This window comes from Chelmon rostratus, chromosome 17 (genome assembly GCF_017976325.1).
Source record: "Chelmon rostratus isolate fCheRos1 chromosome 17, fCheRos1.pri, whole genome shotgun sequence".
NCBI classification, from domain to species: domain Eukaryota; kingdom Metazoa; phylum Chordata; class Actinopteri; order Chaetodontiformes; family Chaetodontidae; genus Chelmon; species Chelmon rostratus.
This window is the reverse complement of record NC_055674.1, coordinates 21,508,723-21,569,304: the sequence shown is the minus strand read 5'-3', so window position 1 is coordinate 21,569,304 and position 60,582 is coordinate 21,508,723. Positions and strand designations below refer to the sequence as shown.

The 60,582-nt window shown below is 42.3% G+C and overlaps 3 protein-coding genes across 4 annotated transcripts; 2 read left to right on the top strand and 1 right to left on the bottom strand.

Moving 5' to 3' along the window:
- Nucleotides 1-18,726: 18,726 nt before the first annotated feature.
- Nucleotides 18,727-40,863, bottom strand: LOC121620646 (histone acetyltransferase KAT7-like). 2 transcript variants are annotated; one of them, XM_041956778.1, is made up of 15 exons: nt 40,716-40,863; nt 38,695-38,839; nt 37,157-37,372; nt 34,967-35,251; nt 34,787-34,869; nt 34,272-34,358; nt 32,562-32,660; nt 32,340-32,450; nt 31,256-31,447; nt 29,951-30,040; nt 28,844-28,984; nt 28,215-28,308; nt 27,790-27,936; nt 25,594-25,700; nt 18,727-23,920 (listed from the first exon to the last, which is right to left on the bottom strand). In XM_041956778.1, the coding sequence occupies exons 1-15, from the start codon at nt 40,728-40,730 to the stop codon at nt 23,822-23,824; spliced, it is 1,911 nt and encodes a 636-aa protein (XP_041812712.1). In that variant the 5' UTR covers nt 40,731-40,863; the 3' UTR covers nt 18,727-23,821. The 2 variants fall into 2 exon arrangements, with proteins under 2 accessions (XP_041812712.1, XP_041812713.1); XM_041956779.1 differs by having other exon boundaries at nt 34,967-35,248.
- Nucleotides 40,864-41,324: 461 nt separating this feature from the next.
- Nucleotides 41,325-53,641, top strand: aldh16a1 (aldehyde dehydrogenase 16 family, member A1). Its single transcript, XM_041956846.1, has 17 exons — nt 41,325-41,622; nt 43,811-43,910; nt 44,524-44,650; nt 44,753-44,910; nt 45,014-45,091; nt 45,202-45,389; nt 45,534-45,692; nt 45,782-45,940; nt 46,895-47,051; nt 47,212-47,287; nt 47,805-47,910; nt 48,678-48,814; nt 48,907-49,077; nt 50,725-50,929; nt 51,094-51,279; nt 51,857-51,982; nt 52,100-53,641. The coding sequence occupies exons 1-17, from the start codon at nt 41,533-41,535 to the stop codon at nt 52,277-52,279; spliced, it is 2,403 nt and encodes an 800-aa protein (XP_041812780.1). The 5' UTR covers nt 41,325-41,532; the 3' UTR covers nt 52,280-53,641.
- A 4,774-nt stretch (nt 53,642-58,415) lies between these two features.
- LOC121621430 (ferritin, middle subunit) lies at nt 58,416-60,269 on the top strand. Its single transcript, XM_041957902.1, has 4 exons — nt 58,416-58,713; nt 59,044-59,190; nt 59,512-59,637; nt 59,746-60,269. The coding sequence occupies exons 1-4, from the start codon at nt 58,612-58,614 to the stop codon at nt 59,899-59,901; spliced, it is 531 nt and encodes a 176-aa protein (XP_041813836.1). The 5' UTR covers nt 58,416-58,611; the 3' UTR covers nt 59,902-60,269.
- The last annotated feature ends 313 nt before the right edge of the window (nt 60,270-60,582 follow it).

The following is a 60,582-nucleotide window of genomic DNA, read 5'->3' as shown; positions in this document are numbered from 1 at the left end:
CTTATTGCTCTATCATTATTAATCACAGCAGCTCATCTCATGAACAACAGACAATTCAATTAGCAAAGCATTAATTACTGAAGTAAACAAGACTATTTTTGTTCCCCAGACTCCAGATTATAGAAGGACATCCAGACGTTAATTCGTACACCCCGAGACACCTAACGCAGTGCTTCCAAAAAAGTTGTAACGCTGCTTAACACACAAATAGAAACAGAACGTGATGATTTGCAAAACATTGAAACCTCATATTTAAAATGACATTTCTAAATTACAGCAAATGTTTTCCCCAGTTCCCAAAGGCTGACAGAGTGTTGTTAAAAGAAGAGCTGATGCAACAGAGTGGTAAACATGACCCTGTCCCAACTTTTTTTTTTAAATGTGTGAATGAGGATAGCATTTACACAATGAAATTTCTCAGTTTCAACATTTGATATGTTGTCTTTGTGCTATTTTCAATTAAATATGGGGTTGCAGTGTTTTGCAAATCACCACATTATGTTTCTGTTTACATTTTACACACTGTCCCAACTTATTTGGAAACAGTGTTGTAATATAGGTTCTCATCGAGGACTCCTACATGGCCGGTAATTGTGTAACAACCAAGACTGACTGACAAGATCAGGTTTGCTTTCAACCAAAGAGGAAGACCTGGTTTGAATGGAACCCCAGGCAAAGCGATAAGTGTAACAGCAAGGCCCCAGATCGCCCCACGGGTGAAAACCTGAAGCAGGAATAGCAGGATTTAATCTGAAGATGTTTGATGGAAGTGATGAAGCAGTTCATGCCACCCTGACAGACAACAGTGTGCAAAAATGGATTATACCAAATCAGAGTTTCTACCAATAACTACAGGTGTCCCACAAGGTTCAATTTTAGGACCAGTTCTGTTTACTATTTATGTAAATGATATTGTCCTGTAAGGTCCACTTGCAGTGTGATCACACTATGCAGATGACACTATTTTCTATTGTTGGGCTGGCTTTTTAAAATCTGCTACTGAAAACCTGCAGCTTTCTTGTAAAGTTCTCCTTGTATTATTGCCAGTAACAGCAATTAATAGAAAATATATGCTGTTCTCCAGAGCTGATGAGCAGGAGTGCTGGTGTAGGAAGCAAAGCAATGTACTGCTGTGGATTGTGGCAGCAGCAAAACATGTTGAATATTTTCACTGTTTCACCCTGCTGTCAGACAGCCCTTTTGAACAGGGAGCTGAAGGCACTAATCTCTACTTTCTTCAAAGCTACCAGACTCCTTTGACAACCACATTCATTTTATCTCACTGAACACGGGAGTCGCCTGCCCGCTGCTGCCCCAATTGGATAGTTTGTTTGTTTTATTCTGTTTAGGTCGGATCTCATTTAACATGTTAAACACTGAAGTCACACAGTAACACAAAGGAACAGCTCTGCCCTCCACTGACTCCACCAGAGTGGCTGTGTATCTGGACCGGTCTGCTGGCTCTCTGGCCTTCTGCAGAGTCTCCTCTGACACTCTGACTCACCTCCACACATTCACTGAACCGTTGCACCCTGCGTTTAGGTTGGGGTGGCCTGGCTCTTTAGTTAGCTGTTCAAACATCATCGCGTGTAAGCGTTTGGCAAAATCAATATTAGCACGATTTCCAAGCTGTGAGAAAGTGTGAACCTTGCATGTGCACATGTTTACATGTGTACACATGGTTTTCTAAGACAAGCACAGTGTGACAAGGGGAACTAATAAGGTGAAAGATAAGATCTAACATTATTGTCTTTGTGTGCTCAGTTATATCATTCTTTTTAATTTGTTTCAGTGTTCAACTTTCTATAGGCTATTATGAAGTACTTTGTAAACTCTTAGATATTAATCAATTACATCAACCAATTTAAAGTGCAGAATCACTATGGCGCATGGCCCAAATACACTTTACAATATGATAAAACACACTGCAGACAAATAAAATAATAAAAAATAACAGCCACATTAAAAGCATCAAATTAATAACCTGATGTTTAATGATAAAAGTATTATCATCAGTATAAAAGTGTGAGGGTGATTTAGCCTATAAACTGATGTGAGCTGAGAGGTTTCACATTAGAATGTGTGAAATGTGTTTTGGGTTGTATCCTGTGTGGGTGCTGGGTGCTCAGTGCAGTGTGGGAGTTATGAGCTCTGCAGTTTTTCATTGTTTGACTCTGTAGTGTAACCGCGGTACAAAGGCTGTAATAGATGCTCTCCACCACCAACAGGCGCTGTGGTCCAGCAAACATGGAGTAAAGGTGCTGGTGAATTTGTCAAAACGCCAGTGTTCAACACTTGCAGACCATCTAATCTGTACTTTGTAGCATTATTGTGTTCTCTTTTTTCTGTCTCTGCTTTTCTGTAACTGTGAATACACTGTTGTATATGTTACATCTGCCACACACACACATACAAAACGTCTCGTTCCCTTTCAGGTAACCTAATTTTGTCCAGCTCAGATGTTAAAGCTGAATTCTAATCTATAATGTGAAAGGTGGCATTAATGGCGGTGAACCCACATCCATGGCTGCCTTTTAGCCTCTTTTAGCACTTTTTTTTTTGGTTTCCCAGCATGCACACTCTGCTCCCTTTTCCAGGTACACCAGGCAACTACAGTGTAAAAGCTCTGCTGAACCCACTGTACACAACCTGCCCATCATCAAACAACGGGCAAAGTTAACATCCAGCTCCTGAACATGGTCAAGCATTTAGCACCAGAATCTGATTTTTTGGAGGCTGGAGGAAACCAAACCAAGGCTACAGAAAAGTGGAGTAAATACTGAGCTGATATTTGTCAGGTGGCCAGAAACACAACTGCAAATTGAACAGTTTCAGCACGATAACATGCACGATGAACTTAAAACATCATTGTGTTTAGTAGTATTTGCGTCTTTTTTGCTCCCGACGTGGCAAAATGAATAAATTAAAAAAATTACTATACTGTAAATACATGACTCTAAAGCAGCTTTCTTTAACTGTTGCATGCAACCTCCATCAGGCCTGGAAAACCTGACCAAAGCGGCTACCACCACTACTATAAGTACTACTGTCGCTACATATGCTCCTTTCACATACAGCATCCTTTGCCCAGTGCACCTTAATGCTTCAGCAGCAGAGATAGGCTACCACTATTATGCAATTAATTTTTCAGTGGGGAGTAAAAGTGCTCACGTGTTCTCCACAAAGCATTAGCTTCCTCCTTTGGCACATTTAAGCAAATTTGCTGCGTGTGTAGGTGTGTGTGTATAGAACATGTTATCTGGAGAACGTGTTTATTTTATTTCTGATCACCTGATCATCACTCACTCACTCACTGGTCTCTCCCCACCTTCCTCTCTTCGTTGTTGATACAGCTGTGTGCATTTTAAATTTACCTGATAAATCCAATCAATCCACTGCCACGCTATGTAATTCCCAAATAAAGAACACAGCATTATCCTCCTGAGCCTTTGCATATATAACCTGGTAAATACAATCAATCAAATGAAGCTGATCTGGACTTTCTTATGCAATGATAACAATTCTAATGACAATATACTGAGCAGATGTTCACAAACAGTCTCACCAAACAGTCCTCAGGCTAATAGGGAGGCTATCAGTTAGCAGGCTTGAGGTGGTAAGTCTTCTCATCTAACTGTCCTCCAGACAGCGACTAAATGTGTTTCCCACAATGTCAAACTACTCCTTTAATGTTCCACAGTGGTGAAGCTGATTATTGGGCAGATCATACGAAGCACAGATGAAGCTGATAAGAAAAATGCATGTAATTACTTGTTCACTTACTCTCAGCCTCTCTTTTCCTCTTGTGTGGAAACTCTGAGCAGGACTGAGTGCAATTAGCAAAAATAAAGCAGCATTTGTTTCATGGAAGTGATCCCAAGCCATGATACGATGGTAAATTAACGGCATGTATCTCTTTCTGACACAAATTCAATACACATCTCAATATGTTTAAGTGGACCTGAGCTGCATTTAATAAGCCACTGTCTCAAAAAGATTAATTCCTGTTTCACTCCAGTGACACATAGGTGTAAACTCTCTACATGCACTGTATACATCAGTGAATTATATGCAAGCTTGCATGTGCAGCCATCCTAATGCATTCACTGCACAAAAGAACATGCTAAATATGCACTCATTGGCTTGATGCACACTTATGTTTTCACTTAGACATTAAAATCATATAACAAGCTGCATACACACATGTCTGTCTCTCTGAGCCCCCAGCAAGGCAAAGGTCTCTGCAGCGAATGATTGAACGATCTAATTATGAAGCGGGGAAGCATCCAGTCGTGTTTACTACCAGTATTCATTGTGTATACTGGTGCAGCTTAACAGGAGGAGCATAGGCAGGGTTGTGTAACATATGGAACAAATTAATGAAGTGGATTCAGCTCTTATGGGCTACAAAACTGGGATGACAAGTTTGAGAAAGATGCATGCACGCATTGTCACGTGCATGCATAAGCATACAAAAATTCGTATTGTCTCTTAAGGGAACAAAAGCTGTTTTCATTGCAGAGCCTGAGATCCATTGTTGAAATATACCCTTTTTAATCCACCTGTAACTATGAGGATACAGTTCTGTCCAGAATGGAAATCAGCAGGATGGAGAAAACAATGCAAAGATGTAATTAGCAAAATTATGGCTGAACAGTCGTCCAAAACCCTGAAATCTAGTAAAAATTAAATTTTTACATCATTGCTTGGAGTTTGCAGAATTCCCCTGATGTAAATGCAATGGCTGGTGGAAAGATTTTGGATTTTGCAGTTAACCTCAAATGAAGGGTTTTACGTTTTCCTCGTTTATCTTCAATCTCAGCTGAACGAGACTCCTCCAAGAGTACAGAAGTGTATTGTTCTAAAGGAGACTAAAATTCCAAAAAAATAAGTAGATAAATCAAGTAACATAAAACAAAACTGTTTTTTTTATTATTTAAAAAACACTGTTATACTACTACGCCTCATTTACATTGGTCAGATTTAATCATGTACTTTTTGTTGTATTTATTTCGGCATAACTTAACTATTTCCCATTAGGCCACTATACTGCATATGTGCATGTATGCAGTGTAAGCCACCTCTGGGCAGGAGGATTTACTGTATAAATACCTAAAAAGGCGCAGATGAGAATCAGTGCACATCTTGCACAGCAAGACAGCAGACGGTGTTACAGTCTTTCATGTAATCTGTGATAATTACTGTGCACATGAGATTTTAGTTACCTGACTTTGGCCTTTAAGGCGGCACCTCCTCCCAGGCAACATAATGAAGCAAACAGCTGGAACCAGCGAGCTTCGTGGTTGGCAAATAATATTACGTCCTTTTTTGGGCCTGAATGCTGAGCAATTTTGTTGAACTAAGGCTTTTATTTCATGGAGTGCTCCACTTCCTGTTCATGAAGAAGATTTCCTGCCAGCCACCATGCCTGACACCATAAATGTATCTGAGTGAAAAGACAAACATTTACACCACTTTCTCTGGGGCTCTGTGTCCTGCTCTGTGACTCAGTGACTTGTGGAGAGGTTGAGCTGGTAATCAGACCACCGATCGTATGACTGATGGATGACTGGCTCCATCACCTGAGCATAGCCACCCTAGATCTGACAAAGAGCTGTGGTTGGTGGTAATGGGGCGCTCCTCTCTGCTGTGGCTCTGATAGGATCTGTCAGTTTTCACAGTAAAATGTGCAGCTTTGCATGATCTAGTATCAGAGAATAAAAGAAGACAAGCAGATATTGTGGCCTGTGTTCAAACAGTAGCCCCACGCTATGAAGCAATGTGAAGTTCAAGGGGGCACTTCAGGTGATTTCCTTGTTTTTGTGTTGTTTTCTGGCGGCTTGCTCGGCTGTTTGGTTGCTGTTGGCTGGACAGAGATAAAGACAGCAGGAGAGGACGCTGAATGAGGTCAGATGGGAGGGAGGCAGGCACAGGTAAGAAAAGCCTGATCAGACAAATAAAAACTGATTGGATCTGCAGTAAAATGGCTGACAGTGTGACAAGAGGCTGGTTTTTGTCACCCCCACTTCTGGACCTGGGTGTTCCTTTCAATCTTTACCAGCCACAAATCATTTCCAGGGTGGCCGCACAGATATGTCCTCTTTTCCTTCATTACGCCGGTGTCACTTGTGTTATTGAACAACAGTGGGCCGTTTGTGGAAAGACAGAGGACAGGACGACAGGTGACTGAAGTCATGAAATAGCCAAAATGAAATGTGTCAACATATTCCCAACACTTCTGGTGTGCATAAATCTATTGGTCGACAATTAAATAAAGCAAAATAAACCCCTGAACATAACTTTTTTTGGCCTTTCCAAAAACAAAAACACAAGAGCAAAAGCAAAAGCTAAAGCATAAGTAAGGATTTAGTGTGTTTATGTGCTGTAATGTAATTAACTACAGATGCTAGCATGCTCAGCTAACTAGCTTACCACCTAGGCTATAGTAGAGGTTTTAACTATTATTTCAACAGCAAGGAACAGGCTAGTGATCTACCTTATTTCATGGAGCTACATGTTACGTCAGAAAAGCACAGAAACATCGTGTCTGTGACAGCCCAGCTGTCAGAATATCAGAGAGGAGGCTAACATTAGCAGCTCTGTCCTGCTCTTTATTTGATTTGGGGCAATTTGCATTTCAGCAACTCCAAAAAAACAGTTTTCTGCCCTGGGACATGTAGCTTTAGTCTCAGTCTATAAGCATGACATCATGGCGGGATTCTCATTTTAGCAATAGCATTAGCTAGCACTAGATAGCTCCAGCTAAAAAAAGATGTGCTCGTGACGGTCGTCTTTTCATCCGACAGAATCATGCAGAAATAAAAGCTTGCTGTTGTTTTCTTCACAGTAAAATTTAGCGCCATTTTTCTTTTGAAAATGGCACAAACATCGATCAGCGAGCGTTCCAGCTATCATGTTAAACTGCATGTAAGATGAGGAGCAGAGAGACTGACGATTACACAGCACAAAAGGAATTTGTAGTATGTTTTGGTTGTTTGTTCTTTTTCTTATTCATCTTCTTTTTCTTCTAGGTATCATTATTGTAATTTAATATAATCATTATTATGGTGATAAATATTCTGGATTTTATTGGCTCTTCTGCTCCTTTCAAGCAACGGAGTCGTAAGGGCACGGGAGGAAAAACTAATAAGGAATTAGTCTTAAATGGATTAGAGCAATGTGTCGGCACTTCCCACCAGGTGTGTTGCCTTCGCTTGTCCCCAGAGAACGTGGTGACAGCTGGAGTGATGGCTCCTATTTTGTTTGGCAAAAACTGCTCCCTTGGCGGTTATCTGGATTTAAGCCTGGCTTCATCTTTGTCCCCGGATTGTTCACAAGAGTCACGGGAAAATGCAAAGGCAGCGAGAGACAAAAGGAAGGACTGGGAGCTAACAAGAAAAGGGGAAAATAAATGTCGAGTCAAATTTCTTCAGAGTGTGTGTTGGACTGTTAAAATCAGATGAGGAGAGGTGAAATAACAACACTTGTCTGTGTTGCATAAAACTCCTCCGTGTGGTTTTCAGATTAGCATCCACCGACAGCAGACACGAACCAACTGTTGGTGGACTCCTTGATGATCAGCGCTGTGTTGTGGGCTGATGCCACAGAGATAATCTCACTGCTAATATGCTGTCGGGGGGGAACCCAGAGCTCAAATCACGTCTTTAACAAATCCACCCTAAATGGAAATGCACACGTTGCTCGTCTTACACAACTCATCCTGCAGAGTCAAATCTCTCCAAGAGCTCGAAGGAGACAGCCAGCACTCGCATCTGGGGTTTTCAGGGAGACAAGTGACGACTCTCCAGCGACGATAACTCACACACAGTTTTATAAAGTTGTAGGATGTAGCATTTTTATATCAGCATAATGTTCACTGCTGTGTTTATGAAATTGTTTTTCTCAGCTATGCTGCGAGTCGATGCAGCAGTGCTCAAATTAGTGCAGAAATAAAACCCAGTATTGTTAGTAGTTGTCCTTTAACGTCTCCTCTGGAACCGTTGTTGGCAAGCGGCCGCTGAGAGTGACTGAAATTCTAAACAGCAGCAGTTTTTACAGTGGATACTGACAACCAGCAAGCGGCATCAAAATGGGAGCTGGTCAGAGACGCACACAGGGCTGACACTGGCCTTTTATTAGAGTGTTCCCCGGCACTGAGCATGTCAATGCTCATTGAAGGATCCAGACCCAGGAGGCCGCCCCTGTAGCTCACCTGGTTGAGTTCGTACCGTGTATTAAAGCTGAGTCCTTACTGCAGCAGGCTCCGTCTGCAAAGTCTGGCGTGTGGTGTGTCAACCTCAGAGGGAGATCCTTGTACATGTATTTTCCCTTATATACCATGTAAATGTTGGCCAATTGGTCCGTCTGCCACTCTGGTCCAGACTGAAATATCTTCACAGCTGTTGAATGGACTGCTCTGAACACTCACTGCTGATGTGAGTGAGTCCTGATTTTTCATGTAGCGCCACCAGCAGGTCAAACTGTTTCCAGCACTTTATGAATAAATACCTGCAAAACCAATGACATCCCCCTCAGCTAAACTAAGATGGTGAAAATAATAAACACAAACATGCTGCACTCATGTCTGTGCTCACCCAAAACTAAATGCATCATGAACTGGCTTAACATGTTGACCTTTCTGCGTACACCATCCTCACACAAATAAACCAATATTGCTTTCATTATGATTTTTTTTATTACACGAACTTCACCACAGCTGCTAAAGATAAAAAATCAAACTCTTCGATTTTCTTTGCAATGATCATACATCCCTGCAGAGCCTCCAGCATGGCCATAGACTGTTTTAGTCTGGCTTTAAAAATATTAAAAAGATTATGCTGCTTTTGGCTTTAGGTATACACTCTATTACTGCTCTCTAATGTAGAAATTAATTTAGATTGATTTATTTAGGTTTTAGAGCACATCAGTTTAGTGAGACAAACAAACAAACATGCTGTAGACTACTTATTTCCACACATTTACATTTAATGAGCATGGATTTATTGTGTGATCAGGTCATACTTTTCACAAACTGACCAATCACAGAAAAGGAGGCATGATTAGCAAACATTTCCATCTGGCCAGTCACTTCATATTCATACACCCAAGTTGTAGAAATACTCATACAGGCACATTTCTTTATAGTATCATCAGAAACATTTATGCCCAGTCTAGATCCTTCAAACTATGTTCCATACGCTGTGACGTGATTTTCAGTATAAGCGTTCATTTCAACAATTATGTGAGTCACTCGCTCATCATGGTCGAGCAGTTAAACACAACTGAAGCAATGACCTGCTGATTTTATTCTGTGAACCATGCAGCAGTCCAGCGTCATGTCAAGGCAGGCGGTCTCCGGCATTCAGAGCAGTGTAGGTGTTTGACTGCCTGTGCTAAAAAGGAAAGGAAAGATAAAACAATAAAGTCAGACAAATATTTTATTTAGTGGCACTATGTGATGCACTTCTTATTACATTTCTTATTTCCTTATTACATCTGCCTTTTTTATCCAAACTGATGGAGAAGCTTATTCTTTCACAGCTTCAGGCTCACCTCTGTGTTAATGGTTTTTGCGGACAAATTTCAATCAGGTTTCAGGTCGAGACATAGCACCGAGTCTCCATTCTTGGTCCCATTCTGTTTTCACTGTACATGCTGCCACTTGGTCAACTCATCTCCAGTCACAATATCCAATATCATTTCTATGCTGATGATCTCCAAATCTATCTTCCAGTCATCCTCAATGATCACTCTGCGCTAGACCCTCTCAATAACTTTCTCTACTCTGTCAAAAAGTGGTTGTCCCAGAACTTCGTCCATTTCAATGAGGGGAAGACTGAGTACATTCTGTTCAGCCCTGACCCACCTCAATTTGCTCCTGCTGTGAGGAATCTAGGTGTCATTTTTGACGAGGGACTTAACTTCGAGAAGCAGATCAGCTCAGTTGTGAGGGTGAGCTTCTTCCAACTCACCCTCCTGAGTAGGGTGAAAACATTCCTGTCCCGGGCAGATTTGGAAAAGGCGGTCCACGCTTTCATCAGCTTGAGGTTTGATTACTGCAATGCCCTCTACGCTGGACTTAATCACTTACTCCTCCATAAATTGCAACTGGTTCAGAACGCAGCAGCACATCTCATCTACAACTCCTCAAAGCACGCACACATCACCCCGGTCCTCCAAGCGCTCCACTGGCTCCCGGTGTGTCCAGTTCAAGGTCCTGCTGTTGGTCTTCAAGGCCATAAATGGACAGGCCCCTGCCTACATCAAAGAGATGCTGCCAATTTATCAACCTGCCAGGACTCTCCGCTCATCTAACCACATCCCCTTGGTTGTCCCCAGGGCGAGATATAAGAAGTATGGAGACCGCTCTGTTCACGGCCCTAAGCTGGAACTCTCTTCCACCACAGTTGCACACTATCTCTGATCTTAATGCTCTTAAATGTCATCTTAAAACGCATTTGTACCGCCTGGCGTTTAATACTTAGTCTCCTTCTGACTGTGTGTTTTTTAAAATTCTTTTTACTTGATTTAATTTATTTAATTTATTTGTTGTTTTTATTCTTCTTTGTTAAGCGCCTTGTGCTCCTTTGGATGTTGGAAGGCGTCATAGAAATGAAGTTTGATTGATTGATTAATTAAAGGTGCTGGTTGGTGGATTTTGTTGTGTGTCTTTTGACAGTGCCGGCTGCTGGCTGCTTCCCCATTTCCAGTCTTTATGTTAAGCTAAACTAACTGAGCAATATTTTTGATAGACAGTGGAATCAACTAACTCTCTGTAAGCTTGCAGAAGTGTGTTAGTCTGCTGGTCCGACAAACGGTTCGATGTGAACAACGCTGGTTCACATCGAACCGTGTGCATCTGCTTCCGGCACAGGAGCACACACACACACGCACACACACACGCACACACCACTGCTAAGCATCGAGCAGCAGAAAGATGATGCAAAGAGGCTGCTGAGGACAGCTGAAAATTTAACAACCCAGTGTCAAATCAAACCCGCCCTCAGTGTTTGATTCTCACATCACAGCCTCATGTTTCCTGCTGAATGAAGTAGCAGAAAAATAGCCGACTTAAGTGTTTATTGGCAGAAATGTACAAAACTCACCTAGAAATACCAAGTCTATCATTTGGTGAATAAATTCATATTCCTCACAGGATGAAATGTTATGACGTTATTGACCCTTTTTTTTTTCCAGGTGTCATCATCAGGTGGAAAATTCAGTTCTGCCCAATACCAAATACCTGTCACGATATTCCTCTCAGCCTCAGCTGTGATTTAGTGCTAATTAGCAAACATTAGCATTCTAGCATGCTAAACTAAGATGGTGAATAGGGGAAACATTACACCTGCTACTTATCAGCATATTAGCATTGTCATTCTGACAATGTTAGCTGATATTAGCATCCTAACATTAACTCACCCTCATAGAGTCGCTCGCACAGCTGTGGACCCTTTTTAAGCTGGAAAATGTTTTATTGTTGTATTTTTCCTCATTTGGCACCACTGACTTATTATTTGAATTATTAAATGTAATTATACTCAACTTTTAAATATCCAGAATACCATAATGTTACATTATGTTCTAATGTAAAAAGGCATCAACCACTACTATGCGTATATTGAACATTTTATTCATATTGAACTATGTTTTGTATGTTGACCACTGGCACAATTTATAATAGTCTACCAAAGTGAGACATTTCTGGATCATATCCAACAAATACGTTACAGCATCATCCAATTTTTCTTTCTTCTGCTAATTCACATAAACAAAGAAAGGAAAAAGAAGCAATGGACTCTCAGATGGGAGCTGGCTCTCGTCGTTCACTTAAAAAAAACAGCTCATAGAGACGAGTCAGTCGCCACTGCCACTAGCCGCTTTGGTCATAAACCAAAGTACTACAGATGATACTCCCACTTTATTCTCAATAGTTCCTGATTGCCAAAGGAGACTGATTGGAGCTCACATTTCTTTAGAGGAGAAATAATTAGTGACACAGAAAGTCCAACCACTGTCATTACATTAAAGAAGTGGATACATAAATGAGTAATCAGTGGTCAGCCACTGTTTTGTAATGGATGCCACAACTGAAGGTGACTGATTGAGGGTCAGCTGTGTGACCCTGAACTGTAATGGGCAGGTATAGCCAGCTGAAACATGTTGAGACTCTGAATGTATGTTGCTCCTGTCCGACAGAGGGTGTTATTATTCATTAAAATATATTTAGAGATAATGTACTTTGACAATAAGGACCATATCACAGGTTCGTTGGCGAATGTATCTGCACACTCCAAACCCAGACACCACGTTGCTCACTATGGGAGTGTGACGTATTTCCAAACAATTTGTTTTGAGACGTGTTGGACGAGGTCTAAACTCCAGCACTCCAGCGTAGTACAAAGAACAACTTTATTATGAGACCATTGTGTTCCTGTGGCCACATTACAAAGAACCTCTGAAAAAAGATGAGTGAGACGCTGTTTGATGACATAAATGGTGACCAGCTGGTCATCAGTTCTGATCTGACTGTGATTGGCTCGAGCACTTAAAGTCGGTAATTATCCGTCTGGCATATGCAGAGCCTCGTGTACTGAGGTATTAGTCTGTCTGTGCATGTTTGTGTGTTTGATCCACCTCTGTGAATTGTAATAACCCTGCTGTGTGTATCTGCATCTGTATGGAGACCAACTCTAATTTCCTTCATCCGTCCTGAGGCCTGAGTCTCAGTGCACCAGGAGGAATCTGGTCTTTTAGTGATGCTCAGAAAACTCTCGTGGAGACGGATAAGCTCTCGTAGGGAAGGGAAGTACTGTGTTTTCTAACATATTGACATTTAGAAACTAATGTTTGTTCTGTTCAAAATCTTATCTTAGCATGTAAGCATGCTAATATATGCTAATGAGCATGAAACACGAATGTGCACTTGAGGCTAAGGGGAATTGTATTCCTTGCATGTATTTCAGGCATGTCGAACTGATTCCATAAAGGGCCGTGTGGCTGCAGGTTTTCGTTCCAACCAAGGAGGAGCACACCAGGCTGGAATCAATTAATCAGCTGATCTCAGTCTTCAGCTGATAACTAAGTGATCCCTTGATGTTGATTGGTTGGTCTGGTGTGCTCGTCCTAGGTTGGAACAAAAACCTGCAGCCACACGGCCCTTTATGGAATCAGTTTGACATGCAAGTACTGGACAAGTTAAAATTTTGACCTGATGATGGTGCTAGATGAAATGTTAAGCAGACCCTTTCAGCCGTGCTGCCAGCATGGCTAAGTCTGTTGTATTGTGACAGCATGATGTGCTGCATTGTAACTGTTCACCATTCACATGCAGCTTTTTGCTGCCTTTGTCTGTTATGCTGCTCCTTTGCTGTGGGATTAAACTGTACATGTTAAACCAGTGGTTCTTGTGGACCTTGTTTGGCCCTTAAATGTCTATTCGGGACCCTTCATGAAAGGTTGTGGCTCCAGTGCAAACATGAAATATCTCTAGTTCAATTAAAGAGTGATTTTTGTTTTTCAGATTGTTTCATTTGGGGTATTTGAGGGAGGCCTGAAGAGATGGAAGTATCTAATATTTCAAATGAAAAAAAGCAGAAAAGTCATCAAAAAAAAAAAGAAGCAAAAATACATTTGAAGATTTTTTTAATGCCCTTTAAATACATATCAGATCTACCCAGGGACCCCTGTGGAGGCCCTGATCCCCCGGCTTGGAACCCCTGTGGTGACATTAGCCTATGTCCAATGAGTGAGAAGTCCACAAAAAAGAAAGTCACAGTGCTCAGTGTTTACACCCCATAACATCTACTGTTTGACTAATTGTACATGAGCCTGAAGAATCACGGAAATGTCCTAAATGCGAAACGTAATGCTGTGTTCCTCCTGCTGTTTGTGCTGGCCACAGAGTGAGGGAGAGGTGGTCTGTTGATGCCGTCTGTGGCCGCAGTGATTATTTAAAGTATAAATTTATCATGCTACCAGGCCACCCACCTGCAGTCACACAAACAAAGCACAAATGCATCACAGCTGAAAATCAAATTGCACCCAAGGTGACACGAGCCATAAAGATGAGACAAAACATGATGTGATCTGGTCCAGCTTTGAAGACAGCCATGAAACTGAAAATATAACCGTGTCAGTGTTATTAGTGAGTTGGTTTGGCCTTCAGCCTGTAAAATAAAGCATGTCCTTCCTGTCTTTGCCTGTGGCCCTTCCACTTCTTCCTTGTGGTTCATTGACCTGATAACTCAAACACACTGAGTGTCATACATCAGCTTTCACGCCCCGCTGGGCTCATTCAGAGCACATTTAGCTGCTTAATGAGCTCCTCAATCGTGTGGACAAAGGCAAAATCACAGGTGAGCCGCAGGAATAACAAATCAACACATGCATCCTTCACAGTCTGGGAAGTGGCCAGTTAGATAAGGTGAAGTTTATTCACTGTCCACATCACGTCTGAGTCAGAGGAAGAAAAAAAAATCTGGCCTGTAGGATATATTCAGTTTAATATCAGGCCGGAGGAAGCAGGGAGGAGCGAGCAGAGGGACTTTATAAGAGCAAACGAAGACCTCCGCTCAGGACCGACGCACAAAGTGCAGAGCCGAGTCACATTGTTGTAGTAAGTTTTTCGGCTGCTGTATGCGTCCAGATCGGGGAAGTTTTTCTTGACAATCTGCAGCCACTGTTATCTTGGCACCTGTAGGAGACGATGGAGGCTTTGAAGTTCGCAGTCGTGTTGCTGCTGGTCGTGTTCGTGCAGGTCTTCGGCGCGCTGGGCACTCCGCTCTCCAGCGAAGAAGAGGACGGAGAGGTGTGGACGGTGGAGAACTGGCAGGTAAGAAACAAACACCATCAGAGGCGGATTTAAGGTAGATTCAGGCTTTTTTTTAAATTTGAGAGTATATGAGCATGCCGTGTGTTGAGAGAGAGATCTGCGGAGAAGAACAGACTTTGGGTGCCGTTTGATGAGAAATGCGCAATGCTTTACGCACACATGTGGAAGTTAATAGCGGGGTCATAATAACTTAATGCAGCTTTTTAACACTTCTCATATGACTCTGATCTCATTTTGCACCAAGTTAAGACTTTTTCACAGAGTTTTGTATTACATTGTTTCCCACTTTCCTCCACAAACAGATGAATGTTCAGCTGTCGCATTCATCTTAAATCTCCACAAAGACAAATTAAAGCTGCTCTACTTTGCTTTTCTCCACTGATCTGGTTGTTTAACGCACTTGGAGCCGGCGCTCACGTTTCAGCACCGCGGAGAGCGACAGCCGGTCTCTGGCCGGTGGATCGGTCTGTTGCATCACCTGAGAGCCGCCGAGCAGAAGATCCACCAAACAAGAGCAACAGGAACTGAAGGCTGTACCAGTATATTTACTCCTTTTAACCCTGCGCCACAAACAAGAAAATGAAGGTGGAAAGAAGTGAGCAAACAAGTTACAGAGCAGGTTTTTTATTTTTCTGTTGGAGACAGTAGAGAAGTGGGCTGCGGAAAGGAAACATCAGCCCAGCAGCACTCACAGAATATGCAGGGACTATTCAGAAAACAACACACTATCCCCAAATTCATTTATGTGGTACCCAAATTAATGGCAGTCTAAAAAAATAAATAAATAAAAAGCTGTGTGAATTGTTGTATTATATAATGTATATGTATGATTAATACTGATTTGTTTTGTTGCTATAGACCTCATATCTTAATCAATAAATCAATACTGAATGTGCACCTATTCTTTACAGCCTTAGCAAATTGCTAACAATAGATTGATGTTCAATTCTAGCATTTCATTTGGAGTGATAATGAAGTTAAAATGTTTTTATCCAGAAAACATTTCTTCAGCCCTGAACTGTGCCTGCAGTCTTCCTCTCAGGCTGCAGGCACAGCCTCCACTATTCAGAGGAGTGGGGCAGAGAAGGCATCCAACTCACCGGCTGCTGCCGTGAGGGCACGGTGATAACTGAAGGCAGATGAGTGTTTGGATACTTCTGTCACCTCTTCCCGTCCCTCATCTGGATTTTGACAGCTGGAGAGCTGGAGGTTCAGAGAAATTTTACCAAGTACAGGAAAATGTAAAAGGGAACAGAAATGGGATTTTAAAAAGGGAAAGGACATGTCCTCCCCATCCCCCATCAAAATAATGCCCTTGTATACACAGTACTCTACTTATCATGTCTCAAAATACACTTAAACTCAACTGCCTTCATCTCGTGTGTGTGTGTGTGCAGCGCTACCCGCTAGAGAGGGGAGTAAGTATCCGGCTGGCAGATCTCATCAAGCGGTCCAAATCACAGCAGTTCCACGGCCTGATGGGAAGAAGCCCAGGTAAACAAACAAACAAACAAACAAACAAAATACAAATGCACATTGTTCTTGGTGGTATTATTTTCATCTGCATTAATATCTGTATAATATTGTTACTGAAACACGTGATTTCCTTGTTGTAGCCTGTTGTTCTCTTATTTTATTACATTTCCATCCCTTCCTAATTTCAGGCTCATCCCAACTTGTGCGACTGGGCAGGAAAAGTGAGTATAATTCCATGATAAGGAAGCTGTGAGTGATGTCCGGCGTTCCTTTTTTCTTCAGCACCAGTGTAAAGATCATTTGTTTTCTTTTCACCTTCTCTTCCTGTCACTCCTCATCAGGAAATAAAGGGGAGATGTTTGTTGGACTCATGGGCAAAAGGAGTTTAGGTGGAGGTAAATGCAAACCCCTTACTGGAATTTCCCATTTCCAGCAAATGTTACTTTTGGTGTAATCTGGAATTTGCCTGTTTTTTCAACCAGTACTGATCTTTGCACAATTATTTGGGCGGGGAAATGATTTGCTTTTAAAAATCCCATCTTGATTGTTCATGCCATTGCCTTATCAAGCTTTCCTGCTTGAATTTGTGGTTTGTGTCAACCCTTGAGTCTAATATTACGTCTTTTCTTTTCTCTATTTTCCAGATATGGAAGAGGAATGGAAATCTGACTCTTACTAAAGATCAAATCATAATCAAAGCTAAGATTGAACTACAATGTCCTGCTCAGTCCTATGTTGTTGATCAACGGGACACAGAGCGTCACACGGTCTGACCAGGACAGATTGTCCACACACCTGTTGCAATTAACTGAAATTAATTTTCGCTGCTGTGAATCGCTGACATCATCGCCTATCCATCACTTTTGAACTATAATCTGTATTGTTATTAATAATATTGAGTCATATTTAAAACAGCTGTAACCCTTATGTGTTTTAAGAGTTTGCTTATTTCAATTAAACCCATTAAAGCTAATAACATTAGCAAAGTGTGTCTTTATTCTGTGTTGCCACTAAAAAGAATGATGCTGGTGAGCTGGAAAGTGGAACATTCAGTATGACTGTGATGTAGCGCGACAAATAATTGACTTCTGCAGAAAAAAAAAATCATGCTCTGATAATTCCATGGTAATATAATAACATAATGTTGCATATTAATGAATAAAACCGTATTTTGTTCACATAGGTGTCTGTGCTTGCTTTTGCTCTGAATGAACACATATTTACATATTCTACTTCCTGTATTACATATGGAGAAAAGGATGCTTACATCATATCCCTTAAAGGAGCACTCCAGTAGTTTAGCATTCCACTTCCAAAAACTCTGGGGCCTGACAAACAGACAGATTTTAAAAAGATCAGCTGCAACTGAAGCAGCGGAAGCAGAAATAACCTGACTTTTAGTCCCTGGTATGAGTAAAAACTCAAAAGACACTACATTTCCCATAATGCAACTCACAATTCTTTGTTAGACCCTCGCTGCCTCGCAAACACCCACATCTAAATCCACATCTGTAGTTTCTATCGTAGGCTTTCCGTTAAAAAAATGTGTCAGCTCCCAAGCACAAGCTGAGTTAACGCTGATGACATCACTATGACATCATCAGGGTTACACCCCATTACGAGTGAGGTGCAAAATTGATGGAGTGCCCCTTTCAAAAATTAGCACTGTTGTATGTTGTAGCACATTCACTCCAAACTACTCACTGCCCATTTTCCATCCCCAGGTTTTTAAATATTCTGTTTAAATATATTGTTTATTATGCAGATGCAAGCATGGAAAGCTAATATAAGGTGTTTCTCCTACAATCACATTGACCATATCAGTATAAGTTTTTTCATGTTGCATTGGTAGTGCTTGTGTTGAGACAGATTTTGCATCTTTCATCAATTTATCTCCATACAATAATATAAATAATATAAAACAATTGTAATTGTAATAATAATAAAAAATAATGAATGTGTAGCTGCTGCCTGTGCTGCTCACTCCTAACTGACTAACCGTAACCCTCTATGATATCATGTGGGACCTAATCTGAAAGAACTGAGAGTAAGTGCCACGCGTAAACATTCCTGACAGCAACCAAAAATGTACTCTAAGTGGTGTTATGCAGGCCAGCCCTGAAAGAGTTTCATCTGGTTTCCACATTTAAGTCCACTTCAGGGACAGCTGCTCTCACCTGCAGATGCACATCGTGTCATCGTCTTTGAGACTGGTGCAGGTCTTCCCTGCTGAGCAGAGGCTTGTCATGGTGGACAGATCATAAGGAGAGGGAGGACGCAGAATGACACCTCCCTCATTAGCCATTTGTCCATACGTTCCTCATTAACTATTAATCGCTGAGCCCCTCAGGCCTCTCACAATGTTGCCAAGGTAAAGAGCTGACACATAAACACGAGACAGAGCTCACCACGCGTTTCACCATTTGCATTTATTGAGGAGGAAGGAAGGGGGAGAAGCAAGTACAAAAGCACAACTGAGCTACATATCGATGCCACGCTACCTTTGTCTGTCTCGGCTTTGAGTGCGTTGTTTAAATAGGAAGCAGGGTGCAGTACTACAAAAGCTCACTGGTGGCCTATGGAAGGTGATGGAATGCCTCTGGTTTCTCTAAGTAACTGTGATACTATTCAGATGTGTTAATAACCAGCAAGGTGCTCTGAAGCTGCCCGTCTATAGCTGCCACTGGCACAGAGAAAACTGCAAGACAACAGGGTGAAAAATAAATGAGAGAAATAAAAACATGGACTGTAACATGAGACAGGCAGGTTTTCAAAAAAAAAAGGGGAAATACTTTCAGGTGATTAAATGTTATTGATTTGTAGTATTTCGCACATTCCAGGGGGGTCTTTTTTCTGTGTTGTAACTTTTAATGAACCTTTTTCAGTGAAGACCATTTTCTGCTACTGTGAGAATAGAAAATATTCCCTTTGTCCTTGTATGTTAAATATCAGCACAATATGGCAGGCGTAAAAAGAAGCCCTTATTCTTTCGTTGATTCACTGAACGTTCCATCTCCGCTCCATCATACCTATGCAGGTAATAGCAAAAACAAAACAAAAGAACTAAATTGACCCCTCCTGTATAGAACATCATCATGAAGAGTTGCGTTTTAGGATGGATTTTGAATTTTAAGTCTCTTAAAAAGTAAGTGCACTTTACTGTAAATGCACTTGAGAATTGATGAAGAAAAACACTGTCTACGCTCAGAACAGTAATTTGGGTCAGTAGCACATTTTAGAGAGGTTTATTGAAAGCAGGTGCTAAAAGGACAAATGCTGTCCTTTGAAATGCATGGCCTGTTAGTATTGATTTGACATCTGCCAGTCAATGACGTGACTCCTGAACGGCTTCATGTAAGACCCAAGCGAAGACAGGATCAGAGAAAACAGAAACATGTAAAACCCAGATAAATAATCCACAGATGGTACAAAGGAGACATCACTAAAAAACACAAGAAAACAAGACATGAAAAACATCTTCGACCTGACAGAATTTAAAGGCAACACGTCTTACACAATGAGAGAAGGAAAGAAAAATGTAACTCTTGGCTGTAGTCTGCAAAGAACAGATTCCTCCACGTATGAAACTGTGACACAAAAGCTACTGAACAAAATAGCACTCGAAAAAAAACCCCAGAACAGCTGATTCAATCTGACATTGTTGGCTGCACACCTCCAATTTCACAGCTGCTGTCACTGCTGTCTTAGCTTATGCACAATGTTTAAATGAATGGTTTGATATTTTCGGGAAATACACTTATTTACTTTCTTGCTGAGAGTTGGATGAGAAGTTGACACCGCTCTCATGCCTGTACAGTAAAATATGTAGCGACTGCAAATAGCTGGTTATCTTAGCTTAGCATAAAGACTGAAACAGACACACACCAGCACCTCCAGAGCTCTCAAATTCGCATGTTACATCCTGTTTGGACAATCTGTGCAAAAATGAAAGTGACGACAACTTGTTGTTTTACGGGGGGGTTATGGGCTGCAGCCAGGCTAGCTGTTTCCATTCTTTGTGCTAAGATAAGCTAAGCAAATATATTTTTATTATATATTATATAATACGACAAGGGTGGTATGGATCTTCTCTCCTAACTATTGGCAAAAAGGTGAAAATGCATATATCCCAAAATGCCAAACTATTCCTTTAACAAATCTGAAAAGCTGGTTATTAGCATCCAACTAAATACTGTCAATAAAAGAAAAGAAGTGGGCTGTAAAGAACAAAAAATAACACAAAAATGCTGCTGACCATGTTTACTAGTCTTACACTAAAAGGTTGTGCTTATATTTTCTCGACTGCCTGCAGCAGCAATTCTGGTGTAACAAGTAGAGACAATGTGTAAAAATGACATGTTTTGGTTCAATCATATGTCACTTTTGATTAGAGGAGAGAGATTTCTGAAATGTCATTGACTTCTGTCATTGTCTTTGTTGGTGGGGGGGATGCTCGGGATAATCCCTCCTGTACCTTTCAAGAGCTTCTTGACACATTCAAATCCACATAATTTGAGATAAATATTTATCTTCACAAGGAAGCCGGTCTGATAGACGTTCCTCTACCAGACTTGTGTTTTATGTTCTACGCAATTAACGTTATTTTTAAGAATATAAATAGCATATTATTTTTAAAAAATCTAATAAAAAACACTTGCTGGCTGATCACAGCTACATAGTTTCACATATTAACACACAGAAGAAAAATTAAAATAAAATAAAAGAAGCTTAAAATGGGGCTGTTCTAGCTTTATACAGTGGTAAACCTTAGAGGTAGAAAAAGTAAAAAACATCAGTGACAAATCGAACCAAATCACCAAAAAGAAAAAAACAGCAACATGTTTGTGAGCTCCAACACTCCTAACAGCTGACATCCCTCATGTACCTTCACTGTTCAGAATGTAACTGCAGACATCGTGAAACGACACAGCCGGCGCCAAGATAACAAAAAAAGAAAGGGAGACAGGTGGTAACCAAACACATCCGGGTAGATCCCGTCCTGGTGACACAACGCGGTCCAAACACGGCCAATGGCAGCTATAGCTTCCTGACTGACTGTCTGACGGCTGTGACGGGTTAAATACTGGACACGGTGTGTGTTTGTAGCACGAGAGGTGAGCTGAGTTACTGATCTGCTCTGGGTTCAAACAGCCGCTGTCAGCGTCAGAAAAATGCTCGTACTCCAGGTCTGTCTGCCATTTCTCCCACCGCTTTCTTTCACAGAGAAGGTAAAAGATCTGACCTGAGACAAAATTTTAAAACCTTCAGTCGATGGGATGTACAGTATGATGTGAGGCAACATCACTCAGCAGCGGTTGCCTGTTCTTTAAGCATCACATTATGTGAAATGACAACATAGTTAATACTAGGTAATATTTTGTTCATGAGGACAACTGAACATCAACATTTTTTATCTTTTTCCAATTTTTTGCCACTCTCAAAGAAATGATCAAATTCATTCCCCAGTCTTTTCAAATCTGTGTTGGGCCATTCTTTTCATTCATGCAAGCTGAGTGTTAAATTAAGGTCAGGGCTCCTATTTCTAGAAACTTTATGCATTCTGGGCCCAGGCCGTGGCCTCTTTAATCACAAGCAGCTGGTCTGTGTCAGCCAAACGCATCGAGTGAGTCAGTGTTCTGCCGACCTGCGTTACGTCGAGCTTCTCGAGAACAGAACGAAGGCCATCGCGGGGCCGATGCCGGCTGTCGCAGATTGGATTAGCGGGTGTGCCTGGTGCTCCGTGCTAATCGAGTGTCTGGGAGGAGGCGCACTGGCAGCGCACAATTACTTTCACTTTTCAGATAACAGATGAGGTTGAGGAGATATCAGCGGTGATCATACATCGACTGACATCACTGGCAGCTACGCTCATTATTTTGCATTTTAGTCATACCTGATGTTGAACAAGAATCTTACTATGAACCTGAAAGTCCTGCTTCTCTGCTATGGAAGCTCAAAGAGTTCAATATTAAATCGATATAAATGACATGACATTAAAAATCAGATGAATAAACTGTGTAAAATATATAAATGAATCAACAATTAGAGATATAACTGAAGAAATTTTCATTAAAGACATTTTAATTTCAAAATGCCCTAACGTGACAGTGGTGTTGTCACCGCCCTATCACATTTCAGCTAAGCAAGTAACCCCTGCCTCTCAAGCAAACAAGCTAACTGCTAACAGATTTCAATTGTCAGTTAGCTCCTGTTAGCTAGAGCAACAACAAAAGTCAAAGTCATTCTGGCACAACCAACAAGAGGCTGCTGGTGTAAATAAACTCAGTACATAGACACAGAAATTAAACCTCTTTAGCTTTCAGGCCTTAGCCTTACAAAGCTGCTCATGCTACTCGCTACTACTTACTAACTAACTAGCTAGGCTAGCTTGTGAGTTTGGAAAGAGTGATAGCAGTGTTAGCTAAAGCCTGTTAGCTTGAGCGACTGCAGAGAAAGACTCTGTCTTTCTGATCTTTCTCTGAGGAACATGTTGATTCAAAATGTGGCAGAAGTTACTCCAAATGAACTCTTTTTCCTTTCTGATTTGATGGTGTAATGATGATTGTAAAGCCTAATGAGGCAAATTTGTCATGTTGGACTATATGAATGAAACTGACTGGACTTCATTAACATTAGCTGCTACCATTAGCACCGACTCCTCGCTTACATAACTGGATGAATCTGGTAGCAGCTGTTGAAGCGTGCTACCATAAGAGGCAGAGAGAATGTGATTGGCTGAAAGGTGAGAGAGCAGTGACGGTCATGGAAAGTGACTCTTCCAATTAGCTGAAGCTGCAATATTGCTTTTGTATCATTTATTAATAAATACTCCCATCGAGTGTTTAGTGCTTGAGGTTTCTGCCTCCTAAAAGGAAGTTTTTCTTTGCCACTGTCGCTTAAGTGCTTGCTCATGAGGGAAATGTAAAGTGCCCTGCGACAATTTCGGTTGTGATTTGGCACTATATAAATCAAACTGAATTCAATTGAATTGATTAGCCTTGTGTTTTTTATATGTCACAGGTACCATCAATGTTTGTTTGTTTTGTTTTTTACGTGAACAATTTTCTGAGATTATTCCGAATGAGGCCCACCCTGACCCTTCGATGGCACCTCCGACTACAGCTTGGTCAAATTGTGCAGAGCCAGATCTCACAAACCAACTCCACATAGCCAGGTTTTTAAGCATCGAATGCTCATTGGTCACCCATTCCTGTATTAAATGATTTTGTTTTATGTCCAAAAACTTTTGATATTCCGGACAGGCATCATATCAGTGAGCTGATCCTGTATTTGTTGGGCTGAAGTCAATTTCCCGAGCCATGGCAGTGACTGCTGAACCCAGAGTAACGGCTGACGCTGTCAGTGACTGACTGTGCCGTAGCTGCTGAAAGCGTTTCGTTCAAGAGTGTGTGTGAGGGTTTAGGCTCCGGATCTGTGAGCATGCCAGTGTGCGGAGGAGGATCTGTCTGTGTATGTGCGTGTGTTCTGGGTGGAGTGTGAAAGGATGCTCCTCTACGTCCCTTTAGGCGGAGTCCATTTTAAGGCTGTGGGGTCAATGGTCTTGCTGTTACCACGTTTGGTTTCCTTGGCCTTCCAGTCGTCGATTAGGTCCTACAGAAAGAAGATGCACCTTTATTTGGCTACACTGACGTACGACTATGTAATAAAGCTGAAAAGTGCTTGTTTTCAGTACTCTGGTTAGTATGAGTTAAAGGATAACTTTAGTTTTTTACAACCTGGACTTTATTTGTAGCATTAATTACGACCATTTAGACACCCAGACAACTTTGGTGGCATTTGGAGTCGTTTTGAAGAAATTAGCCCCAGAAGAGCGGCGTGTATATCCCTATAATGTGAGTTATCGGGGCACCCGTGCGTAGCCTCTATAAACGCATAATCTGCAGCGAAACTCGTTCATATTACAATATTTTGTTATGATATGCTGGCGCTATTCCCCTCTGAGCCCGTGGTGGCATGTTATCAACATCCAGCGTCTCTAGACAACTACTTCTGACGTGGATGACATCATTTTCGAGCGCCATGCGCTGCGAGCAGCCAGCCACAACACAGCTAACTCTGCGGCGGTCGGCTAGTTTAGCTGTAGTTTGCGACTGTTATTTTTCACAAAATGGATGAATATTTTTCCCACTCTGAGGTGGTGGACGATGACTTTGTTTACGATGGACGTCCTCACCGTTTTGAGCCGGAGTGCACGGACGAGGAGCTCGTTGAAAGGAGGATGCGGAGGCAGAGAGAGGAACAGCTGACAACAGAGGAGGATGTGTCAATAAACGTCTGTATCACAACACTGGAGGAGACGTTTTTTCGTGTCCCTAAAGTGAACTGGAAGACCCAGCCAAAGCCTGCAGGACCAAATGGGCAACTTGCGATTGAGTAAGTAGCTTACACACATGTATAGATTGTTTATTTGCCTTGGTTTTGTTTGGCAGAAGTTTATCAGTGCGCGGAAATCCTCCAGTGTTGTGATACAGACATTTATTGACACATTCAGACGCGTATCTCTGTCCTACTCTGAGCAACAGAGGCATTCCTCCTCTGTTGACATCGATGAACATTGTCCACAAGAACACCACCAGATGCCGTCTACTCGTGGACGCGCAGCCGTTTGTTGTTGTTTGGCTAGCTGTTCCTCTCTCTGCCTCCGCGTCCTCCTTTCAACGAGCTCCTCGTCCGTGTACTCTGGCTCAAACGGTAAGGACGTCCATCGTAAACAAAGTCATCGTCCACCACCTCAGAGTGGGAAAAATATTCATCCATTTTGTGAAAAATAACAGTCGCAAACTACAGCTAAACTAGCCGACCGCCGCAGAGTTAGCCGTGTTGTGGCTGGCTGCTCGCAGCGCGCGGCGCTCGAAAATGATGTCATCCACGTCAGAAGTAGTTGTCTAGAGACACTGGATGTTGATAACATGCCACCACGGGCTCAGAGGGGAATAGCGCCAGCATATCATAACAAAATATTGGAATATAAACGAGTTTCGCCGCAGATTATGCGTTTATAGAGGCTACGCACGGGTGCCCCAATTACTCGCATTATACGGATATACACGCCGCTCCTCCTCTAATTTCTTCAAAACGACTCCAAATGCCACCAAAGTTGTCTGGGTGTCTAAATGGTCGTAATTAATGCTACAAATAAAGTCCAGGTTGTAAAAAAACGAAAGTTATCCTTTAAAGAGTAACGATAAACAACCGGCTACCATATTTTCTACCAAACGAACAGAACAGCATGACCTTTCAAATTTGATTGTTTTGTTCCCTACCTGTCTCTTTAAAACCAGGTGTTTCCCCTTCCAGTATTTGAGCATCTGGAGGGACTGCAGTGTGCTGACAATGTCCACTGGGTTCACTGCCGTCTCCTGGCTGATCTCTGCGAACACACGAGAATCCGGATCCCAATCACATTTACACAAGTCGGTTTCTACATGCAACGGGTTTGTCTTGGTGTTTTGGTGCACAACAATAAGCACAGTGAGAAAAGAAAAGTAAATGTGAGTACTGCAAGTCAAGAAGCCTAAAAAGAAAATCAAAAATTAACAATATAATGTGAAAAATATACACACAGAATACACAATACTCAGAAAAATATGTGAAAAGGCAAAATGTTGCCCAAGAAATGTGTAAAAGTTGGCGGTGTGAAGTATCTGAGTGGGACACAAAGGGGTCAGAGTCATGGGATCACAACCGTCTGATCGGAAGAAGCTCAGTGAGGCTGTACATGGACACAGCAGTGAGCTGAATACTAATGCCAGCATACTAACATGCTCACAATGTTTAGAATATTTTTTACTTGGACAGGAGCAGTGGCTTCCTGGTGTGGTTGCCGGGGCAACTGGCGGAAACTTCTCCTGTAACTCTCGACAAGGAAGCGAATGAGCGAGCCCTGCCGCTAGAGTGGCTGAAAACAAGCACTTGCCTTAAAGATGTGCAAAGATAGGTTTGAACGTTCTTTATTACTAGTTGTTTCAATGACAGATTCTTGATCTGTTCAAGGTCAAGAAACATCAGCTACTGCGCCATTTTTATGCATTGTATTCTTAACGTCCCCTGCATGGGATCAATAAAGTTATGTTTTCTTATTTTGTTAATTCGATTTTCATTTCGTGATTTTTGAGTTCAGAATCCAGAAGGTACTCACTGGGGTCACTGACTGACTTCCTTCATGGATGATTCCTCTATAAAGCTACATATCCACAGTAAGAACAAACTCAGAATTCAAAGGGAGAATCTCTTTTGCTAAGCAGATGCATGGTGGTTGTGGCTTGTGCTGTGAAAGTGAAAAACCAGTCAACGTTATAAACCTTCATGCATGGCATGACCACGGTGACAGCTCTTTATGAAACATGTAAACGCTGTCAAAACAAATCAAAACTGAACCCACCTCGCACAATGTTTGCTAATCTCTGCAGGATGGCAGAGCTGTCAATCATGGCAGTACAGTGAGAATGCATTTAGAATGCAGTGCGGGATGACTGAGAAGGGTTATTTGTATTTCTCTGGATGAAAACATCTTAAATTCAAAATAACATGAAGACGTGTCCCCCTTCCAAGCTCAAAAGAAAAGGAGGACAAAAAGAGGCTAGGATGGGAGGGATCAGCAGTAAGATGTTTATTGGGTTTTTTACGAGCAGGTCCCTGTTTTGTCTGTGTTGAGCACAGGGACACCCATGCTAACGCCAGTGACACAGAGGGTGACGCAGCACACATTCCTGCGATTCACATGTTTCTGTTGATTAACGGTTTGGGGAAGAAACACACAATGAAACGCAGCAATGTGACAAAAGGCAGTGAAGAAGAAAACTGCAGGCGAGTATATGTGGGTGTAAACAATGCACTAGGGCCGTTATTTTGACAGATACTGTGATTGAGGTATGCAAATTACATTACTGGTCAGAATTTTGATTTGTCCAATACGTTGGTTTTTCAACAAGCTCCTATACAACTAATGACATCGCCATCAGCTTCAGCTGTACTTGCTAATTAGCGAATGTTAGCATGCTAACACGCTAGCCACCGCTGTGCCGCAGCACAGCCTCACAGAGCTGCTAGCGCGGCTGCAGAGTCTCAGTCTTGTTTTTATTGTCCTCGCAGGGCTTTCCTCTGAATGGACAGAACCAGTAGAAACCAAACTGACTAAGCAGGATGCCCCCTCAGAATGCGTTTGGGATGACTCAGCCTCGCACGAGTTTAAGTCCTGTGTGCGTCCACCATCGTTCATCACCGGACCACTCACTTGGACCTCAGTACTCTCTGATCCATTCACACAGCAGGACACACATGAATGCATGCATGCACAGATTAACACACACATGCAGTTGGAAGAATTGTTGTTTTCTTTGGGGCTTTCAGATTTAACTTTACAGTGAATTACTTGACCAACAAATATTCTGAGGCCTGGGTGCACCACTGCCCACACTCATTTCCTTGCAGCATTTTGGAGGATGTGATCCAGTTCTGACCTTTGATGGAGATCTCCTTGCCCTGAAAGTTGTTCAGGTAGCGCAGCAGCACCTCCTTCCAGTAACTCCGGTAGCTGATGAGGCCCAGGTCGGACAGGGGGCGCTCAGGTGAACCCACCTTCTCCTCCACCTTGGACAGCAGGTAACCTTTAAGGACAGATACGATAGAGGTGTTTTTGTTGGCTACACTCTTCCTTAAGCATCTCATTCTCCCACTGAGAAAATGGAAATAAGGATGTAGAAATATAATTTGACAAAAAAATGGATGCATGTAATAGCCAAACAAAATAATACCAAAAGAATTCATGGTTTTTCTCAGAGGAGCAAGTGCTGCAGACAGCCTCCTAAATCAGGTGTTATTGTGCTGTGCAGAATCCCTTGGCCAGTCACACACTCACACACGCACACACGGTGTATGTACTCACTGAAGTCTATGAGCATCTTGCCGTAGCCCTGCCTCATGTACTGTGGCATGGTGAGGATGCAGGACACGTTGTAGTTCAGGAAAGAGTTCTTCTCCTGCAGGAGGAGAATAATTCTGTAAGCATGACGGTTCCACTGACATGGGTTTATATCAGTACTAATATACCTTTGGCTTTGTATGTTCACTTATGCTCACCTCCTCATACTTTGAAACTCAATGAAGACATACTGAGCTGGATGAACACACAGATTAAAATATGAAATCATGTCCTGGGGGTATATGCAGTAATCAAAACCTGGGTCTAGAGCCAGCTAATAAGTGTTTGTGCATATGTACAATTCCCTCTCAAGCCAACATGTCGTATCAGCAAGCATTTTGTATCCCTTGTGATTTAAATTCAGCTTCATCAAAAAAGGAAAACTGGCGTTCTTAAGGGTTTAACAGGTGGAATTCTACTACAGCTTCAATGAAAACCACTATTTATCCAATGAGTGCGTGTCGCATTCATTATTTAGAAAATACGTTGTAGTATATTTCTTAATATTCTCAAAGTCCCAAAAAGAGTTTGTCAAATACTCTAAAACACTGGACTTGTCGCAGTAACCCAGCTGTGATTGGCTCCCGGGTTACCTTGGAGAAGTATCCGACCAGATGGCACCCTGTGTTGTCAGCTTCGGTCATGACGTAGAAGAGGAAAGGTTCGACGTCGTAATACAGGGTCTTGTGGTCGAGGAAGAGTTTCGCCAGCAGGCACAAGTTCTGACAGTAAATCTGAGGGAGAGCACCGCAGACATTATCATTATCAGAGCTTCCAGGAAACACAGCTGGCTAATCTCAACCACACACATCTCCATCTCATTAGGGATGGGAGTCTTCCATTCAGGCACAAAAACTGGTTAAGAAGGGTGAGGGACACAGGTCGTACTTCAGGCTAAAGAGGGTGAAACCACAGAGAACCAACCAGAAGGCCCATTTTTACATTCACAGCCAATCAGACAACAGGAACTCCTTAATGCTCTTTCTGCTGATAACCTCATCGATAGGAGCCACTGTAGGTGTCAAAGGGCCTTCGAGTGATTCAAGGCAACGTGTTGTATTTACCAATGACCTCATCTTCACAGTTTTCTCTCTGAAATTCACAAGTGATCCAGCCCTGTCGCACAAGTCACGCACACACTGCCTTTCTCCACAGGGGGCAAAACACCTGTTTGGCTTCAGAATCATAATACCTTAATCTGAATGACTCTGGAGTTTATTCTGGCTATGATTATTGCCTGCAGAGTAAATAATCAGGATATTACACCATCATGGCTGTCACGTCCTCTTGACTGTCTCCCACCTAAGTGACGGACCACATGGATTCAGCGGGACGTTTTTCAGTTGCTAACTTTATCGAACCATCCCCTCTTAGTTTTTGTCACAGATGACAAGTCGTTGGCAGCTATATTAATGTTTTCTAATTGTTTCAAGTTTTCTAATACAACTACTGACACTACATACAGTATGTTATGGTGTCATGAAGCAGACCGAGTAGCTCTATGTAGCACTGACTATGCTCATGACGATACCCCATGAGAGAAACAGCAATTTTGTGCAGTTAAGAGAGTTTGGGGTCTGAATTGGACGAGGCAGCCTCAAGGAGAAAAGTCAGAGAGGTTTAGGATAAGAATATGAACATGTTCTTGATTCGTACACCTTTGGGGGAAGGTCAGGAGGTGTCACCCAGCGCTCTTTTACCTTGTTCTTCTTTCCGTCCACCTCAAAGACAGAGATGTTCCCCTTCCTGTAGATCTCGTCACCTGGAGGGTGCTTCCACACACACTTGGCCTTTATGCAGCAGACAAGAAGAAGCAGCGGAGGTTAGTTTATATACAGGACAGAAAAACTACCCTTCAAAAACACTGGATCCTCTCTGCCTGCTAAATACAGTCGTCTTAGACAGACATTAAACTGTAAAATCTGTGGAATGGCCCTTTAAATCATGCATGTTTTCAAACTGTTTTAATCCCAGTGGACTATATTATTGATGTTAATGTTTTTAATTCCCCTAACTCTTTTAATTGCTAAAACTGCCAATGCCTATGACAGATAACAGTGCCAAAGCATCTCGTCACTCAGCAGAGCAGCCAGTCCAGTACAAGGTCCTCCTGCCGCTTCTCTCACTCCAGTGTACAAAGAGTGCAAACTGCATCAGAAGGGCAAAGTTATACAGTATATCTAAATAGAGTCTGCATGGTCTAGGAATACAATTATGAATTGCCTTAGGTGCTGAGATAGTGAGGTTATAGTCTGAACTAAAGCAGTAGCGCTGACTCATTTTGTGCCGCAGTCCATTTTCACTGTAATACTTCAACATCAGCGACCGGAAGCTTCAGTCCTTTTGGTTCCATCAGATGCACTTTGGCTACCAAACCTGGAGGAATCTGCAGTATTTAGTGGCGATTGTTGTTCATCCCTTTTTGAAATGTGGGATGAATGAGCGAATAAGAAAGGTGATCATCAAAATGCTTTAAACAGAAGAATCAGCAGACTGAATCTGTAAAATGAATCTTAATATCGACGCTACACGAGGCAGGGAAACTGAATTCTACAGGAGAAATGATCAGCTTGTACAACTGTGCATAAACCAGCAGACAGGTCTAACATAGTGTGACCAGGAGGGACTGCAAACCTGCACAGTTCTAACTCTGACTCAACAAAATCACTGAATGCAACAATAATCAATAACAGGTAACAGTACTTGCACTGCTGTATTAAAACAGAACTTACTCTAGCAAACTTCCATAACATAGTTTATAATAATACTGAGTGTGTAAACAGGACATTTAAGACATTAGCTGTCACTAACTCATTCGTTATTTACATCCTATAATAGTGAGCAGTAAATTGAGGTTTTGGACATTTGTTGATTATTGTTATTTTGCATCATCACTTACAGGCGCGCTCTAATATCACACGATACTTTTTGCATTTTTAAAATGTGACACACTGCGTTGTTTGATTTGCAAGCAGAAAGTACACACTCAGAAAAAGCTGCCTTACCATGTGCCTGCGCAGAATGGTCTGACTCTTCATGTACTTCAGGCAGAACTCGCACATGTAGAGCCTCCCCAGGCGGGCGTATTCCTCTGGATACGGTGAGTGGTACCAGGTGTCCAGCTCGTAGCGACCAAACACGATGGTCTTAATCATGTTGCTGCCCTCCGACACCTGGCCGGCCAGACGGAGCTTCTCCTGTACCGGCCAGGACAGGAGGGAAAGGGCGATGGGGAGAGGAGAAAAGGTACAAAGAGGACAAGAGGCGAGGGCAGACGAGCAGGCAGAGGGGAGAGAGGAGAAAGAGGAAAATCTCAATTACTTAGGGAAGGGAATCGGTTGAATCACAGATCACACTTAGCAAAACCTCAGTGGAGGCAACCGGCCGCAAAAATGAATCAATATCAAAAATAACAAAAGATGCAAGAAGAAAAATTAGGATGACGACCAAATAGGAAAAGACTTTATATGACGGAAAGGTAAAGAGTTGTGTGAAAACAGAGCACTTTCAAAATCTGAATGACTTAGATGGTGTAAATATAAATTAAAAGGTCTTAAATTGGAGGCAACTGAATTTAAGACTAGGTGCATTACCATGTGATGATAACATTACTTTGACAAGGAAAGTGTGGAGAAATGGTCTGTCACTGATGGATCACCTATTTTAGATCAAGATGCTTTTTATGTAGTAGAAAAGCAAACCCTAACCTCTAACCCCCCAACCCTCCAAGCCTCCAACCCTGATCCTGCACCCTTATTGTTCTTATTTTGTACCTTATTGTTTCCATTGTTCTTATTTGCACCTCCATTTGCTAATCTAATCTAATCTAATCTAATCGTAAAAAAAAACAATGCGATCTCATCTAAATGGGTCACAAAGTAACAGAGCAGAAGGGAAAACAAACACAGAATAACAGGAAGTGATTGTCCAAACTACCAAAAATATCTCAGACTCCTCCTGTGGCTGCAGAGGAGGGTTTGCTGACTGAAACAGAGAAGAAGAGGAATAACGCAGACAAGGGGGGGACAAAAAAGAAAGGGAAGGAGGAAAGAGTAAGGGAGGGAGGTGATGATGAGTTTTCTCTCTTACAAGGTCGTCCGAGGCACGTGCCTGCGCTTTCCTGAACAGCTCGAGGTCGTAGTCGCTGGTGATGTTCTCCAGCAGCGGCTCCCTGCTCGCTCCGTGGCTCTGACGGTGATCCTGGCGGTGGGGGCGGACAGGGAAAGCAGAGACACTTTCAAAATCTAACGTGGGAGGTATGCAGAGGAGGGAGGTAGATGAAGGACACGCATTCATTTCTCCCCAACTTACCATGTGCTTTTCCTTCTGCTCCTTATTGAGGCCGGAGTTCCTCTTCCTCCTCAGCTCCGTCACCTTCTCCTTATAGCGCAGCTGACGATCTGTAGGGGCCTGAGACCACACAGACGCAGACACTTAAACAAAGGAGACTGACCCCTTTACCTCTGAGAGAACGGTACAGCAAACAATGGATCACTATCATCTATATAAATGACTGATGATGATGATATATAAAGATGTATATGTCATGTATATAATACAGAAAGAAGAAATAATGTCTGAAGTTATAGTAATTTCTATTAAATCTAATATTGACAATTTATCACTGCTTGGTAAAATTTAAAAATGAACACAAAATGTGAAGGTCCATAATTGTTAAGCCAGCATCCCACAGGGATCTATATTCAGACTTCTGCAGTTTGTATATAAATGATTTACTTTCTGTCTGAGGAGATCCGGCCATACGCTGATGACACGGTGATCCACACACATGGCTGCACACACAGCAACTGGCTTCAACACACACTACCGACAATGACCGTCACTGCGGCGCGGCTGAACCGCTCACGTTTGAAGTTCAATGAAGCAAAATCTGTGAGTATGTTCCTCTCAAAAAGGCCATGTCCCACTTCTGAACCAGTTATGACACATCCATGTCAGTGCCTGGATCAATTCTAATCTGTCCTTTTCACCTCAGGTGAAAGACTGAGGCAGAGAGCTGGGGTTCATCTGAATCATTTTAGATGAGAATGAAGCTCAATGATATACGTTCATGTTATAAAGATAATCCTAAGCAGTCCTCTGTTATTCATGTGCGTTCATGTTTTGGTTTCTTCTGTCTTATGCAGTATGGCTCGCAGCTAACTACCACGTGTTATACTGTGGCATTACCTTTTGGTGGATGTATGCTGTACTATTTTGCATTATTGTGTTACTATTTGGGAGACCAGAATGCAATCATCAGCAAACTGACAACAGTTTTACAAAGCGTGTCCATGCAGTAACATCCGTTTTAGAATGACGTGTTCACAAAGTGTTGAACCTCGCTCCATCCTCGCTTGTGAACCACTGAGCCTTTCCAGGATGCTCCTTTCATACCCAATCATGATGCTATCACCTGTTACCAATCAACCTGTTTACCTGTGGAATGTTACAAACAGGTGTTTTTGGAGCGTTCCACATCTTTCCCAGTCTTAAGTTGCTCCTGTACCAACTTGTTGGAAACGTGTTGCTGCATCAAATTCAGTTTTACACAGCGTCCCAACTGGTTTTGGAATGGGGTTGTAACTCGTTTAGTCCATTCTCTGCTGATCAATGAGCTCTGTCCCTGCCAAACAAACCAGTCCCTTCACACTCACACACACACACGCACTGCAGCAGCTCCACTTTGCCTCTGGCCCTGCTACATCGAAGAATCACAGTGTGACCTCTGACCTGAGGTGTCACCGCTTTAAGAGTAATGCTGCAGTGTGTGGGAATTCACTCAGTGCACGATGAAGTGAATTGGACAGGTGAAATCGAGGAAGGGTCACAGCCTTCACCTGGATTCACTTGTTCAGTTGATATAATATGTTTTCCTTATACTCTCTTCCCTTACAAAAACACAGTATAAGCATGTATACATGTGTACATGCATCTGTATCAGTGTGTGTGTGTGTGAGCATGTGTCGCCATGTGTTACGCTTGTGCATGTTTCTACGTGCATGTGTGCTAGCGTGTTACCTGGCTTCTCGTGGAGTGTCTGTTCTCGTCCTGCCGGTGAGACAGCGTCCTCTCCTCGGCCTGTTTGTCGCGGGTCGATGCCTTGCCCTAACAAAACATCAACACTGTCTACCACAAACGACACCACAGCAACCACCTCCGCGCTCCTGGAGGCTTCGCGGCGTGACAACTTCAATTTGGGCCTGTTGGTTTCCTTCAGTTTCATCCACTGGACACTTGGTCGCAGTGTGACGGCCGAGACGTTCCCACAGTGGAGACTTGGCTTGACTAATGAGTAATATTCTAAAAGCTACAAAGGAGTGACTGAAGCAAAAACGCAACAGGTTTTATATTCTAATGTGGCAGATAGTCCACCAAAATAAAACAAGACTAAAGAAGAGAACCTGAGCGATGACAGACAACACATAAAATGGTCAAAGCTGTTTTCAAATAGCATTCAGCATCATGGTCTCATCACTGGGAAGCCTCTTGATATATCTGTGTGTGTGTGTGTGTGTGTGTGTGTGTGTGTGTACCTTGCATTCATCAGCAGACAGATTGTGGTAGAGAGGACATCCCGATATGGAGAAATGTCTCTCATGCCTGCCTGTTAGATGACCTGGTAGAAAGGGAGGGAGACACAGAGAGCTCAGGTTTGTTGCGTAGCAGCAGGACATCTGAGCCACTGAAAAACGCTGCAGTGCTTGTTCCCTCACCCAGTGAGTTGCACCCAGGTGTGGGGCACTTCATGTTGAAGTTGTAGCTCTCGTGGAAGCGCCGACGTTTGGGCCGGTGGGACAGGTCGTGGGCGGCGGCCTCTTTGAGTGACAGCTCTTTGGCCAATCGCTCGTCCTCCTCTTGGGAAACTACGATATCGTTGCTGGAAGACACGAGGTCGTTGCTGGGGCTGGAAACCTCGATGTCCGACTCTGAGGATGGGGCGTTACCTGTTGGAGTGCGAGGAGGGGTCTCGTCCCGGTCCGCCCCCTGCTTCAGATCTGCTGAGCCAGTCAGGACAAAGGGAGTGAAAAGGAATGCGAGAATGCTGGGTAAAAACTCCTGCATTGATCAATGGTTTGCCTTTTGAGCGGAAAATGGCAAGTCAAAGATTTGATCATTTTTAAATAAGAATGTTAGTCTAGAGAAAATAAATCCATTAACATGCACGCTAAAGATCTGTTTTTAAAGTCATGATTCAGTTATGAGTAGTTGAACTATTTTTGTCCCAGCACAAACAACACAGAATGTTCCAGAATATTATGGGTTTCACAAAGTGCAACAAGTGGACTAAATGCAAATACTGTGGGCTAGCCAGCAGCAACAGTGACACCACTGAGAGGAAAACATCTCACTGACTACAAATCAGTATCTATCCCTACACAGCCTAAATAGTAATGCACATGTTTTACCACTTGTCCTGTAATAGGGCCATCTCTATCGCCGCAAATATATCTTAAGGGAAATCTTTTTACGCTGCAACTGTGACCACATCCAGATGCAGTCGACACCCTCCAGCAGTGGCTGCCAGCAGAGAAATCCAATCGTAAAGACTGATGTTCCTGCAGGACCAGTGTTTGAGCTCAGAGAGTCTGCTGAATGGGAAGACTTATTGCAGCCCATTTCTTTTCCAATTCTTCTGGTCACACTGGGCTATTCAAGATGTCAGGCAAATTTTATTTAACTCTGAGATTGCGAACCTCCACCAATGCCAAACAACGCTTTGTGTTCCGCCCTGAAACACCGTTCCTAATACCACGTAGATTTAAAGTCAGACTGACATGCAGAAACCCTGCAGGCAGAAAACAAAACAAAGGTGCAAAGAGGGACCGATGACAAGTTATTCTGTTGAGTATCGTGATCAAAATTCATGTTGGCCTTGACAAGATGCAAAACACTGATTCCACCATTCAACTTTTCTATGAGGATAATCTGACTAAATAAACAAACATTGCAAAAGTGCCAACTACGTGTGGCAGCAACATATTTGATGGAAGCGCCACATTGAGCTAATGATAATAAGAAATTTCCTGAGGCGGTTTTCTTGGCTGGACTGCAGCAAAGTGGGCCAGAGCTACAAACACTAAAGTCTGTTCCTGACTGGGTGAATGAGTCCCCCCATTGGCCGCTGCTCTTCAAAAAGGAGTAGGCGTAGTATAGGCGCAGTCCTCTAAGGCTATTGCTAGTTGGTTCATCAGAGGTTCATCATACCCTCATCAGGTCATTTGTAACCCGATGAGGGTCTGTCCACCAAAACGTTGTTATCACATGTCTCTGACTCCAAGTGAAGAGGACAGTGTGCAGGAGTCGGGTTTGTACATGTCAAACAAACGAGGTTTGTTTGACATAGACACGACTAAAATGACAATCATGAAACTTTTTCATTAATTAAAGTAACTGGGTATCTTTGCATTACTCTTAATATTCTTACACAATGTGACTCAGTGTTAAGGTAATAATGCTAAAATTGAATAAGCAAGCAGTCGAGGCAGAGATATATCTGCTGCTATGGATCCAGATCACCTACAGTGTCTGAAGTCTCCGCGAGGTAATTCATTCGTCCCAGTGACAAAACACAAGCCCAGGATATGTGCTGAGACACATTTGTCTTCTTTATAATCAGGAACACGCTGTGATCACAGGCAGGGGCTCATAACATTAGCAGAGCAGCACTACAATGAATGAATGAATGAAACAGGCAGATAGACGCTCCTGCTCCTCCCCGTCCTGTCCACCTCATCATTCCTTCTTTTCTCTGCCTCCTCAGCTTCCTTTTCATCGACTCGTCAGTCTTTTCTTTGACGCTCCCTCTCGTCCTGTCCCTCCTCTTAATAACAAATGTTGAAAGCATCCCTAATGCAATGTAGGATCTAATTTCTATGACATACAGGAAACACTACTGGCCTCACCATTAGCCTCAGTGTCTGAGCCGGACGACCTGCTCTGACGCAGTGGGTACTTCTTGGCTGTTGTGTTTGTCGCTCCCTGCTGGCTGCGTGTGATCCTGCGCCCGGACGAGAAGACGGACGCTGCCACTGCCGCCGCCGCCGAATCTGCTGCTGAATCCAGGCCTTCGTCGGGACCCACGGGCGCAGGAGAACTGCTCCGTACTGAGCTGCAGTTATCTAGAGGAGAAGAGAAGAGAAGAGAAGAGAAGAGAAGAGAAGAGAAGAGAAGAGAAGAGAACAACTTAAGAAAAATACAATACCTTAGAATTGTAAGCATCCAGTTTTATATGACAAACTTACTAAAATATTCACATACTGATCAAAGATGAATACACTTACAAACACATTTTCTTACAGTGACTACTTCTACTTTGGATATGTTTTACTGCTAATACTTCCATACTTTAACTTTTTCTTTCCCTTTATGGCATTGGTACATTTACTTAGAACAACTTCAGTGCCTCTGAAAAAGCCTCTGTTTACAATCTACTGATCAGAATCATTAAAAGTCTTTCAAATTCTAGATTGATTTCTTGTCCCTGAGCAATCTGTAACAGAGCAACTGTAAGCAAAAATGATAAGACCAAGATAGTTACTTGTTGCGAATGGCTTCAATGGTTATGAAGAGACAAATCCCGCCACAGAAAAGAAGACCTGAACCTCTAAATCCGCTTCATTTTGGAGAAAACTAGCCTGTGTGCTCTTTCTAAGCTTGCATGAAGACTACCACGGTGCAGCCAACTTCTCTCAGTAACAAATAGCGGAGGAAACAGTGTCGGCCTTTCTTTCTCTGCTGTAAATCCCCTCTGGCAGCCACAGCAGAAAGAGGTCACACAGGGGGTGGGAGTAGAGTTTATGTGTGCGTGGTGGGGGGAAGGCCAAGCTGTCTGAACCCATTCATGCTTAGAGGCTGCTCATAGCTACTGCTGAACTGTTGAAGTGAGGGGGGCTTGAAGTCTCTCTGTAGTCCATGAATGAAAGCATCCTTCCTCATTCAATTGACACACATAAATGAAATCATGCTGCATGTACAACTACACTGCATGGGTGTCACTTTGATATACTCTATGTTTGAACCTCAGTGAGCCCAAATTCAGTGTCAACAGCAGAATGTTACACTAAGCCAGTAAACACATGGTCAAAACTAGGAGGTGAGCCAATTAAACCTGCAGGTTATTGGCCAATTAAAATGAAATACAGTCAATACTTTCGGGAAGATCTCATTCTTGTAAATTGGTTGGAGGAAATCTGATTATATGATGGCTTCAGCACTACAAATGAATGTACTACCAAGCTACAGAAACTGATTTGAAAGAGCTGAAATGTCAGCATGTAGGCTGTGTGTGTATATATATTAATTCCTTCCCTCATAGTTTCTTTTTTCATATTTGACAATTTCTCATCCCAAATTATCTGCTGTTCTCTGCGCGATATAACTGCTTTGCATGAATTTCTGTACTTCCCATCGTGGATTATGTTTACAGTTTTGAAATGTTTACCTTGGGAGCTCTGGCTGAGGCGGAGTGACGCCCGAGTCAGGCGCGTGCTGCTGCGCCTGCGCGCGCTCTCGGAAGCCTCGTTGTGTTCGAGGTCGGCAGAAAAATCCGAGTCCTCCGTCCCGTCCGAGCTGCTGCCTGCGGTCCTCTGCAAACAACAACAACAACAACAACACTTAGCAGCTGTCTGCGTCATTTAACTAAGAGTCTGCACAGTCACCACGAGCGTCTCACGTCAACTTAGGTAAAGATTTGCATTATTTTGGGGTTTTTGTTTTACCAGCGGATAATTCAACAAGGATCCCATGCTGGGGGGAGGAGCATCACCCCCTCCACATCTCCTCCGGCTCTGCACCCCCTCTTGTCACGATGTACTTGTCAGTAAATGCTCAATATGAGCTTAATCGGCAACAACGCGGCTACGCAACGAATAATACCGACTGCATCTATTGTACCAAACCCAATTTACCACAACGCCTGAGTGCCCCTCCGGCGTGAATTTCTAGTTTACAGTCAGTTAAGTCGACTAATTGTTCACAAGACTGTCGCCAAGAGCGCCTAACAACTCACAAAAACAAATGCATCCATGAATTGTCCCTAAAACTGCTGCATAATGTGTCGAAATATCAGGCTGCCTAGCTGACTGCCGCACTGAATGAATGGGGTGATGCTGAGGCGTATGAGGTCTCACCCTGCCCCACTACAGACCAAAATCCGGCTGGGTGGGGGTGGGGTAAGGGGGCTCAAGTAGGAGCCAATATGTCATTTGCATTGAACAAATAACAAATTGGGGCCCCTTCCATCATCTGAAATAACAGTCCAAATGTGATATTATAGGGTTACCAACAATTGTATATTATTAAAAAATCAGATTCATATTTTTCCGGTTTTCATTCGTTGCACTTTTTATTTCGTTCACAGTAGTATTTCTTTTTTCAGATTTTCCATATGTCAAATTTAATTTACACAGTGCCACCCAAGAAATAACATATAATAATAAGATACGATGACGCTTTCTTGATGTTGCCTCGCGACTCAGACAAAGCAAATGAGAAAATAAAAATTAGGGGAGGTACACCATAAATCGAAACAGCCTTAAAGTTATATACGGTGAGTACAATAAGTACATTGAAAACATACAATAAATCAAATTAGGAAAGTTTTATACAATATAGTATGCCAGTGTACATTGTACAGTGCTTTGTGTGATTTTATGCTGCACATGCAAAATAATGTTGATAACATCACTATTAAGCTACTTTTGGTTTAATGCTAATAAAAATGAACCACAGTTTGAGACTATTAAAAGTCAGTAACAAACAATTTACAAGTGTTAAAGAAAAAAGAACTGTGACTCTCCAACACGGCATGCTCCTCAAGCGCACATTAGCTCTAAGTGTGTTTGACAACGCCACAACAAGAAGCCTCATTTACATGCGACCAATTACATTTTGGAGGGGGCGGGTCGCGGTGGAGCCAGACCAGTCAGCGCAACGCTAGTCCAGATTCTGTCCAATCACAGCGTTGTTTTGGTGCGGACGCTTCGCCCGATCCTTGCACTCAAAGAACAGCCTGTTCCTTTCATCAGTTATAGCTGCCGTTAACGACGTTAGCGGAGGTCAGCATCTCCATGCTCTCAACCAGCTTTTAGAAATCTGACCAAAATTCATATTACCCAAGTTTCCAAAGCTATTCTGACCAGCTATAACCTGAAGAAGCGACTCTTCATAAACAACAACACATTATCGCAACTTAGCAATAAACATTAGCTAGCGTAGCTTTTAGCACAACACAACACACAGCTCAGTTGTGTGATTCTACTAACACTGATTTTCAACACACATCTACAACTTATTACCGGCATACCGTAGAATCGCATTTCAGTTCGCCTGCAGTCAAAGGTTTTTCCACTAGGTGTAATGTTTACCTCTACATTGGTTAACATTAGCTATGACGTTATGTTGTTGTGTGTCCGATCTGCAGTCTGTTCTAATGGCTAAGTCTGCAGCAAACATCTGCCTTACCTTTCTCCGGGGCATTTTCAAATGGGTGGCGTGTCGCGTCTGGCAGATTATTACTACGCACTTTGGGAATAATTATTCTCAGCTCGTATAAATAATAAGAACAAATCTCCAGCTTCTGATATGAGCCAACTCAGCTGAAAAAAGCGCATCAATTTCTCTGCACTTCCTTGTGAAAACAGCGCAAGCTCGTTGGTTTTTGGGGTCCGTTGACAAAATGCCTCCGTGTTGAGTGGAGGCCCGTTGCTTAAGATATTTAAAATCCTAGTTCACTGCGCTCGAGTGGAACATGAATAAGCTTGTCTAAAATTTTAAAGATGAATTAATAATTATATTAGATTAGTTTCTGAAATATTTACAGCAATAACTAGCTACATTTATTGAAATATTGGGTATTATGTAGAACGGAAACACCACCTAATAGTATTTGATCGAAATTTAAAATATATCCATAATGTCTGTCGATAGCTTACAAAAACAGTAAACATTACGTTTTTTGCTTAAATTCGGTCTCATAAACGAACCCTTAGAAACCGGAAACAACACCGGAAGTAAGTAGGAGTGAAACCTCTTGCTCCTCGTAGAACAAGTTAGCTTCGCGGACTCGTGTCTACGGCGCAGGTATCACGGTTTTCTGGTGGGAGGGAAGCTAGCACGTTGCTTTTGACGTGGAGTGGGATCTTCCTGCCAGCCTTAACGCTTTACTGTCTACCAGATACCATCTTACAGGCTTCAAAGTTACGACTGACATCCTGAACGCCACTCAACCACGAATACGCGGCGCTGGGGAGATTTGTTTCCTCTCTGACTTGTAACTATTATGGCTGGTAGCACCATCAAGACAGTGCACGATATTTTTCAAAGCATGGAGTACGGACCAGCGGCAACTTCCACCTATGCCACTGCACAGGTAAAGTTACCAGCCTAAATTAACTCATTACAGAGTAAGAGATACGACGGCTGTGGCTGGCGTTAAACAATATATTTTTGCTGCGTAGTGGCAAATGTTAGCTTGTTTTACTACTCAACAGAGTTAGCATGTCGCTCTTATGAGCCATGCGAAGTTCATTAACTGTTAACTGTTAGCTGACTGTAACTCACAAGACAAACATGTGACTTAGACTGTATGCTGCCGCTATAGCAACATTAGTATGAAATGTCAAGGGTGAAGCCAGATGTTTGGACACACATTTCCACCTCAGTGAAATCTCACCCGCTGATTTTTAAGAGTTGAATCAGGATCATCCATCCCTCAGAGTCAGATCAGAGTCAGATCACTGCTGTACGCGAGTGTTCAGTATAAGACTTGGTCAGGTAATGTTGATCTATGTTGTTTAGGGGTCAGAAAAATGTTCAGATAGCCCAGTACTGTGACTAAATGTGTTGTCATAGTGTCTTGGGAGTGGTGAAACTCCTCCAACGTTGTTCTACAGCCAACTTCATCCCTGTAGTCTGCCTTTCTGCTGTAACAAGAGACTGAAATAAGGACATAACATTTGCAATATTACAATGCGATATCAGAGCTGCTTCAGTTTGGTGCCACCTGAAGATGAGCTTGGTGGACAGTGAAAAGGTCAGATCTGTACTTTGGTCCTCTGTCTGTAAATAGTTGACACACTCGCCTGGTCTACCCGACTTGTATTGGTCACTGTCCATCAGAGGTGGTGTCTTCCTGACCAATAAAATGTGAGCATAGGTTTGGGTATGTCCCATGTTCAGTGTCAGATCAGCCTCATTCAGAGGCATTAAGAGGTTTTCATTGTTGTTCATTTTAACAAGCCTAGTTCAAAGTGGAATTCTCTGAATCTGAAAGCATGGTGACCAGTTTTATGCATTCCTGTTGTCTCATACACAAAAAGACAGTTGTTACTTTGAAAATGTCAGCATTTCAGATACACCTTTCCACGTGTGAATTTGGCTTTTTGACATCAGGGACGCACCGATGGCTATTTTCAGTTCCGATTCCATCCCAATACCTGAATTTGGATATCTGCTGATACGAGTACTGATCCAATACCAGTGTTTAATGTGTGGAAGAGACTGGTCACTCTTTAATGTGCAAGGCAACATCACGCTTGCCTTAAACACTGCTTTCCTATCTTTATAAAACATGTAAAAGAAATGCATAGATATACATTTACTGAATTGTTATTCATTATTACAATAATTACAAGTGTGCACCAGCACTGGGTTATTAAATTATAGAGTCTCAAACTGTTCCAAACAAACCTGATAAATGAAATCACAGTTCACACAAGTGGTATAAACAAGTAACTTGGTAAAAAAAACAACAACAAAATATTAAAATAAAGAGGAATCAGATTTCTTTGTGAAGAAAGTGAAGAAGAAGTGTTTGAGGCAGCACTGGACTGATATCCAACGTCAGCATCGGATCAGCTGTGCAGCTGATCACAAACTTTTTTGGGATCCTTTTTTGTTTTTCATGGCACCCGTCTGTGCTAATTAGTTAAATGTGTTGTTCTTTTGTTGAGAAGTAAAATGAGCTCATCTGGGTCATTTTGAACTGTGTTGAGATTTATCAGCATTTCTTTGAGCTCCGTTTACATCGTTTACATACATACATAAATTAGAGTTGTATTTCTGACTGTTGTGTACCCGAAAAAACTCACTTGTCGCAAAGTGTGTCATGTTACTTTGACAACTGGTGAGCTGTCATATCATCAGTGTTTTTTGTTGTTGTTGTTGTTTTTGCTGCATTACTGCATATTACACAGGGTCTTAAAATGTTTTTTCTTATATCTTTCTTTTGGATGTTTGGAAACATACAATAAAATGTAATTAATGTAAATGTTGCCTCGGTTTTGTTTTAATGTGGTGAAAAAATGAAAATCAAATTTTGTAGGAACCTTGGCCTTGGCACTGTAGATGCATGCCTTCCTGACCACCTCATGATTTGAGCAGGTCTTAATGTCTTTAAATGCATTTTGGATGTTCTTGAAGCTGTATTCAGAGCTGCCTACTCTTCATCAGATCACCCAAGACTACTTAGTCATAGCCAAACCCCCTGCAACCACATGCCAGCGTCAGAGACGGTTTCAGGCTTTGTCCATATTGACAGTTATTTTCTCCTCCATCAGGCCTGGCTGGATCACCATGCCCGTTCCCTGGGTCTGTTCGTCGATGGCAAGTTTGTCTGTCCTGCAGACAGACAGAGTTGCTCCCTGGCCGATTCTAAAGGTAAGAGCGGATTACATGGGCAGCTTGTGCAGCTTATAGTGAGCTCATTTGGTAGAAGTCAAAACTTCCTGACAGCATCTTAAATGGCAGATCATTAATACAGTTTGACTGTAAAACACAGAAAGTGCTACATTTTATATTCTGTGTGTTTGACATTGTCAACCTTTGTATTAGAGTGTCAGCATGCTACATTTATTTACATTTGGCATCATTTAAGGTGTGCCAAATTTGCTATTACCAGTTCCTGTTGCAGTGTAACATGGATGTGCAGACAACTTAACACTGGATTACTAAAGAGAGACTAAAGAAAGCTTATAAACAGGAAGATTCTCAAGCAAGTTTTAAAGGGATGTCTTTTTTCTACGATTTCTAAGATGATTTGATGAGTGTTTATCCTCAGTGGATGGAGATACTCTATCCTTGGGAAGTGTTAGTCACACTTAATCTAAAAATATGTGTATCATGTTTGTGTGGACAGACTTGACTGAAACTTGTCACCGCAGTGAGGCAGCTTGCATGAGTCTGGGCGTAGCTTCATGAATGATATTTCTTTGAATGAAATGGGATGAAGAAAGTGACACATGCATGTTTTTGTCACTCCTCTTGACTCCAGGTGGTAATGTGTGCAGCACAGTGTGCGCTGTGGAGGACGACGTTTCCCAGTGTGCCTCCTCTGCTGTTAGTGGACACAAGGCCTGGAGTGGCCTGACCTGCTACCAGAGGGCCAAAGTGCTGCTCAGGTACAACAAACCCAACACATGTGAGGAACCTCAGGACCGACTGTTTCAACCGCTGTCCTAACGTGGAGGTGAATGTCCGGGTTGCCTGTCCTCCTCTAACAGGTTGGTGAGCGTTCTCGGGCAGCACGGACAGTGTGTGTCGGAGCTATGTGAGCTGTGTGGGGCCTCCTGCTCGCCCTCCACCCTCGTCAGACTGCTGCAGTACTACAGCAGCTGGGCTCAGCTCAGAGACACTCTCATCACCAACTGGACCCCATTGGGTGAGGCTAAAGTGGGGAGTTTACGAAGGAGCATTTGCTTTAAAAACCTATTTTCAGTAGAATATTTGTTGAATTTTATTTGTTTGTTTTTCCTGTTTTCCAGGTGTGGTGGCAGTAGTTGTCTCTGATGACTGCTCTCTCTATTCCCTTATGCTCAAAGTCCTACCAGCACTGGCCATGGGTAGCACACACACACACACACACACACACACACACACACACACACACACACACACACACACACCACTCAAAAGGTGTTGTGAGTTCTAACTGAATCCTGCTTTCTTCTAGGCAACTCTGTCATTGTTGTCCCTGGTCGGAGCAGCGGCCCTCCAGCGCTCCTATTGGCTCAACTCTTTATGGGGGCAGGACTCCCTGCCGGGGCTCTTAATGTTTTAACAGGAAGTGACGTGTCACTGGGTGCCAAAGTGGCACAGAGCCCCAGCATCAGCTACGTCACCTACAGCGGCAACAAGCAGGTGGGGGTGTGAGAAAATTGGTGTTGCATTCTTAATCAGAAAGTTGAGAGCCTCCCTATACATTTGTTATAAAGCTTCAAATACTGTTGTTAATGTTACCAAAACTTCTTAAATCTATACAACAGTGTTTGTCTCCTCCTTCAGGATGGGGTGATGCTGTGTAAAGCCACAGCAGGAATGGGGGTTCCCGTTTCTGTCTCCCCCTGCATCGGCGCTACGTGCCCCTTTATCATCTTTGAGTCGGCCGACATCGACAGCGCGGTGGATGGAGTGATAGAGACTGCCTTCAAGAAGAAGAGAGAGGTGATTTACAGAAATAAGTGTGAGAGCGTCTCTCATGCCATCCCGTCAGACCACCTCCGCTCTAGCAGCCCTCTCCTCTCTCCCCTCAGGTCCACTGGGTGTTGTGCGTGCAGGAGAGTGTGCTGGACAGTGTTGTGGCCCGTCTCAAGCTCCGGATGGCGGGCATGAAGTGTGTGGCGCTGCACAGTGATGGAGACAGGGTCCTGGTGGATGCTGCAGTACGGGAAGCTCAACAGCAGGGGGCCACGGTTAGCGAGAACCACGGAGAAAAGCTGTGCTCAGCCGCAGTGACGTTCAAAATGAGTGAATGACAGTAGAGGGAGTTCACACTATGGCTATAACTTAGCTGATGGAAACCAACATGACTGGAATTCAATTTTTCTTTTAAAAGTTAAAATACTTTTAATATCTAATATTTGGACATCGGGTGGATGGAGTCATAAGCATTATTATACAAACCACAATGATGGATTTCAGCCAGGTAGACCTGTGACCACTGTTTTCAATCAATCAATCTTCCAATCAAGGACTATGATGGAAATAAGTCTTAGACTGCAGAGTGTGCGTGTGTGTGTTCAACAGTAGGAGACTAATTTAGAAAACTGTTTGGCTAGTTAATTATTTGAAGCTAACTTTCCTCCTAAAACTCCACCAGTCAGTGCACATAATGTTAATCATCTACAGCATGTGTTGCTGCTGTAGTATCACTGTATGAACTCCCGTAACGGTAGCTAAACAGTTAAGCTAACGCTAACAATCTATCTCACGCTATATAGAGGGTCACAGATGTCATGCTTCTGTCATAATAAGGTTATCTTCAGCTTTAAGTCTCTTTGTGGGACAACAGTGGAAATGTCTTGGACTTCATAACATTATCCTTAATATTTTGTAGACATGTGTGATTTAATGTCTCTTTTCTCATAATCTCAAATACAAAATGCTATTAATAGCGTTAGTTATCTGACTTTGTTAGCAGTAGTTTGGTGGCTAAAATGCTTTAGCTACTGGTACAAGTTTATATGATGATACTACAGCAGTATTCACTATGTGGATGATTATTATTATGTGCGTTGGCAAATTGTCGTGGGGGGACAAGAGAAAGCAGACAAATTATTACACATGTGCAAAGACAAAAAGTTTAAAGCTAATTATGAGCTGAAGCCTATAGGTGTTTCTTGTTGATTTTTCTCTCTGGTCCCCAGTTGGTTCAGTCCTGCGCCGCCCCCCCTTCGGGTGCCCAGTACCCTCCCACGGTGCTCTGCGGGGCAGCCCCCTCCTCTCCATTTGTGGTCAGCCCCTCACCTGGACCACTGCTGCCTCTCATGACCTTCAGAAGCCACACAGAAGCAGTGACCCTGGGTAAGGCTGTTCTCTTCCAATGCTGGAAGTTCATTTTCAGTTTTTAGATGTTTTGTGGGACACTTGTTAAAGATATGATTCATGAGTTTTTCTGTCACATAAAACAGGTTTCAGAGGACTTTGAATTTTGAGTCACGTTAAGAGTCTCTGCTTTATACAGGAAACCACAGTCCTCATGGCCAGGCAGCCTCCATCTGGACTGAAGACCTCACCTTGGCTCTGGAGACAGCTAAGAGGTACACATTCAAACACTCATACATGTCTTCTTTTCAGTTTCCTCTTCTTTCCCTCCTTTTATTTGGTTTTTGTCTTTCATTACTTTTGCCTTTGCCTGTTCAGTCATTTTGCCTGTTCAGTCACTTTGCCTGTCTGCTTCCAAATCATGTTATTTTCTCATCTCTCCTTTCTGACTTGCCTCCTCCTTCTACTTCTAGTGTTTCTCTCCCATGATGTTTTCACAGGCAACACAAAATGATGCTGTATTTACATTGCTATTATTACTTACTAAGACTAAGACATCAGACATTTTGACATGTCAAAGAAAGACAACATGTGGAATCAATAACATGAATGGTGTCTGCATTCCATTTAGATGAGCCAGCTCCAGGCTCTGATGCTGTGCAGAGCTTGCTGGGCTACTTAATGGAATGGAGCCATTGTTAATTGTATTATTTACACCTGTGTGTTGTTGTCTGTTGTGCAAAGGGTCTGTTACTCCTTGCTGATATTTCCTTCCTCCTCCTCTGTCCTCAGTCTGTCAGTTGGCTCGGTGTGGGTGAACTCCCACTCTGTGTCTGACCCCTGTCTGCCGGTCTCTGGTCACAAAGACAGCGGCACCTGCACTGACGGAGGACAGGAGGTGGGTTTCTGTCGTTTATCACACAGTTAACACTTGAACAGGAGACTGCTGTGGAGCCCCAAAACGGACTAAGCTGTAGTAGAATATTTAGTGCAGTTTACGTACGTTTGTTAACAAATGATACAAACAACATATATCTGTACAGCTCCTTTTAAATTGATTGTACAAGTGTTAATCCTGTATTTTATTTGGATGTAGCTGTGGTGGCTCTGTGGTGTCTTGCTCGTGGTTTGTTGACACTCAGTAGTTCTTTTCACTAAGCTGAGATGTCGATGCTGTCTGACTCAGAATTCCAACTAGAATGCTGACATGAACGTTTGTCAGTCACTCATAATTACAGTCTGAACAATATAACATGAATGCAACATTAAACACACACACACACACATATTTCACTCTTCTGTTTATCTTCGTATACTTGTTTTCAAGTTTTCATTTATTTTGTCTACTGTTTGGTGTTAAGGAAAATAATAAAATCTGTTCACCTCTTTAAACCTACTGATCAGAGGTTAAAGGAAAAATATGAAGCTGTTTCTTTTCACACTCCATTCTAATTATTTATTTCTTTTAGATTAAATAAACATAATATATATTTTTATTGTATACAGTTAGATTTTTCACTTGGCTGATGATCCTTTGCTACATTTTGTCAGTTTCGGGGCTCCATACATGCCAGCCACCGTAGGGATCAAACATAACAGAACAGTCTTTCTAACCACTATGCAAAGTCTTGTGCTGAATGATGACCTCCCCTCTGCTTTCTTCAGGGTCTGTACCAGTTTCTACGCCCGCCTTCTTCCTCCTCTCCTCTTCTACCTCGCTCTTCCCCTGTCTCCATGGACTACTCAAAGTTTGGAACTGCAGCATCCCCAGCTCTCATTCCTGATGATTCAAACCCTGCCAGGTGGGTTTATAATGCTCTTTTTACTTAAAGTGATATTTTTAAGGATCACAAGTTCACATGTATCTCTCCCTTCCTCCCTCTTCTCCCCTCAGTGCTCCACAGTCCTACCCTCAGTTTGTCGGCGGTAAGGCCGGCAAATCAGCATCTGGCTGCAGTGTGGCTGTGCAGTCCCCAGGGGGCAGCCGTGTGTTAGCCTATTGTCCCGATGGCGGCAGGAAAGACGTCCGTAACGCTGTGGAGGCTGCGGTCAAAGTCCAGCCTGGGTGAGAGCTTTGCTGCACAAATATACACAAACTATTGCAAGTATGGCTAACAAAGTCCAGCCAAAACACACAAAGAAGTGCATGTTGTTTTCAAAGCTGACTGTGGCGTCAAAAGAAAATGATAAACTGCCTGATAAATAATATAACAGTAAATAAGTAGAACTAAATGAATAAAATGAAATGAATTATACAGGTATAGAAATTAAATTGCTTAGTTACAAAGTGAAACCAGTGCACCTTGATGATACCCAAGTCACTTAAAACCAAACAAACCAAAGGAATTTATATCAAAGTGATAAAGGCACAGGTATCCACAGGAAATGAAATTCACCCTGAATTCTTTATCTGAAAATACTTTGGACCTTGACCCTGTATGTGTGCCACCCTCTATTATAACTTCGTATACACCACCCTGATTTTTTCCCAAATGTAAAATCTGTAAACCTCTGTGTGACAGTAGCTACGCACCAGTTCTCAACTACGAGTTCGTCCTTTTTAGGCATACTCTTGCAGATTTTAGTTAAAGCCTAAGTTTTCTTAAACTGTGTGTTGTTCAACCGGGCAGGGCATCATCTCCACCAGCTGTTGTGCTAGTATGTCCCAATCTAATCCTACTAATCAGATTCTTTCTTGATCCTCCATCAGTGACATTCTCATTCCTACTTCTAGTTGGGGCTGATATTAATGCCTTCCTTTAACATCTCCATCCCTGAGGCTTTCCGATTGCTCCTTCATTATTGACAATGCCAGCTCTGTTTGTAAAGGCCTGCCACTGCCTTCACATTAAAATGTGTTTAATGCATTTGCATAATAAGCTCACCACTCTAACTAAACCGAGCATAACAGGAAACTGTATTTAATGTGGATCGCTTCCATCCACTTAGGTCAGTATCAGCTCCAATATTCAACCAATCCATCTGGATTAGTGTCCCTTCATTCATAATCATTTTCGCCACAATGCTAATATGCCAAGGGCCTCACCAAAACCAAGCCCAAAGATAGCATGTCTCTGTCCAACTCATGGATTGCTCACTAAATTCAGCATCCTCAAAAAGATTTACATGAGAGTGTGAAATGTTGCCTTTGTCCCACAGTTTCATTCAGTGCTGTCACAGACCATCAATGTGCAATTCTTCAGTTTGTCTCAGGCTGAAACGCTCTGCTGTCCCTAGTTAACATTTAACACCTACTCTTAAGGCTAAACAGAGCTTTAAATCCTTTAGAGGTGAAATTTTCCTGTCATAAAAGACATTTATGCAGGCTGTCAGAGTCTCATAAGGACACACATGTATACGATATGGAAGGTATTTCAGCGAGCTGTGTGTGTTTATCACCTGTCAAAGTCCAAGTTGACACAAATTTGCTGAGTCATGCACAGTCTTATCAACAAAGTTGATAAGAGTTTGATGATCCTGAAATCTGGTAAACAGACAGCTCTTCTTGTGGATGCATATTGCCCATTTAAAGAACAGTGCATGATGGTTTTCCTGCAGGACATTCAGATTTTAAGTTTTTAACCACCATCATCAGTCTATATATTTTCACCAAAACAATGCAAATAAGAAACATACAGAATATCATGTCAGTGTTGGCACCAAGCCTTTTCATAATAACTTCATGTCTTTTAACATCCTCTTCCTTCTCTAGCTGGATGAAAAAGAGTCCGTCTGCCCGCGCTCAGTCGCTCTACTCTCTGGCCAAGGGCCTGGAGGCCAAGAGGCGGGACATAGCTGTGTCAATCAATGCTCAGACTGGTGTTACAATGGACGAGGCTGAGAAGGAGCTGGAGCTCAGCATCAGCAGGCTCAGTGATTGGGCAGCTTACTGTGACAAAATCCAAGGGGGAGCTCCGGTGAGGCTTTTCCTTTATACACACACACATATATATATATATATAATACAAAGTGTATAAAAAGCATTTCTCCAAATGGGCAAAACGGATTATTGTCAGGAAGACTGGTAGCATTTGATGATCTATAAACTGTATTTATATCTTGTTGTGTTTGTCTCTTTCAGCCTGTGCCACAGTCTGGCTCCGCTCTCTCCCTCCCTGAAGCCCTGGGAGTCGTGGGGGTCGTCCTGCCTGACAAGAATCCCCTCCTCTCTATGGTTACACTTCTTGGGGCAGCCATCGCCACTGGCAATGCTGTCATCATGGTCCCCAGTCAGAAGTATCCACTGCCAGCCTTGGCATTCATTCAGGTAGATGTTATGGTGTTGAATGGGCTTTGTAGCAAGTTGGTTCAGGGGGGAGGAAGGTATCTGCACTTTTCAAGTATGCTTGGCTGAGATGGAAAAGTTTGTGTAAATAAAACACAACACACTGATAAAAACATAAGACGACAAACTGCAATGGAAACAGGCTTAGCGAATGAATCCTGAGGTGGTTTATTGAGCCAACTGGAGAATTATCTCTACCACGTGTTTATTTTGATGAGCCAGCTCATAATAATAGCTTAACAGAAGTGGATGGAAAAATACAAATAAATTGACATTTCTTTAGCACATCTTCTAGAAATTTGTTGACATGAGGTTTGACAGACAAGACAAGTACAGCTGATTGTCATCTGCATAGAGGTGGAAAAATATATTAGAGTGAAAATTAAAAATGCAATGCTAACATAGATAAAAAAAAAAAAACATGGGGGCAAGAACAAGCTCCTGAGGTACACCATAGTCAAAACAGCTACATCAGATATGTCACTACTGCCACTGAGCTCCTGTCTATGTATCTGTAAAAGACAGTTTTATTTTTATAGTCCCTTTTCTTCCTCCTCAGGTGCTCCAGTCTTCAGACGTGCCATCAGGTTTGGTAAATATCATTACAGGAGGTAGAGACCAGCTGACAGTGGCTCTGGCTAATCACAGTGTCATCAAGGCCATCTGGTACTGGGGCAGCTCTGAGGTGAGGACTAAACACATACACCAGTGCTCAAATTTTGTTGGGAAACACAGAGCTCTTATCACCCAGCCCTACCACTTATTATCATCTTCATCCCTGCTCTTTGTTTTCCTGCCATAGGGCTGTCAGTACCTCCAGTACACCTGCACCAGCCCTCTGAAAATCCTGCGCCTGTTCTGCCAAAAGGACGAGGAGGGCAAAGACGGAGGGAAGGACTGGACTCAGTCTCATTCCTCGTTCCTGGAAGAGATGTGGAGGAATGCTGTCCAGTGGAAGAGCGTCTGGTTTCCTACTGCATAAGAAAACAGAGGGAGGGAGAAAGACATCAGCCTGAAGAGTGAAACTGTGACCTGTATGACGTAGATTTAAAAGGAAGGATCAAAAATTAACTGTGACCACGAAAACTATAAGATGTCAGTGAAATTTGTGACCTGGCTGAAAACACCATCCGACTTATTCATGTGATTCATATTAAGATAAGGGCCCTGTTAATATAATAATAATAATAATAATATTGAATATGCATTTGATGGCTATGGTGCTAAAAGATATCCCTAAAGTCTGATAGCATCCAGGACGACCTTCCACACAGTGATGAAACTACACAGTGGATGTGCTGGACGTGAACTGGGCTTTATTAAATGTAATCTGTAACCCCACAAACTAATGCAGTTAGTTAATGAAACACTAACGCCTGCCTTTGGAAGTAACTCACCGTTGCTACCCATGACAATTTAGCAAGCTAGTTAGCTTGAAATTCTAACCGTTTAATCAATTTCTTAGACTTTTGTTCATGTTTTTGGCTTTGGAAAGGCAATCACTGCCATGTATGGTAATGGTAGGCTGTGATTGGACAATATCTGTTGGGGGAGGGGCTTTGCAGATTGTTAGAGTCAGAGTGGATTTATTATGTTTTCATTGTTTTCCACAATATTTTTGTCTTATTTTTGGAAAAGCCTGTGCGTGAGTGATTTGTTCACACATATTATAGCCAAATATTTCTGGAGTAATTAACCATCTACTGTCTATAATCTGAAGCATCCGGCAATGTGGCACTAAGCAGCCAGTACAGGACAAAATGCCAATCTGACATCAACAAAAGAAAAAGAAATCTTCTAACCAAGGAAATGTTCACATCAACTTACGCAGTACAGCCATACACTAACAGGTATTTTCAGTAGCTTTCAAAGGGTTTCATCAGCCCCAAGGTCATATTAAAATACCTGTAAATGAATATACAACATTAAAATTAAGTTGAAGTGTGAAACTCTGTCCTATTATCTTTTATCTGAAATACAGCTAAACAAAATGTAAATGTTCCCTCCCGAGGGATCAAAATGCTTCTATAAATCAGATCAGTATCCTGTCAAACAAAAGTTCATGCCTTTATTGGCTTTTGCATCATGACTCTGCCTTTTTTTTTTTGCTAGAATAAACAAAGGTGCATTCAGGGACAGAGGGAAGCGAAGGCCAGCATTTATTTAACAGGCTTTGGAGCCATATGAGAAAGTAAGAGGTTAAGTACATGAACAGATTTAATTTTGAGGTAATGGCAGGAGAAGCCTTGGAGACTCTGGGTTGAACTTTGCAAAAAAAAAAAGAAAACAACAAACCATGAAGCTCTTAAAACAAACAGCGGATTTGAAAGGTTTTTATTAAAAACTTTAAAATACTTTGATGAAGGTCATATGCAGCATAGCTAATGTATTAGAATGGTATCCAAAAATGTCAATATGCCAAAAAGGTAAAGATCTGTAAGTGTGTTTATTACATATTCCTTCTGTACAATAAAGACAGCCAATGTAGGGTACTCTTCTCACCCCATCTTCTGCTGTTGCTCTGCTGTTCTTGCAATCATTCACATAAGACCAGATGGCTTTCAACCGCTATCTTCTATTGGTCTTCATACCTCTGCTTGCTTTATTACAAGCATCTTGACTCTAGGTTCATCAGTTGTTCTTCCAGGCAGACCTGCAGGTAGCAGAGTCCTGCATCAAATACTATTCAAAAGACTATAGATATTTGGAAGTGACGTATCGTGTCATAGAGACATGTTGGAATCTATAATTGTTTCAACGAAATATCTCAGTTGTAGTAAAACTAGTATTTTTTGTACTACAAATGCATCCCTTTTTTTCATTCTACAACTTGAAACCTCATCTGCCTTAGAGGTCTGTCAACGACTCAGCAAAAATCATTTCTACTCACTCTAAATATGCCAATGTTTTGTACTGTATGTCTTAATTACTGTATGACAATACTGTAGCTTTTAGTCATGGAAGTACACTTGGAGCAAACATTCCCAGTGAAATCTAGTGTTTTTCCATGTTCAAGTTCACATAGTCAAAAAGTATTTTTTCTATTCCAAACTGTGTTTCCAGAGAATGACACTGTGCACCCCACTGTCTAAAAGCCATAATTAAAAGATGATCATCTAATGAATTTATACAGTCTGTTGTCTTCTTTGAATTAATGTTGGTAATTATATGATCTTTCTTCAACTGTGATTTCAGACCAAATACCTACGAAACGAATGCAATTCCCATGCGCCTCAGTACTATGTCTATAGTGCTAATTAGCAAATGTTAGCATGCTAACACTACAATAAGATGGTTGAATATGGTAAACATACTGTCTTAAGCATTTTAGCATTGCCACTCCTTTGGACCCGAGGTCCACTCCATAGCCATGAGTTCAGGAACCTCTAAACCACAAGCAGGTCTGTTTCACTGTGCCAAAACCAAACTGAAAGTTAACTTTTAACTGACCTTCTGGTGGTCTGGCAGCGATCTGCTGGAACAATCGCTAACTTTAGCTAATGTCAGCTATCAGGCCTAAGATAAGTCAAGCCATCTGTCATCTGGATTTTGATGGTGTGTACAATGCGGTGCTTGGAGCGGCCTAAAAGGAGGAAGAAATCATTTTAAGACCACATTTTAAATACCACATAAAAATGATGCTGCACACGCACGACTATGGCTTTCACAAATTCACCTGGAACTCCAACACCACAAATAAACCTGTATCTGTCTTCCATTGTTTTTCACATAGAACTTGACATTAGCTATGATAGCTGACAATAGCTCCGTTAGCTGACATTACCTAAGGTAAAAAAAAAAAAAAAAAAACAGTCATTGAAAAACATTCAGAAAAAATCAGAAGATTGTCATTGAAACAATGAAAAAACACCAAAATGAAATCATTTTTAACATTTTTGTTTTATTTTTCAGTGCCAATACATTTTTTCAACGACAGATTTGATTTTTCATGCCAAAATGTAAAGTTTTTTACTTTTACATCAGTAACTAATGAGAAATGTTTGAAAAGAAACACACAGTTCATGTGCTTGATATTTTTTCAATACATTTTGAGTCTTTTTATTTTACTATTAATACAGTGAAACATGGGAAAACGTGGGCAGTGATGAGACTGAGGTCACTTTGGTTAAAACATACAGTTTTTGTACCGTCTTGTCCAGTCTGGTTCCTGTTTTTCCCTTTCTTGTTCTTCTTTTTTTTTCTCAAACTGGTTCCAGCCTGCACAGCACTGAGGTTCCAGTCAGACATTTCCTTGGTCACAAGACTCCTCCCTCTTACTGTCACCCTGACTGAAACAGAACAAAGTAAGGGGAAGGATGGCCTCGAAACTGTGGAATGCTGAGTCACAACAATGACACAGCACAATCTTCAGTTGAACCTGATATCTAGATACTTCTGCACAAGACTGACAAATTGTGTTGTGTTACACACTACAAAATAAAGACAGATGTTGTCTAAATTGCTAAGTCAGTTTTATATTAGTAGCACATAAAGTGAGTATAGACGCACCACACTGATGCATCTCTGCATGTCTTCAGCCCATCCTTCTTACATCTATCTGTGTGTGTTCACTGTTTCACAGAGCAGCCTTGAGGTGTGAGATATGTATGAGGTAGGTATGAGCACGGTCACAGATTTGGCCGAATGCAATAACGTCTCCTTCTAACATTTTTCCATGCAGGCTGAACTCTTTAATGCAGGAGTGGTACTACTCCAGTGAAAATTGTCATCTGCCTCTAAAGCCGACAATCACATGAGTGTTTCTAGACCAAAGCTCTCCTGAAAAGTACTGTGTAAAGAATATGGGTAAGATGGGGTGGCAGCAAAGTGCCTCGGAGGACCATGATGAATGCAGGAGAGACACCAAAAATGCCCTCAAATTCACTGATTTATTTACAATAAAGGCATTCATGGCCAGGCATCTAAAAGACAATGCAGAGACGGCTGCAATGTATGTATCTTAATGTATCTCTAGATGCTATGCTGCCTACCAGCAAAAGTGAGAAAAGTATATTGAAATATTAACAAACCACCTTTGAAATACATGTTACTGTGTGCAATACATTTTCAGTGAAGTCTGTGTTAGTTTAAGGGGTGCATGATGTTTTCTTTGCTCTTGGTTATATTTTTCCTGCTCAAGTGTTTACCTTAGTGGCAGACGTGGCTAGTGCACATGTTTTTGTTAAGGAAGCAACCACTCTAAGACCTGAGACGATGAACTTTATTAGCTTAATATCCGCACATTAGCTCTGTTCAGTTAACACAGCAAACGTTCTTGCTATAGTTTTAGCAGATACATGACTGCTGCAATTTCATACTAACGCAGGACAATCCCACAGAAAAAAAGCTACCTTCAACAGGATAACAGTTCAGGTTTGATTGAATTGTTGGGAAACGAGGTATCAGGAAGCGGTGGCCGCAGAGGATAGTGTTATGTAAAAGAACCAGTGTCCTTGTGATGTGCACAGGTGCTGAATATGACACGAGTTCAGACTGAAAGGCCCTTTAAGTCCACCTGGGCTCGGCACTTTAAACAAAGCACAGCTGTACAGGTGGAAAACTACTGGCTCAAAGTGCTGCGTCAGTTTATTATAGTCAGATAGAGGCAATAATATCAAAGCTGATCATAACATCCAAGGTTAGATTAGGACAAACACATGTAGGTTATATTAAAATCAGATCCATACTAATTCAAAATATACAGATTACAGTATAGTTCGCCCTGTAATCTGACCCGTCCTTTTCAGGTTTAACTGAATGTCACTTACCTCAGATTAATCAAATATGTTGGTTGATGTTTTACTCCAAAGCCTTTTCATTGTGTGGACATGAGCTTTTATAGGACACTTGACTTGTTCACCATAATGGTCCCATCCGTTTATTTCCTAAACTGCTCACCCTGTTCATGGTCATGGGGGGCTGAAGCCTATCCCAGCATGCATTTTGGCAGGAGGCAGAGGACACCCTGGATACAGACAGTCAGTTCAGACTTTATGGGAGGAAACTCACACATGCACAGGGATGAAATGCAAATGTTGTCTTTTTGTTGAAAGGTTCATTCGTCCTTTCCTCCATGTAGTCAACACGTAGTGAATCCCTTATCCCAAAAAGTTCATCCCTGGCAGTGAGACTCTTTTTCATAAAAAGAGTTTTATTGCAACAGGACTGTGGCTCTTTTATTAAAAACTTTGCCACCTTTGCAACTTTGCTCAAAGATATAGTGTAAATACAGCAGCTTGTTGTTTCAGCAGTGATAGGACTTTTCAGGCTGTTCAGACGGTCTCGCAACAGTGCTGTGGTGTTGAGTAATGCAGTAAGAACCACCTTGGTTGAAAACACGTTATCAGCAGTTTTTAGGTGCCGTGGTGTATTTATGAGGTGAAACAAGTTCAGTATAATAGCAGCTCTATAGGCCTAAAGTTGACTACAATGTGACCGGCCAAGTTCTGCAGGCTACCTGAGTGTATGGGGAGTGTTACTCAACAATCCAGTGCTCGGACAGTTTACAGGGGAAAAAATAAAAAAGGCAAGACCAAAAATCAGTAAAATCTCCATAAAAAACTCAAGTTATTTTACAGCCTTGCCATCTGTGTTTTCAAGTGTCATGTGTTTTGAGATGAGACAGTTTGGACGCAGTTCCTATTTTAACATGGCCTGGAGTATTGTAGTTAATAGGTATGCAGTAGCAGAAAGTGTACAACATTTTTCTTTTTCTTTTAACAGTTTTTTATGTTGTCTTTATATGTGAAAATAAAACTATACGATTTCACAACCTGCTTTTATGCACATGTCTTACAAACATAAAAGTATTCTGTAGTTTATTCTGTTTGAATTTCAGTTCAGATGAAGGCAGTGTGTTGTGTCCTGCAATAAGTGCTTCGTCATGGTGGGTGACTGGCTGCCTGCAGGTCGGTCTCAGTCAGTGGAACATAGATTACGGATTCTCGTGAATTTGGAGGAAATAAAAATGCAACTTCATCGCCTGTCATAGCCGTCCGCGGTCATGTGCTGCCTGAGCTCAGTGATTGGCGGAAATGTGCGGAGTGACGTCACGTCGATCACGAGGTCCGCATGGAGTATAAAAACACGGAGCGACGCTCCTGCCATTTCACAACAGGGAGGAAAATCCTGAGGAGTTCTTGCTTCAACAGTGTTTGAACGGAACCTCTCCTTTCGTCCTTCTCTTATTTCGACTCGTCTGCCTTCCGGACACCGAACAACAATTTTCTACTTGAGCACTACTGAAAAAAGTCGCCGTAAAGCTCTATTTTTGTACTGTTTTGATAAGAAAAAGCACAAGAAACGCCAGCCAAAATGGAGTCCCAAGTGCGTCAGAACTACCACCGCGACTGCGAGGCCGCCATCAACCGGATGGTCAACATGGAGCTGTTTGCCTCTTACACCTACACTTCAATGGTGAGAACAATATCACGTTAAAGTCACTGTTAGTTAATGAAGTAATGTAGCTTTTCATTATAAGCTCGCCATTTCTGCATTTCTCGGTTGTTTATCAGTGATTGGCCAGCTGCTATCTAAGGAGTGTTTCAGCACCCACCCACCTGACTGGATTGAAAAAAAAAATGCTGTGTCATGCTTAGGCTGCTTGTTTTCCTCACCCTCATCGTCTTCCATCTCCGTGCTTGTGTTTGTGTAAACCGACTGGAAGTCATGACTCATGTGCCTGACAGCTGCCTGCTGACTGCTGCTGTCTCCTAATCACTGTTTGTGTCCCCCTGTCCCCCACAGGGCTTTTACTTCTCCCGGGACGATGTGGCCCTCCCAGGCTTCTCCCACTTCTTCAAGGAGAACAGTGAGGAGGAGAGGGAGCACGCCGAGAAGCTGCTGTCCTTCCAGAACAAAAGAGGAGGACGCATCTTCCTCCAGGATGTCAAGGTCAGTCTGGACCAGAGAACTGGTCCTGTTGTAACAGTACAGATGAACTGGGATTGACCTGCTTTGTTGTTCCCTCCCATTTTCAACCAATTCTGAAATTCTGTCTTTGTTGTGCAGGATAATATGTTCAGTGTCTATACTATCATGCTTTCCAAAATCAGACCTGAATTAAATGATTTCCCAGTAATCAAATACCAGAGCTAATCCCTGAGCTTGTTGTGAGACAGGGTGCAGTACTGGTGACTCATATCGTGCCCTGCGTACACAAGGCTCAATATAATGAGTGTTCAGTCTGCTATAATTGAATGTTTTCTTGTGTAGAAGCCGGAGCGTGATGAGTGGGGGAGCGGGCTGGAGGCCATGCAGTGCGCCCTGCAGCTGGAGAAGAACGTCAACCAGGCCCTGCTGGACCTGCACAAGCTGGCCTCTGATCATGGAGACCCTCATGTAAGTTGTGGTAAAGAGCCTATAAATGCCAAGAGGTTTGCAAATAATGGTCCTGGTTATAGTTTTTAATGTTTCCTTAACAACCATTTGTTCTCATCCCGTCCTCAGCTGTGTGACTTCCTGGAGAGCCACTACCTGAACGAGCAGGTGGAGGCCATCAAGAAGCTGGGCGACTACATCACCAACCTCACCCGCATGGATGCCCACAACAACAAGATGGCGGAGTACCTGTTTGACAAGCACACCCTGGGGGACAAGAGCTAAACGCAGAGCTCCAGGGTTGAGCCTCAAATTACAATCTGAATGATACGCCGGCTTTAAACTAAACTCACCCTTCTACTCCTGCTGTTCATTCACAGTAACTCTAAATCCAGTCTGCTGAATCTGAAGTAGATATGTTCTGGTGTCGCAGTTTTAAATGTCATGTAGGAGGATGGGTACTGGTTCTGAGGGTTCGGGCTGAGATGGTCCTCCACAGAGTGTTTTACTGCTTTCTGCCTCGCCTGCCTGCTGTCGAGCTTTCATGGTTTTGACTGTAGCCTCTTTACCTGTAAGCCTCCCCTCCTGTGACATTTTTAACGATGGTGACTTTCTGATCTGTACTTAATCTGAATAAACATTCTGAGCTGGAATATGTGGGTTTGTCTCATCTGTTACATGAACTGTTCATATTGACCTTAAAGCTTGAGGAAATGTTTACCAAGCAGAGCCATGAAAGGGACATTACCCTCTGGTGTACAGTTGGAATGAAAGTTGGTTTAAATAATGGGTTAGTCCTGTAACATGCTCAACACATGAACACCCTTTAGTCTCCAGAACTTCACTGACTGGATTTCCTTCTGACAGCCTGAGCCTTCCTGCTATAAGCAGTGCCAGCTCATGTCCTTCAGGATCGCACACTATTATTTCTTTCACATTTTCTCTGAATATACAGAAGACTGCAAG

What these genes read in the sequence shown, in the direction of transcription:
- LOC121620646 (XM_041956778.1), bottom strand. An exon ending in ACCTGGGTGCAACTCACTGG is followed by an intron (nt 34,870 to 34,966) that starts GTGAGGGAACAA and finishes CCTTTCTACCAG; the next exon opens with GTCATCTAACAGGCAGGCAT. An exon ending in TGTCTGCTGATGAATGCAAG is followed by an intron (nt 34,359 to 34,786) that starts GTACACACACAC and finishes ATGTTTTGTTAG; the next exon opens with GGCAAGGCATCGACCCGCGA.
- aldh16a1 (XM_041956846.1), top strand. Translation starts at nt 41,533, where the DNA reads ATGGCTGGTAGCACCATCAAGACAGTGCACGATATTTTTCAAAGCATG. An exon ending in CCTTCAAGAAGAAGAGAGAG is followed by an intron (nt 45,693 to 45,781) that starts GTGATTTACAGA and finishes CTCTCCCCTCAG; the next exon opens with GTCCACTGGGTGTTGTGCGT. An exon ending in AAATCCAAGGGGGAGCTCCG is followed by an intron (nt 50,930 to 51,093) that starts GTGAGGCTTTTC and finishes TGTCTCTTTCAG; the next exon opens with CCTGTGCCACAGTCTGGCTC.
- LOC121621430 (XM_041957902.1), top strand. Translation starts at nt 58,612, where the DNA reads ATGGAGTCCCAAGTGCGTCAGAACTACCACCGCGACTGCGAGGCCGCC. An exon ending in TCTTCCTCCAGGATGTCAAG is followed by an intron (nt 59,191 to 59,511) that starts GTCAGTCTGGAC and finishes TTTCTTGTGTAG; the next exon opens with AAGCCGGAGCGTGATGAGTG. An exon ending in CTGATCATGGAGACCCTCAT is followed by an intron (nt 59,638 to 59,745) that starts GTAAGTTGTGGT and finishes TCCCGTCCTCAG; the next exon opens with CTGTGTGACTTCCTGGAGAG.